Genomic DNA, 72,089 nt, shown 5'->3' with positions numbered 1-72,089 from the left:
CCTCATATGGTAGTATGTCCATACCAAATTTGGTGCTATTCCAAAGCCGTTTCGATGTTCAATAAACTTCCAAAGTTCGTGATTTAAGCTGAAAAACCCTTGTTTATCAAGGAAATTTTGGTAACTTTGGGTCACCATATCTCGGTGCTCGAAACTCCGTTTCTTGTTGCGCTTGTTTTGTTCTAAACTTAGATTACAACACTATTATATTTACAAATTTCAAAGGCTAGTTTCACTCAAGTGAATTTTGCCGAATTTTCAAAGTTGGCCAAAAACCAACTTAAATCTGCCTTATGAACCAAAACAGCAACTTTGAGCTCATTTTTGAATGTTTTCCATTTGGAATCTTAGAAAAGTGTATTCTAAGAACTTTTAGTACTTTCAAAGAGGTTTCCAACGGCACCCAGTTTTCCAATTTCTGACATGTAGAATGGGAGATACGATTTTTTAAAGTATCGTATCAAACCTGAATTTTTTTCCCAAATTCCAAGGGAAGGGAGTTTTCAATTACTCCTTATTCCTTCAATATTTCTTGAACGTTTTATACTTGATTTTCCAAAATGAAAACTCGATTACCGTGTACTTTGAGAAACTCCATTTAAACCTCGATTTACGAGTAATTGAGGTTCGTTTCCATGAAATTTCCTTAGATTGTACTAGTGTACAATATTCCTTGATAATTGGGATATATGAGTGATACTTCACTATTATGTGCTCAGGCGCACACGAGGACCCTCAAGAGGATCCCACGGTGAACGCTTAAATTTCGGTTGAGACTACTTCTACTTGGTGAGTGTCAAGTGCATGGCTACTTGAACTCTATGGACTTGATTCATGCTTGGCTTACCTGATTTTGAAAAATGGAGTTGAGTGTGTACCTTATCGCACTCGTTCTCATTTGAAACAAATGACTCATGCTTAACATGTTTTGCCTGGTTTACATGACCTGAAATACATGCTTAAACCTGTCAAATGCTTGAATACATGACATGGTATGCTATGGCTGCATACGTCGTTGGAGTGAATCTCCTCGACACTTACATGATACATGGGGGACGCCCAAACTCATAGGCCGACCTTGGGACGCGAGCCGGCATGGGCTTGGTCGGGAACCTTGGGGAGCCATGAGAATCACATGATAAGCTTGATCTATTTGAGAGATCTTGCTTGGCATACTCGTGGAGTATAGCCTTATAAATGTCGTGTGGGCCCGAAGCGGTGTAGGGTGGACGGATGAGAAGTAAGTGGTGATCTACCGTTTGGAAATATCAACCCGGTTGACGGAGAGTCATCGCGGGAAGATATACGAATGAACTGGCAAAGCAAGTGGAACTTAGCTCCTGAGAGCTACCATATCCTTGAATTGTTTCTGTTTACATTTCGTTGGCTTTATGAATTACTTGTAATTTATCACTTGAACTGTTATTTGGGCTTGTTACCTGAACAACGTGCTTGCATGTGTGTTCTTGGCCTCACGAGCGTTTTGCTCACCCTGTAGATTTGTTTTCCTTAATAGGATTGGACTTGGAGAAATGTTGGAGAAACCCCTCTTGGCATACTCTTGTTTTAGGGTTTTCGTTGCACTTTGGGGCTAGACTTGTGATTGATGTATATTTTGAATATTGATGTATTTCGAGGTCCCGATGTAATGATTGGGCAGATGTTGAATATTGATAAGCTTGAATGCTTACGCACTGATTGTATTTATGATATTTAATCGTAACGTCTAGTATTGTATTAAGCTTGGACAGAAATGGCTTGAGTCCTGGCGAGAGCTGGGCAGGCGTCCCGCGGATACCCTTTGGTTCGCCTTAGGGAGAAGTGGGGGTGTCACACCACCTCCTCCTAAGGCGAACCAAAGGGTCGGCGGACAGCCTGCCCAACTCTCGCCAGGACTACGGATCAAATCATCAGGAAAACGAATCATCAGAAAGCGCTAAGGACAGCGGCTGCGTCAAAATCCGACCAAATTTTTTCTTCCTCGTTCAAGCTTCACACTCTTTTGCTTTTCCCCAATGGATACAAGAAAGTTCACATGGCTATAGAAACGTACAATCTCAAATGAATATGCGTGAAACACTTGATCAAACACTTATTTACATATTTACATATGTATATCGGAGTTTTCAACCAGTTAACTTGAAGTACAAACCATAGTAGTCATACTTATATAAACTACATTTAGGGTTTGCCAGTACAGAAGAGCCTAATCAAAGGAAATGTCAGAACTGGCTCAATTCTTATCTTCAAAATCATAACTCTCAAAATATTGAACCCTGTAAGGAAAACAAAGATAACGGGAACGGGGTGAGCTTACGCTCAATGAGGTACTACAAGTACAAGTAGTAAAGAATCATGACATTTCACTTTTAAGGCACATATACACAACATATAAGGAAATGAACAAACACCTCAGATAGAAAGGATACAGGTGGCTCTCAGGAGCCAAATTCCCGTTGCAGTACTTGATCAACCCTCGTTGACTCTCCGTCAACGTTTAGAGAACATATATGACCGTAGACCCCACTTGTCAACAAATTTCGTCCACCGAACATACCCCTTTCCAGGCCCGAACACCACATACAGAACAGAGGTGGTAATACTCGAGTTTGCCGAAAATTCAGAGTCTCCAATACCTAAGGATTTCCCAGAAACAGACTACCGTGGTTCGTTATCTAATCGACCAGGCCCTTGCCGACTTGACTCGAATAACTAGCCACAGGTTTTGAGCTCAGAGGTCATAGAAGGGTCGTTGGATACAAACCTCCAAACGACATCAAATAGAAACAGATACAGATATAGATATCAAATTAAAACATATACAGGAACCAGAACAGACAGATGAGAGAAACGAGTGTGATAAAATATACTCTCGTTTCATACAGAGCATACTTAAATAAACCAGATAGATAAACCAGATAAGCAACAAATTAGGGGAGTGGTACACTCACCAATTCAAGCAAAGATAACTTCAAAAGTTTTCTCCCAAAGGATGGCTTTGATTACCGTCACGTCCTATCAAGAACTAAGATAGAACAATTATGGTTTCTCCCATCCACTAACCCAGGAAACAAAATGCACAAATGAAGCTCGACTATAAGTCGTGTGCCCAGGCAAGTGAACTACTAGTACGAAGAAATAACAATGTGACGTTGGAGTAAAAAGGTAGCAGTTGGTCTTAAAACCTGAACAACCCTAAAAACCTTTCGCTCAAGTCATAAGTACATCCAACTAGCCTGCGAGTGAAGATTTGGGTAGCATACCCCTTGTGTTTACCTATTTTTCAGCCATTTATGGCTTCATTATTTTCCTCAAATCAGCCCCAATGTCACACATAGATAATGTTACCACAATAGTCCTTCAACTAGACTCAAAATAACCCAATTACAACAAAAGTCTTAACAAGACAACCGAAAATCAAGTTTAAAGACGAATACGAATAGCCAAATGGCAGATTTGACGTCTCTTAGCGTATCGGTCACAACCGAAGCTACGCTTATCGGATTGGGGTACAACTTATACCGTTTCGAAGCTAAGATGGAGAACTACAAGTCTCATGAAGACATCAATAGAAAATTCATTCATTTCCAAAGTCAAATTTATCGATTACAGAACCAGAATTTCACCATCAGGCTGGTTAATAGCACTGTGTTCAATTGATAATAACTCAGGCTACTATGGTTTGTACTTCAAGTTAACTGGTTGAAAACTCCGATATACATATGTAAATAAGTGTTTGATCAAGTGTTTCACGCGTATTCATTTAAGATTGTACGTTTCTATAGTCATGTGAACTTTTTTGTATCCATTGGGGAAAAGCGAGCGAGTGTGAAGGTTGAACGAGGAAGAAAAAATTTGGTCGGATTTTGACACAGCCGCGGTCCTTAGAGCTTTCCGATGATTCGTTTTCCTGATGATTTGATCCGTAGTCCTGGCGAGAGCTGTGCAGGCGGTCCGCCGACCCTTTGGTTCGCCTTAGGAGAAGGTGGGGCCGTCACAAATCTTTCTCTTGTTAATATGAGGGAACAGGAATGACAAATGTATTAAACTAGTAAAGGATGGGAAAAGAAAAAGTGGAGAAAAGCAAAAAGAGAGAATTTGGAGAGAGATGAAAGTAGTATGTTTGCCACTGGTGAAGCAGGAAAACTTGCTATTCATAGGCCACAGGAAAGAAATGTTAGAAAGAAAAGATAAGATGTTAGTAACCAAAAAGAAATATTGCTTTAGAAAAACCGCTATTGCAATCTTGATTTTTTGCTAGTTGTTGGTCTAATTTTTGCTAATGTTCATTATAGACAAAATTTTATCCATTGGAACAAGAACATTTGGGAAAAATTTGTTGCAGATAAAGTTACTTTATCCTTTGTAATAGGTCAAAACCCTATCCATTCAGGTAAGATAAATTCTTGCAATAACAAAATGAATTAAGACAAAACAGAACTGCGCTTAACCCACGCGTAGGGGGGCAAATCCACTAATTTACATTGAATTGATCCAACTCACCTTTGCTCTTGTGCGCGTAAACCCACACTAGTTCTTAACGCACCACAAGCCCAATAAGAAGTTAAATATTATAAAATGATTGGAAGTCTTTTTGATTTTCTATTGTGGGACAAAAATCTTTTGAAATACATAACTATTTACAACATCAAGGTGTTCAAGAAAGAGGGAATCTAGAGAGTTAGTTGAAGCATTATCTAGTCCTCTTGGTAATTTAAGAATTTGTGATTTAAAGTTTTGAACTAGATGTACTATTGAGTTGTATGATCTATTCCTGAAAAATTCATTTAAAGCATTTTATAAACACCAAATAAGAAGAATCTATGAAGTTTTGATCAAGAAACTAAAATTAAGGTTTCACTATTTGCCATAAAAACGGAGAACAGGGAATTGTAACATAAATTGAGAATGGTGGAAAAAGAGATGGAATATTGGAAGAAATCTTGTTGCGAGGCTATCAAGCAACTTGACCAAACCTTGGAAAAAGAGATCAAGGAGTTGAATGATGAACTAGAAATTGATTTTGCTCAAGACAATTCACTTTGAACTATTAAGGAAATGTTGCATGTGATCTTGCAATGCATCCTACCTACTGAAGAAGTTGGGAATCAAGGACATGAGGTTGATAATAATGACAATGAGTTAGATGAGGACTTAAAAGAAGAGCCGAAAGAATATGTTGAGGAAGTCATAGCAGCGGAAGTCAGTGATTATGTTGACTTTGAGTCAAAGTTGTGAAACCCCGAAATTTTATCTGTCTTTATAGCTCTTATTAGAACTTACTTTCCTTAGACTTTTGGTTGTTTTAATGGTTGAATTTGAGTCAAGGGAGTGAATTTTGTTAAGAAAAGTTTCATAATCTCAAGTTGCTAGAAAATCTAGAAATTTTCGCAGGAGACTCTGCGCAGTTTTGGAAAATTGGCTATAACTTCGTATAGGAAAGTCATAATTGAGTTCCATTTGTTGCGTTTGAAACTAGACTCATAGAGCTTCCTATAGTGGAAAATTCAGAGTTTGATTCGATCTCTATAAATTCCAGAAAATTGGCAAAGTTGATTGAAAATTCTGCCTTGCACAAGTAAACATAGGAATGTTGTAGTAGCTTATGCCTCAATTTGGACTAAATTATGAGCTGAATTTCTTTGAGGTGTCTTCTAAAGATTATTAGTGTTTTAAGTCTAGTTTTTAACAGGCCAAGTTGTTCGAATGTTTGACATTTATAACTCAAGTTATGATTTTTCTAAAGGAATGGCATAAGTTAGGGTTTTTTGTGCATACTAGGGTTTTTGATGTATTTTTGGTGCATTTTGGTAGTGTGATCACTTGGTGAGGTGTGTGTACTAAATTTGGTGATTAAGAATGAGTTTTAGATAAGAGAAAGTGTGTGATTAGAAGTTCTAATAATAAGTTAGTGAATCATAAGTGAAAACACTAGTACGCGCGAGTTAAGGAAAATAGGCTTGAACCGACGTGCACCGTTTGCTACCGATTGAGTGCACCACTTGAACACCACTTTATTACCTTAATCTCCTTGTTATTAATTGAGTAAAATCAGTCCTAAATATCTCCTTGTACCAGCCGAAATTTTGGACTAAAAAACAAGAGAGAAAAGGAAAAATTTGACCTCAACTCAAATCAAAGTGTGACACTCGTTGGAAATTTAGTAAAATTTGACTAAACAAATTTCCCACCTTCTTATCTTTCTTTTTGGCTCAATTTCCTTCATTTTTGCTTCATGTTGCCTGAAACTAAGAGAGGGAAAAAGAGAGAAAAATAACTTCAACTCCAACCTTGATTCTTCCTTGTTGAGTTGAAATCTCAAAAACTAAACCGATTAAACTTACCTTTTGGTGTTTGGAAAGCTTGGTGCGGTGAAATTTTTGGAAGAGAGCGGTTTGGTTTTCACTTGCAAGCAGCTTTTGGAAGGTATAAGGCTTGACTTTCCCTTTCTCTTGCATAATCTTGTTAAATTTGGGATAGAAGCTTTTATTCTTGGTTTGCTATGCTTACTTGTTTAGTTTTGATGGAGTAGTGGCATGTTTAGTTAGGGTTTGCATCTTTTCAGTTTTGATTAGTGTTGTTTAACTAGTAAATGATGATATTGAGGTTGGAAATGGAACTTGTGAAGTGATTTTGGGCTTGAGTGTAACTTTGTTAGAGTAAAAGTTGAATTCCAGCATTTGGTAGAGATTCTGCCCTGTTTTTGGAACCAATCTGACCTGCATATTCATCCATGACAAAGGCCAAATCAGTTCTTACTCAAAACATGAGAGTTGTAGGGAATTGAGTTAACTATCTATCTGCAAAATGTCAGCTCAATCGGAGCACTGTATCTTATGAAATGACTAAAATATCCCTGACTGCCCAAATGCCCTGTTTCACAGGCAGCTTTCTGTTTTCTCTGAGATTTCAATTTTTGACCCTGGAAATGCGAGAAATGGGTGTTGATGTCTTCATAGGAAATGTAGGTCTATGTATTAACTTTGAAACACTATAACATTTGTCGCAATCCAATAAGTGTAGGTTCAGTTGTAACCAAAACGCCGAAAGATGACAAATCTGCCACTTAAACATTCTTCTTTAATACTAGTTTCCAGTTTTGGTCTTGGTGGTTTCATTGCTAGAATTGACTTGTATTTCGATGATATTGAGCCTAATTGAAGAGCTACTATGTTAAAATTGCTTATGTGTTGAATTTGGGTTGAGTTAAGAAAAATAATGAAGCCATAAATGGCTGGAAAATAGCTAAATACAAAGGGCGTGCTGCCCAAATTTTCACTCGAGAGTTAGGCGTATGTACTCCCGACTTGAGCGACGATTTGAGGTCGAATTGGACTTGGATTGTCTAGGGTATTTGAGTTTTCTTTCGTAAAGGTATATAAGTTGAAATTTTGCTGAAACTAGTACCCTTTAAAAAGTGAAAGTAGCAACCCTTAGACATACGATGTTCTCGATTTTTCATACCAAGTGTGATTTCCAAAGTATGAATCACTTCTTTATTGAAACTAAAAGAGCGAGCATGAATTTTCGAGAGTTTGAGAAGTCATATGACTACTACGTAAACAAGTTTCATTTACTTGATCTTCTTGAAGCGAAACTCATATGTTTCGAACCCTAGTGGATTTTAAACTCTTAAATGATATTTTATCGCAGATTCGGACTCCAATCAAGGAGTTGTACTTGAGCGTGAGTTTGACAAGCACTAAATCTTTGGTGAGTGCTTCCAAGTACATGATTAAACATGATACTTGATTTAAATACTTGATATTTGATTGGTTTGGTCGGGCAAGGGTGTACTTTATCTCACTTGCCATAATGTGATATATAGTTGTTTATTGTTGCAATTGACTTGATATACTTGTGTATGATGTGCGCACTCTCTAGAATTCCAGAAACCCTGTGGCTAGTTACTCGAGTTGAACCAGCAAGGGCTTGGTCGATTGGGTAACGAACCCTGGGTCTCTTGTTTTGTAGAGTGGAGTGATACCTCCTCGACTAATCGATATACTCGAGTATTACCACCCGTGTTTATTGAGGATTTTGGGCCCGGTAGGGGGTTTGGATGGTGGATGGAGATTGTAGCTAAGTGGTGCTCTACTGGACTAGTTGCTTTACTTGAAAGTTGACGGAGTGTCAACTACTACTTGATCAAACTCTGGTGAAGCAACGGGAACTTGGCTCCTGAGAGCCATCCGTATCCTTATACTTTGAAATGATTATTACTTATCGGGTTATTGTTTCTTTTAAAAAAAAAACTTTACACTCGCTCATTTTGATATTTGCTACTTGAAGTGTTATTGCTCACTTTTATGAACTCTTATGCTTGCTACTTTACTACTTTGATACTTGCACTTTGAAATAATGGTCAACTTGCTATTTGGAACCTCATTGGGCTTGTAGCTCATTCCACGCCATTTGTTTTCCTTACAGGGATGAGAACATGAGAGGTTGAATTGAGGAAGGCTTCGATTTCTTCTAAGTTTGTTAGTTGCTCGTGTGAGCACTGTATAGGTGTTTAGTCGACTTGTTTGGTTTGATTTGGGCAAGTTCGACTCTTTGGCTGTATTATAGACTGGGTGGACATTGGAGGTCCATGGATGTATTTATAATGATGGTTGTAATTAATATCGATTTATTTTGAGGTTCTATTTGTAAGTTTTCTTGAATTGTGACTGAGTCTTGACGTGAGTTGGGCAAGTGGTCCGCCAAAACCTGGGGTACGCCCTAGGGGGGGTCGTCACAGGTGGTATCAGAGTTGCTTCGCGTGGTCTCTGCGCAGGGTAAGTTTGGGTTAAGTTGTGATATGGTTCCAATTCTATGAATAAGTATAAATAACTTAGTACTCTTCATGAACGTAAATTGTGAATCATGAAGGTTATAAGCGTAAAACCTTTATCATGATACTTGAGAAATCTGGATATGTATGTCAGGTAGGAATATTAAACTTGGATGATTTACACTTGGGAGCGTATGGCCTGAGATATGAATTCTCCTAGTTTCGGATTCTTGTACCCGAGTACCAAAAGTGGAGAGCACTAGAGTAAGAGCCTATATCTCGATTGAACTTGAGATAAATTTGGATGGTAAACGTCAAAGCATGAAAAATTCTAGTATTGGACTTGAGATTGAGATGATCAAGGAGAATGGATCAATGAGTGTCGTCATGGACTAGTCTCGTAAATGTCCGGTTAGGATTTCTATGGATGGAAGCTAGATTTGAAACCTGATGATTGTCGTAAATGTCTAAGATGTTAGCACTACAGACCTGTTTAATTGCTCCAATGAATGTGTGGCCTTGTCTTGTGTTTATTTTGATGTAGTCTAATTACAATTGCCTATGTATTTGTCTTGTGATAGGTTTGGACCTAGATTGACTACCCTTGCCTAACTGCTTGATTCCTATCCCTATGAGGTTGAGAGTTTTGGATTAGGTATGGAAGTTTCGGAGAAAAGAGGAACTTATTATGAAGGATAGAGGGAAGAAGGAAAGAAAAAAAAAATGGACATATCAAGAATTAGTAATGTTACTTGAAATAGTTGTATCTGTGGGAAGATACGCGGTGAACGTCTTACGTAGTAAGTTGTATTTATTACAGGAAGGGTGATTAGAGAGGGTGGTACATGTCTAGAAATTTAATTGTAGTCATGAGAGGAGATGTACTTTGGAGATTATTTGCCAATGCATAGTGTTTTATTTCGCGATTTAGCAAGAGTAGTAACCAAGTTTCATAGTTACAAATTTTTCTTTTCGTCAAGTTCCTAAATTTATATCACTTAACACAATTTGACGCCTTCATTGAACTTCCTTAGCATATCAACTTAGCCATTACGTCGGCGAGATTTTCCCTCTAAGTAAGTTTGTGGTAGCACTATAAGTGAGAAAAAGTCACTTGAAAATTAGAGAAAAATCCTGTAGCATCAAGTTTTGTGCAAGCAAAGGTTAGAATTTCGAGGATAAAATTCTTTTATGGAGGAGAAAGTGTGAGACCCCGAAATTTTACTTGTCTTTATAGCTCTTATTTGAACTTACTTGCCTTAGACTCTTGGTTGTTTTAATGGTTGAATTTGAATTAAGGGAGTGAATTTTGTTAAGAAAAGTTTTATAATCTCAAGTTGCTAAAAAATCTAGAAATTTTCGCAGGAGGCTCTGCGCAGCTTTGGGAAATTGGCTATAATTTCGTATAAGAAAGTCATAATTGAGTTTCATTTATTGCGTTTGAAACTAGACTCATAAAGCTTCCTACAGCGGAAAATTCAGAGTTTGATTCAATCTCTATAAATTCCATAAAATTGGCAAAGTTGACTGAAAATTCTGCCTTGCACAAGTAAACATAGGAATGTTGCAGTAGTTTATGGCTCAATTTGGACTAACTTATGAGCTGAATTTCTTTGAGGTGTCTTCTAAAGATTATTAGTGTTTTAAGTCTAGTTTTTAACAGGCCAAGTTGTATGAATGTTTGACATTTATAACTCAAGTTATGATTTTTCTAAAGGAATGACATAAGTTAGGGTTTTTTGTGCATACTAGGGTTTTTTACGTGTTTTTGGTGCATTTTGGTAGTGTGATCACTTGGTGAGGTGTGTGTACTAAATTTGGTGGTTAAGAGTGAGTTTTAGATAAAAGAAACTATGTGATTAGAAGTTCTACTAATAAGTTAGTGAATCATAAGTGAAAACACTAGTACGCGCGAGTTAAGGAAAATATGCTTGAACCGACGTGCATCGTTTGCTACCGATTGAGTGCACTATTTGAACACCACTTTATTACCTTAATCTCCTTGTTATTAATTGAGCAAAATCAGCCCTAAATATCTCCTTATACCATCTGAAATTTTGGACTAAAAAACAAGAGAGAAAAGAAAAAATTTGACCTCAAATCAAAGTGTGACACTCGTTGGAAATTTAGTAAAATTTGACTAAACAAATTTCCTACCTTCTTATCTTTCTTTTTGGCTCAATTTCCTTCATTTTTACTTCATGTTGGCCCAAACTAAGAGAGGGAAAAAGAGAGAAAAACAACTTCAACTCCAACCTTGATTCTTCCTTGTTGAGTTGAAATCTCAAAAACTAAACCGATTAAACTTACCTTTTGGTGTTTGGAAAGCTTGGTGTGGTGAAATTTTTGGAAGAGAGAGGTTTGGTTTTCACTTGCAAGCAGTTTTTGGAAGGTATAAGGCTTGACTTTCCCTTTCTCTTGCTTAATCTTGTCAAATTTGGGATAGAAGCTTTTATTCTTGGTTTGCTATGCTTACTTGTTTAGTTTTGATGGAGTAGTGGCATGTTTAGCTAGGGTTTGCATCTTTTCAGTTTTGATTAGTGTTGTTTAACTAGTAAATGATTTTATTGAGGTTGGAAATGGAACTTGTGAAGTGATTTTGGGCTTGAGTGTAACTTTGTTAGTGTAAAAGTTGAATTCCAGCATTTGGTAGAGATTCTGCCCTGTTTTTGGAACCAATCTGACCTGCATATTCGTCCATGACAAAGGCCAAATCAGTTCTTGTTCAAAACATGAAAGTTGTAGGGAATTGAGCTAACTATCTACTCGCAAAATATCAGCTCAATCGGAGCACTGTATCTTGTGAAATGACTAAAATACCCCTGTCTGCCCAAATGCCCTGTTTCACAGGCAACGTTCTATTTTCTCTGAGATTTCAATTTTTGACCCTGGAAATGCTAGAAATGGGTGTTGATGTCTTCATGGGAAATGTAGGTCTATGTCTTAGCTTCGAAATTCTATAAAATTTGCCCCAATCCAATAAGTGTAGGTTCAGTTGTAACCAAAACGCCAAAAGATGACAAATCTGGCACTTAGACATTCTTCTTTAATACTAGTTTCCAGTTTTAGTCTTGGTAGTTTCATTGCTAGAATTGACTTGTATTTGGATGATATTGAGCCTAATTGAAGAGCTATTGTGTTAAGATTGTTTATGTATTGAATTTGGGCTGAGTTGAGGAAAATAATAAAGCCATAAATGGCTGGAAAATAGCTAAATACAAAGGGCGTGCTGCCCAAATTTTCACTCGAGGGTTAGGCGTATATACTAGCGACTTGAGCGACGATTTGAGGTCGAATTGGACTTGGATTGCCTAGGGTATTCAAGTTTTCTTTCGTAAAGGTATATAAGCTGAAATTTTGCCAAAACTCGTACCCTTTAAAAAGTGAAAGTAGCGACCCTTAAACATACGATTTTCTCAAATTTTCATACCAAGTGTGACTTCCAAAGTATGTATCACTTCTTTATCGAAACTAAAAGAGCGAGCATGAATTTTCAAGAGTTTGAGAAGTCATATGACTACTACTTAAACAAGTTTCATTTACTTGATTTTCTTGAAGCGAAACTTGTGACAGCCCCACCTTCCCCTAAGGCGAACCAAAAAGGTTAGCGGACTGTCTGCCCAGCTCTCGCCAGGACTAACGGTGCAGTATAGAGCGATCTATCACGTTCCGGAACTTATAACGCGCGTAAACAAGGCAAAAGGGCAAAAGAACCCAAAATAAAAAAAAATGAAAATCGGAGTCGGCCATGATTAGTAACCGACCCGTCCGAACCCAACCAAACATCGAAATACATACACAACATAACATTTAGCGTTTACAAGTCAAATGTCATATGAAAGTCACTCAAAAGTTAATACATTTACGATTGCCAAATGAAAAGTGAAAACGGCCTCGAAGGCACATTTAAGGTTCCATTCATAAACTATACATGTCAAAACTATAGTAATCTAGTTCATTCGGCAACCAATTCAAAAGTCATTCCAAAAGCAGATAGATTCCTGTAAGGAAAACAAAAGGAACGGGGTGAGCTAATTGCCCAGTGAGAATACAACTCAAACAACCAAGTTCATAGATGCATCCAGCTTAACAGTCCAATTTATCAAAATTAAGTAAAGCCACACATCAATAATGAGGATAAAAGGATACAGGTGGCTCTCAGGAGCCCTTTTCCTCGTTCGCATTTCTTGATCAAACGCCATTGACTCTCCGTCAATTTTCAACAATAACCAACCGTAGACTCCACTTTACCTCCATTCCATTCCACCTAACATTCCCCAACCGGGCCCGCCATCCAAACACATGTATTGTGGTATTACTCGAGTAAACCGGAATCGAGAGTCTATCATACTACAAGATTCCATAACATTGCCCCAAGGCATATTAATTGGCACGACCAAGCCCTCGCCGGCTCGATTCAATCAATTACCAATGGGGTTGAGCTCCTTGATAGCATTTGTAGTCGTTGGAGACTCGTCCAAACGACACCAAGCCATGTATTTCATTTCATATAACATTTCAATAACTTTCCAATAACATGCAAAACAATAAGTGAGAGTGGTAAAGTACACTTTCACTTCAAGCAATTAACATTCAAAGCACCAAGTTCAAGTAACAAAGCCATATATTAACCCCCAAGTGAGTAGTACACTCACCACGTTAGCAAATGTGGTTTCATGCACTTCCGTCAAAAGAACGTTGTGCACCACCGTCACGCCCTAAAAACATGCAAACAAATACAATGAGACTCGATAACGAGTCATAAACCAAGGCCAAACATGACCCCAATAGGGTTCCATAAGCATATCCAAACAATCAAGGAAACCAGAAATTTCGGAAATGTAACTAACTTGGCCCTGAAAAAAATAGTTTTTGTCCTCATTTTGCGGTAATGGCACAAATTGCACTACACTTATCGGATGAGAGTGCAAGACCCACCATCTCGAAGCTAAAATACAGGGTTACAACATCACAGAAGGTCACTCAACCCAGTTTTGAGTGCAAACAGGTCAAACATGCAAGATACTTCATCAACAACGTAAAACAGATTCACCAAAATGCATTCTAGCGGAAACATCATAACTCAGGCTCTACAAGTCCAAATCCAGAAATTCCAAAACCAGATGAAAGCTAAGAAACAGGGATAAATTTCATCAGAAGGCCTCAACATCCCATTCGGAAGAAATTCCAGCCAAAACAACCAATTACAGGCGCAGTTCTCACTTTCAGGTAAAACCAGAACAGCAATAGTAATTTCGACTTATCTCATTCTAAACTACTCCGATTGACCTGAAATTTTGTAGGCACCTCTAAAATGTCATTTCCTACAACTTTCATGTTTTGAGTTAAGGCCAATTCGGCCTCTATATAGGACCTAAAAATTCGGACAGAATGCTCCCTTAAGAACCCTAGTTTTTTCAATTTTCATCCAAAACAGAAATTGGTTGCAATTAATCACCTTTCTCACCTCCTTAAGTCATTATATACCATTTCCAATCATCATAGATAGCCACATAATCATGCTTATAATAAAACAGAAAAATCGCCAATAAATGGAAAACTTCACCACTTCATCCAAAATCAAGAAATAAACCACAAAATTCAACATTTTAACTACCACTAAGCACAAATTAAGCTTCATTAGGTGAAGGAGAAGGTTCAATCACTACTCACCTAGTAAAACAAGAGAGGGAGAGCTATGGACCACCTTAACTTGCCAAACAACTCCACAAATCCACTCACTATCTCTAATTGGAGAGGTTTAATGGAGTAATTTCAAGGTTGGATGGTTAGTTGTGATGATTTGGGACAAGATTGAAGTGTTTTCTTCCTTATGCTTGAAGTAAGAGAGAGAGAAAGAGAGCAAGAGAGGGTCGGCTTCTTCTTGTTGTTTTCTTGAAGATTTTTGGTCATTTTTGGTTATTTAAGTCAATGGTAAGAAAGGTCTTAAGGTAAGCCCCAATCAAATGGTGACACTTGTCACCTTTAATTAATGACTTGCCTAACTTTTCTCTCTCATATCAATCCAAATTGCAACCTCTACTTATCTCTTAACACCCGATAAATTAATTCCAGTATCCAAAACTTAACCTAGTTGGTCGAATTTTTCCGAACTTTTCGCACCAGTGGGTCCCACGTCCGGTATACGCTCTTAATTCCTCAAAATCCATTCGATACTAGAAAAATCATCTAAAAAATTATATCTGCTCCTTCAAATTACCTAGAACATTTTCTAATCACGAAAATGCAGAAAACAAGCCATGAAAATTCTAAAACCTAGAAAATGAAATTTACGGGTTCTCACAAAACTCATATGTTTCTAACCCTAGTGGATTTTAAACTCTTAAATGATATTTTATCGCAGATTTAGACTCCAATCAAGGAGTTCTACCTGAGCGTGAGTTTGACAAACACTAAATCTTTGGTGAGTGTTTCCAAGTACATGATTGAACATGATACTTGATTTAAATACTTGATATTTGATTGGTTTGGTCGGGCAAGGGTGTACTTTATCACACTTGCCCTAATGTGATATATACTTGTTTATTGTTGCAATTGATTTGATATACTTGTGTATGATGTGCGCACTCTCTGGAATTCCAGAAACCCTGTGGCTAGTTACTCGAGTCGAGTCGGCAAGAGCTTGGTCGATTGGGTAACGAACCCAGGGTCTCTTGTTTTGTCGAGTGGAGTGATACCTTCTCGGCTAATCGGTATACTCGAGTATTACCATCCGTGTTTATTGAGGATTTTGAGCTCAGTAGGGGGTTTGGATGGTGGACGGAGATTGTAGCTAGTGGTGCTCTACTGGACTAGTTGCTTTACTTGAAAGTTGACGGAGTGTCAACTACTACTTGATCAAGTTCTGGTGAAGTAACGGGAACTTGGCTCCTGAGAGCGATCCGTATCCTTATATTTTGAAATGATTATTACTTATCAGGTTATTGTTTCTTTTAAAAAAAAAACTTTACACTCGCTCATTTTGATATTTGCTACTTGAAGTGTTATTGCTCACTTTTATGAACTCTTATGCTCGCTACTTTACTACTTTGATACTTGTGCCCTGTTTGGAACCAAGATTTTTTGACAAGTTTGTTTGCCACTAGTTTTTTAACAACTTTAGCTACAGGAACCCCAAAAAACTTGCAAAAAATTTTCGGTCGTGTCTGAAACTTAAATGAAACTACGTGGTTTTGGGGCCAAAAACTTGGAAAAAACTTGTGGCATTACGGGACAAGACGACTCATTTGTGGCTTCTTTTTGGCCTCAGCATCTGCTCCTGCTCGTCAGAAGCTGATACACCAAACGAGAAATGGCGGTTGAAGTTGGTCAGACCTCTAGGAAGCGGAGCAATGAACAGCCGATCCATTGCAGTCCCAGCGAAGGTTCAGTATTTTGGAAGCAGCTCGCAGTCCGGCAAGTTGACGGTGGTCCAGTTCATGTCCTCCACCACAGTCCGCCTGCTCAAGCTTCCCACGTAGTTGCTGCTACAAAACCACTCTACGTTTAGGTGCAATATCCTCCTCCATTCTTCGTTTAATTGAGCTCGGCAGCTCTGTTTTAATTTTTTTTTTCGGACTTAGTAGCAATCAGCTATTGCCCAGCAATGGCTGCCCATTCAACCTATATTAGGATCCCAGGAATAATAGTGGAGGGATTAATTCCCTTTTTTACCTTCGGTTTGCTTCGATGCCACGAACCTGCTGTCTGCTTAGTTCTGACTAGGAACCTTCTTCGATGTCTGCTTCCATTAAAAATTGCTTCGATATCTGCAATTAGAACGATGCCAGGAACTTGCTTCGGTTTGCATTTAAATGGAAAATGTTTTTTTTTCCTTTATGAAATTCAAATCTTCGTTTTTGGAAGTTATTAAAAAAAAATTTTAATGCTACAGTAAAGTTTTTCAAAAAACTTATACAGTAAGTTTTTATACAACATCTACAGTGATCTACAGTAAAGTTTTAGACAAACTTCCAGAAAACTCAGGTTCCAAACGGGGCCTTGCACTTTGAAATAATGGTCAACTTGCTATTTGGAACCTCACTGGGCTTTTAGCACATTCCATGCCATTTGTTTTCCTTACAGGGATGAGAACATGAGAGGTTGAATTGAGGAAGGTTTCGATTTCTTCTATGTTTGTTAGTTGCTCGTGTGAGCACTGTATAGGTGTTTAGTCGACTTGTTTGGTTTGATTTGGGCAAGTTCGACTCTTTGGCTGTATTATAGACTGAGTGGACATTAGAGGTCCATGGATGTATTTATAATGATGGTTGTAATTAGTATCGATCTATTTTGAGGTTCTATTTGTAAGTTTTCTTGAATTGTGACTGAGTCCTGGCGAGAGTTGGGCAGACGGTCCGCCAAAACCTGGGGTACGCCCTAGGGGGAGGTAGGGTCGTCACACAAGTAGTCAAGTTTACTAGTATTAGTTGGATAGGGAAAAGTTGCGAGCTTAAACATTTAATAGTTAGTATTATGAATATCATTAATATGTGAACAAGAATATCATTGCTTCCTTTCTTGATTAATTAGTAAGTTGTGTTTGCTTAAGGTTTGATTGTTACTCATGTTTACCAGATGAAAAATTTTCATACACTAACTTTTGTTGAAGCATAACAAGGTTGAGAAGCGGATAGAAGAAGTTGAAAGTAACTTTACTTTGTTGAATGATTAAGCCGTTCTTAGTTAGAGATGTTAGTAAGTGGTGGACTGCAGTTTGGCCAACCGTTACTCTTCCTGTTTCTTGGATACACTTTAAGGATCAATTTATGGCACATTTCTTCCCATCTAGTATTAAGATGCAGTGTATTGGTATGTCTGTTGTGAATTGTACTTATAAGTTCACTATGTTAGGTATAATTTCCCCTACTATTATAGCTAATAAATCATTAAAGATGCTAAGATACAAGAATGGTTGGCTAAGTGAAGTGTAAGCAGAGATAGTGAATATAGCTACACCTAACTATAGTGCTATGTATGAAACTAGTTTAAAGTTTAAGGCTGCAATAGCTCGAGTTAAGAAAGCAGAGAAGGCTAAACATCCTAGACCTTTTGAATTTGGGGGAAGCTCAAGTAACCAAATCATGAAAGGAATATTTAGGTTGGTTAAGAAACCAAAGTGAATGCTACTAGTATATCTGGTTTGAGTAGGGTTAAAAGGAGCATTGCTAGGGCAAATAACCCTACAATTCTTGAGTGTGCTAATGCTATCATTGACATCTTAGTGAATGTCATTGATGGACTGGGGTTTGTTTTAATTGTGAACAAGTTAGTCATCATGTTAAAGATTTCCCAAAGCCACCTAGAAATCTGCCTAAGAATGCAAAGGTTGGTGAAGTTAGGCCTAGGACTAATGAAAAGATTCACGCTATGACTAATGTGGACATGGAAGGGATTGAGGATGTGGTTACATGTATGCTCTCTATTAATTTTGTACCCGCCTCTGTGTTATTTGATTGTGATGCATTCTATTTCTTTATTTATAAGAAATTTACCAAGTTATTTGATATGATACTTGAGTGGTTAGATAGCTCTTATTGTGTTTTTGCACCTAGTGATCGAGTTTTAATCTCTCATTCAAGGTGTAATGGTTACAAGATTGCTATTAATGGCAAGAAATTTAGTACTGATCTAGTACAATTTAGTATGAGTTACTTTGATGTGATTTTTGCTATGATTGGTTAGCTGAAAATTTTGCCTAAGATGATTGTAAATACAAAAGAGTGAAATTTGTGAAGCATAGAGAAGAGGAATTTGTAAACCAAGGAAATGTTGAGAGAGATAAGAGTAAGCCAAGAAAGTATGACTTATCTACTATGAAAGCTATTAGAGCTTTAAGGAAAGGAGCTAGTGGATACTTCTCTTAAGTGATTTGATAGTACAAAGGAAGTACCATCATTGGATAAGATTTCCATAATAAAAGAACTTTCCAACATATTTCCTGATTATTTTCCTAGATTACCTCCTGATGGGGGGATTGATTTCAAAATTAATTTAGTGCCTGATGCAATGCAAATTTCGAAGGCCGCTTATAGAATGGACCTAGTTGAATTAAAGGAGCTAAAAGACCAATTACAAGAGTTGTTGGATAAAAAATTTATTCAGACAAGTGTATCACCTTGGATAGCACCTTTATTGTTTATAAAGAAGAAGGATGGCTCACTAAGATTGTGCATTGATCATATGGAATTGAATAAAATCACTATTAAGAATAAGTATCTGCTTCCTAAAATTGATGATCTATTCGATCAGTTAAGAGGTATGAGGGTCTTTTCAAAGATTGACATAAAGTTTAGTTATTATTAGGTTAAGATCAAGGCTAAAAATATACCTAAAGGTGCTTTTAGAATGACATATTGGCATTATAAGATTTTAATCATGCCCTTTGGATTAATTAATACACCTACTATTTTTGAATCTAATCAATAGAGTCTTTAGACCTCAATTAAATATGTTTATAATAGTACTCATTGATGACATATTAGTTTATTCTCCAAGTAAAAAGGCTGTCAAAGAGCACTTAAAAGAAGCTTTACACATTCTAGGGAAAAAGAAATTGTATGTTAAGTTTGGCAAATATGAATTTTGGTTGAAAATTGTGATTTTCTTGGAACATGTAATTTCGAAACAAGGTATATCCGTGGATCCTAAGAAGGTTGAAACTATTATGATATGGCTAAGACCTATATGTACGATTAAAGTAAGAAGTTCTTAGGTCTTGTTGGTTACTATAGAAAATTTGTGAAAGGATTTGCTACCATAGCTATTCAATTTAATAGGTTAATTTAAAAGAGAATTAAGTTTGAGTAGACACCTGAATGAAAAAAGTTTCCAAGAACCTAAAGAAAGGTTAATATCAGGCCCTGTTTGATATTACCATCTAGTAAAAGTGATTTTGTTATATATAGTGATGCTTTTAAAAATAGATTAGGTTGTGTTTTGATGCAAGGATGAATGATTGGCTATGCATCAGAGCAGTTGAAACTATATAAGCAACTATCCTATCTATGATTTGGAACTAGTTACGGTAGTTTTGGCATTAAAACTTTGGAGGCATTAGTTGTACGATGAGCATTATTAGTGTTTATGGATCATAAGAGTTTAAAGTGTTTGTTCACTCAAAAGAAGTTGATGTGGCAATGAAGATGGTTACAGTTGATCAAAGACTATGATCTCATAATAAGTTATCATTCAGACAAGGCTAACAAGATAGCTGATACATTGAGTGGAAAAATTATGGCTACTATGATCTCTACTTTGAGAAAGAAATTTGATGAATTGAATTTAGAAATAGTAGATACGATAAGGGGGTCTTGTCTGCATTGATAGTGTGACTTGCATTGCTAGATCATATTAATGAAATGCAAAAAGTAATGCTAAGCTTGTGGAGTTAAGAGAAAAGCCACCTTTGGATTTTAAGTGTACATAGTGATGTAAGTCTGAGAATAACGTGAAGGCTTTGTATACCTAGTAATGAGAAATTGAGAAATGAAGTGATGGATGAGGCACATAATAACAAGTATTCCATCCATTTTGGAAGCAATAAGATGTACAAAGATCTCAAAAGAAATTTTTGGTGGAAAGGTATGAAGATGTTGCTTCTGGATTTATGGCTAAGTGTCCTATTTGTCAAGAAGTAAAAGCTAAATATCACTATCTAGCTAGTTTATTGATCCCATACCAGAAATAGAAGTACATTACTATGGACTTTGGGGTAGGATTACTCAAGACTAGGTTTAAGGATGGCACTATACAGGTTATAGTAGATAGATTGACAGAATTGCACTTTTTCACCTATGAAGTACACTGCATCTATGGAGAAGTTGGTAGAAATATATATGAAAATTTTGACTATCTTCATGAAGTGCTAGTGAGTAGAGTATCGGATTGTGATCCCAAGTTTACTTCTAGATTTTAGATTGCTTATCAACAAGCAATGGAAACAAATATATGGGTGAGTACTGCTTTTCATCCACAAACTAATGGACAACTTAAGCATACTATACAAACCGTAGAAGATATGTTGAAAGCTTATGCTTTGGATTTTAAAAGGAATTAGCATAAATTGGCTAAGTTGATAGAGTTTTCCTATAATAATAATTATCATAATAGTATAGGAATAGCCTCGTTTGAGGCTTTATATGGAAAGAAGTATAGGTTACCATTGTATTGGGATGAAGTTGGTGAAAAATTATTCATTGGTGCCAAATTGGTGCAATGAGCAGTTGAGAAAGTTAAAATTATTTAGGAAAGACTTAAGGTAGGTTAGGATCATAATAAGAGTTACGCTAATTCATATAGACAATGAGGTTTCATAAAATATTTGAGAAGAGAGATAAAATATATCTTCATATATCACCTATTAAGAGTGTGATGAGGTTTCATAAGAGTGGAAAGCTAAATTATGGATTTATTGGACCAAATACAATATTGGAGAGAGGTAGTGATTTGGTGTATAGATTGGTTTTTCCACCTACGTTGTCAAGAGTGCACAATGCTTTTCATATGTAACAACTGAGGAAGTATGTGATTGATCAAAGATGTACTAGAAGATCAACCTTTGGAAGTAGTTGATCCTAATTTGACTTATAAAAAAATAGTTTATAAGAATATGTTGATCATAAAGAGCAAGTCTTAAGGAACAAGATGATTTCCTTTATAGAAATACAATGGTCAAATCATGACGAAAAAGAAGCTACATGGGAATTTAAAAAAGTAAAGAAGAATTACCCACATTTATTCAATTAAGATAGGTGGGTTTTGAGGACAAAACATTTTGTAAGGGGCAAGAATATAATGCCCTATACTTTTCTTAGACAATTAGTGGGCATCTTTAATAATGATAGTAATGGTTCTTATGGCTATAATTTCAAGTGATTGCTATAAGAGTGCATTTTTAGTGTAATAAGATAATAAAAGGGTTTTCTTGCAATAAGTCTAGTGATTTTCTTTGAAAATCTTGTGATTTAGTTGTTCATTAAAGGAAAATGTATTTTAAAAGTAATTTGTTGTTTTATTAAGTAATTGATGAGAAAACCTATGTTTTCATATTATAAATGTTTGAGAAAAATAATCATTGTATTTTGTGATAATAAAATCTAATTTTTACTAGTTAAGATATTTATGTATTTATTCAAAAATAATTTTATTTTATGTGTAATGATTTTCTCCTAACAAAAGAGAATTAATTTTTGTGTCAAATACTATAGTTAGTACTACAAAATATTTAGGAAATGATGATTCAAGAAGAAAGGAAAATTTAAGTGCAAGTTAGTTTCTTTGTTTTCTTGGACAATTGATCCCTTAAAAAAAAGGAGAAAATTTTTCTGATGAAAGGAAAAGGAAATGTAGACAAGTAAGGGAAATATGAAGTGAAAAGGGAAAAAAATAGGAAGCAAGAGGTTTACGGTCGGTTGGTAAGTAGAAGAAGGGAAGAAATAGGAAATCATCCTCCCAAAGGATTTGATAACTGATGTCTTGCCTTGATATTTATAAATATCACTAAGGTTTAGATCTTTAAATGTTTTACTATCTTTGAAACTTTGAAAAGTCAAGTGAGGGAAAGAGCAAGGGAGGTTTAGTTGAAGATAAGGAGAAAGAGTTGGAGCAACAGGATGTTCAAGAAGAAGAAAGGAAGGAAATCTAGAAAGCTATTGAGGTATTTTCTAGCCTTTTTAGTAATTCAAGAATTTGTAATTTATAGTTTTGAAATTAGAAGAACCCTTGAGTATTATTATCTTGTTGTAGAAAATTCATTTAAAGAGTTTAATAAACACCAAACAAGAAGAATCTATAGAAATTCATTTAAAAAGTTTAATAAACACCAAACAACAAGAATCTATGAAGTTTTGATCAAGAAACTAAAACTAAGGTTTCATTGTATACAGTCATGATTTTCTAGAATTTATTGGAAGCCTTAGAGTTTGTTTTGATTTGCATGAAATTTGCAAAATTATGAGATTTTATGTGTACTATATCTATATAAATTTCAATTGAAAATTCAAAGTCTAGGTTAGGTTTCTATATCTCGTTGTAAATCTGGTCCAGTTTGATAATTTTGAATGTGAGTCATGTTTTGACTGAGCAACTCATTTAAAACCTGGAATTTTTCAAAGAAAACATAAAAAGAATATTTTGCATATCTCATGTTTTAGTACATCATCATTTTCCAATTTTGGAAACATTTTTAACATGTTTCTTAAAATTAAAAATATAGTTTCCTAATCTGTCCAAACCTGAACATATTTGGTAAATTTTTAGTGGTTAAATTAATGTGCTTTTGGAAAGTTTTTGTGAGATATAGACTTTGAAATAAAAGTATTATTGATATATTTTGAATTCAGAATTATTTAGAATTTAAAAGTGAATTTAAGGTCTGGTTCTAAATGGTTTTCATTGCAAGTCAAGTTTGGAGATTTGTTTTGACAGTCTGGTTTGATGTTATATTTTGAAAAATCAAAGAACATGATAGGAAACTTGATTTTAAATGAAAATTGGGTTGTTTGAAACTAGGTTTTATCTAGTATATACAGATCAATTCTAGAGTTTAAGTGTATTTCTATAAATTACGGTAATTTTGTAAACTTGCTATGGAATCAATCTTGTGTCTGGTTGTTGTCTACGATTGATGACTATTTTCTAAAAAAGAAACTCATTTATTTTGGAAAAGTTGTCTATTTTGAAATTGATTTGTAAATCTCTATGATCATGTTACTGGAACTTGATCAATCTAGAAATTTCTTTAAATAAAGCAAAAGTGATACACGGACATGGACAAGATTGTTAAGATTCAAGGTGACCTAGCGATATTTATTTAGATTTGAGAGTGATACTATGTGATTGAAATATGATTATTTAGCTTGACATTTAAAAGATTGAAAAGGGATAAGCGTGACAGATTGTTTTGAAAGATTTGAAATGAGTGATCCTTACTATCCTTGTATTTTGGAAAGCAAAGTTTTTGTGAAATTTAAATGCTATTTTATACATGAAATTCGAATCATATGTGATTATTTGAATGCTATCCAAAAGGGACATTGGATATGTATGTACATACAATGGTAAATACAGTAAACAAACCTCATGTATGATCATGAATAAATTTGCTAGGACTTGGTCCAATCCTATGAATATAAATTCGAATTTGAACTATGAACTTTTCCTAGTAGGTTTTAAATACTAGGCTGTGTACATAGAAACTGATGAATGCATGGTCTTCGAATTGATTAAATGAGTTGATGTATAAATGAGTTATGACTTATGTGTTATGAATTTGAATATGATCAATGTAAATGTTATGAAAACCTTATGTTTATGATTATGAACTATGAAATTGCATTTGAAACTAAGTCTGTATGGCTTGTATGATCCGACAAGAGTAGTGTGGGTTACTAAGTATGTGAATTCTCACTCCACGTATAACATATTTTGCAAATGTGAATGAGTATAAGTTACTCTATATGGACAATAAAGAACATTAGTTTGATTCAAATAAGAGTCAGGAAAGTTGAACTATGGCTCACTAGAACTTTAGTAGTCTAATGGTAGTTTTCAAAACTTATGTGATACAAGGTTTAAACTTTGGGTAAATCTTATATATATTGTGGGTTAAGCGATCGGGCACAAGCGCTCATGGAGCTAGCCAACGAAGAAAAAATGAAGAGGTTTTGGCTTGAGAACGGGGTGTTCTATGCCAAGGACCAGCAGATTTATGTGCTTGACTGAGGCACTTGAGGAGGGTCATTCTTAAGGAGTATCACGATAGTCGTTATACTTCTCATCTTGGCACGTATCGCATGCTATTCCTAATGAGAGAACGTTACTACTGGCCAAACCTGAGGGACGATGTCGACGAATACATGTGCACTTGTCTTGTGTGCCAGTAAGACAAGGTGGAACACGAACCTTTCGCAGGATTTTTGCAACCATTGCAAATATCATGATGCGTCTAGGAGAGCGTCTCACTGGATTTCATTGTTGGGTTGCCAAAATTTGAGAGATGTATGAGCATTTTTTTCATAGTGGACCGACTGTCTAAATATGTGACGTTTATCCCAACCCCAAATGAATTCACAGCTGATGTAATGGCCAAACTCTTTATGAGTCATGTCGTCAAGTATTGAGGTCTACCGGTAACTATCATGAGCGATCGTGACTTATGATTTACGACCAGGTTCTGGCAAGAGTTATTCCGTTTACTTGGTTCGGAGCTTAACATAACAACGACCATACACCCGCAGATGGACGGGTTGATGGATTGAGTAAATTATGTGCTAGAAATATATCTTCGCAACTATGTAGCGGTGAATCAGCGAGATTGGGCAAAATTATTAGACGTCGTATAATTTTGCTTTAACTTACAAAGAAATGAAAGCACTGGCAAGAGTTCGTTCGAGCTCGTTCTTCGGTTCCAACTGACGACCCCCAAAAACATCGTTGGGGGCTAGAAAGGCGCAAGTCCTCCTGCATACCGTTTTGCCAACGATTGACAGTAACGAGCAGAAATGGCTAAGTTATACTTAGAGAAGGCCCAGCAGCGGATAAAGAAGTGGGCCAATTGTAAATGGACATTTTGCGAGTTCAAAAAGGACACCAAGTATTGATGAAACTTTACCGATACGGGCATATCCGCGGAGTGCACAAGGGTCTTATGCGCCAATATGAAAGACCGTTTACTATACTTAAGAAAATTGACAACATGGTGTACAAGGTGGAGTTTCCTGAGACACTATCCTAACTCCATCTGGTCTTTCATGTCAGCCTACTAAAGCCATTTTATCAAGATCCGTACAATCCATCAAGGAACGTGTTGGCAAGAGCACCTGCGAGTATAAGGGATGAGTACAACAAGGTTGCAGAGGAGATCCTAGCCGACCGTACCATCCGACACAGAAATCGCACACCATCAAAGGAGTACTTGGTGCATTAGTGTGGGCTACCCGAAACGGAGATAAGTTGGGAACTAGTTGAAAAATTGTGGCAATTTGAAGACCTCATATGAGCATATGAGGCTAGTTAAGGCATCGAGACGATGCCTTATTCGAGTGGGGGAGGATGACATGGGTTAAACATTGTTTGTACGTGCGATCCCACGCGACCATGCCCGACCGGCCAAGTCATGCACACTGTACTTAGTGTTCTGGTAGAAAAACTGGGACTGGTAGTAGACCCACTCCTCATTCTCCCTTCTAAGTGCCAAGCCTTGTTGGCTTACTTAAGGCATGGAGGCTACACCATATGTTGTTAGAAGTATGTAGTATATCCTAGAAGCTTCTGGAACATTCTAAGCTATTCGAGAGTCTTGTGGAATGGCCTAGAGCCTTGTAGATAAGAGAGACTTGTGTAGATGCTTCTAGGGTCCAAGTGTAAAGTACACTTAGTGTAGAATTCTCTAAAGTTGTGTATAGCTCATTGGCTTTCCTATAAATAAACCAAAGCCTTTCCATTTATGGTAACCTTTGTACAAGAGTTCTCAAGTGCAATATAAAGCTTTCCTTTGCCTCAAAACACTTTCTTTACTTGCTACTTTTACGCTTCCGCACAACTTCCGTGCACTTAGTGCTTAGGTTGAACTAACCAACCGTTCATAACTTAAGTCTTGAACGATAGCTATTGCAGGTACAGTGTGTTGGGTTGTAGGAAAACAAGCAACCCGTGACACAATCATAGTGGATTTAGAGTGTGATATTAAGGCATCTTGCAAGTCATGACTTGGAACATAACACACTGTGAAACTCAACAAATAAATACCTTAAATTACACAAAGCATGTTGTTTTACCGAACCATATCATATAAAAGTTGCATAAAATTTAAACTTTGTAAACTATAGATATGTATCAAAGTATTGTGGAAGTATTATAAATCATGTCTACATGTGGTGATACCACTTGTTACGTAAGCTTCAAAAACTACTATTAGATTACAAAAGTTTATATGTATCAAAGTATTGTGGAAGTATTATAAACCATGTCTATATGTGGTGATACCACTTGTTACATATTAGACTACAAAAGTTTTTTTGAGCTATAGCTTAAGTTTCCCCGCTCTTGTCTCCGTCGAATTAAGGTTCTTCATCGTCCACACGAACTAATTTGTACTCCTCATTTATATCTACAAAATATATTAAATGTGAGATGAGCATTCACATACTCAACAAGTAACACATACTATCCTTGCAAGATCATACAAGCTATATATACTTAGTTTTCAAATGCAGTTTCATAGTTCATAACCATAAACATAAGTTTTTCGTAACATTCGCATCAATCATATTTGGATACATAAGTCATAGTTCATTTACACATTAACTCATTTACTCAATTAGAGGATCACGTATTCATTGAAAGGTCATGTAGTCTAGTGTTTTTATCCCTACCAGAGAAAGGTCAAAGTTCGAATTTGAATTCATATTCATAGGATTAGACCAAGTTGTGGTGAATTTGGTCATGATCATAAATGAGGTTTGTTTATCATATTTACCATTGCCTATTTCAAAAACATATCCATCATAATTTTCAGATAGCATTCAACTAATCACATATAATCCAAATTTCATATATAAAACAACATTTAGATCTTACAGAAACTTTGCTTTTTCAAAATATAAGGATAGTGAGGATTACTCGCCTCAAATCTTTCGAAACAATCTTTCACACTTATCCCTTTTCAATCTCTTTAATGTCAAACTAAATGATTATTTCATTTACAAAGTATCACTCTTAAGTCTTAATAAATATCTCTAGGTCACCTTGAATCTCAATAATCTTGTCCATGTCAATGTTTTGAAACTCAGATTTTTAATTGAACCAATGAAGTGACCAGCTCGAGGTTCAATCGATCGGATCGGTTCAACCCTGATTTGATGATTATATACACACACACACACACACACACATATATATACACATACTGTGACGATCCCACCTCTCTCTAGGGCATACCCCAGGGTTTAGCGGACCGCTTGCCCAATTCTCGCCATGACTCACTCACTCACTCCAAAAGAACACACTTCAAAAGAACAAGTTATAATTTCGAAAGGAAATGAAACCACAGTTCCAAACTTAGAATGTATATTTATGCTCAAGTTTATCTCGAATATTCATACATTTCCAAAATACAACAAAAGATTTAATATCCAAATGACTTCCAACTCTAATCAAGGACTAGCGCGAATACTGTGAGGACCCGAAAAATTATTTTATATTTTATTTTATTTCTCTGAATGCATTCTCTTTACTTTAAATTATTGCCTTAATTTCCTCGATATTTTTATGAGTGAGTCAAATTTTTAAATCATTTTCTTGGTACAAGTTAGTTCATGTTAAATTTGAATTACATTATGGACGTGGGACCCATTAATGCGGTGCATGCGATAAATTTTTGAAGAATAGAAGGAGTTTTGTGCAAATGGATATTATTTTATAAGGTGTTAAGGGATAATTAGAGGTTGGCAAGACAATTTAGTGATTGGAAGACAATAGGATGAGGATTAACCCTTGGATGCCATTTGTCCTTGAAGCATTGGACCTTGACTTTGACTTGGACTTTTCTTAACCTTTACTAAACCAAATTTAGACCAAAATTCTTCCATTTTCTCGTAGCCATGGCCGAACCTCCTTGAGAGAGAAGAGAGAAAGAAAACTCAAATTCCAACTTCAATCCTTGCTTGAATATTCAAGATTTCACCCTAAGTTTGCAATCCAAACCATAAAAAGTGATATTCAAGGACGATCAAAGGCTTTGGTGGAGAGATTCTTGGGAGAGAAGCACTTGTTTCCATATTCCTTGGGGTTTCAAGGTAATAATGACAAGAAACTTCTTTTACTTTTAATCTTTGCATACTAGTGGTTTAGAGTTGGATTTTGGTAGTCTATATGGAAAAATTTCAGCTTTTGGAAAAATTTTGGTAGTCTATATGGATTTTGGTAGTCTATATGGTTTAAGTTGTGGTTGGCAAATTTCAGCTTTTGGTGGAAAGTTTTAGCCTTGATATGATGAGTTGAGTTTGGCTATGATCTAGTAGCTTTGCAATGTCAATTATCTAGCTTTTATATGTTAGTTTGGCTTGTTTAAGGAAAATTTCAGCTTGTAGTTGAAATTTCTACTTAGGGTTTCCAATTTTCAGCTTTATTGTGGTTGGTATTTGAGCTATACATGCGCTATATTAGGATGGTATTGTGGCCTTAAATAAGTGTATAGATAGCTTATGACTTGTGGTTGTGATTGAGGTTAAATTGAGGTGAAATTTGGTGTTGAGTTTGGATGGAAAAGTAAAGAAAACAAGGGGAAGTGTTGCTGAAAATTTTCCGTAGGAAACCTTGATCAGTCTTGGGAAATCTAATATATCTTGGTGTAGAAAATTCAGAATTGAGTTCTGTTTGTAGTGTTTGAAACTAGATTCAGAGTACTTTGTACCGTGAAAATTTTAGAATTTTTCTTAATTCTTATGAATATCTGTGATTTTCCAAATTTGACTGAATTTCCATTCCTGTTCTGTCTTTCTACTGGATAAAGCACTTGTGGATAGAATCTTACAAAGGTGTCTTCTAGAAAATTGTAATCCTTTGAATCTATTTTCCAACGGTATAAAGTTTATAAATTTTGGACTTAGGAAGCTTGAGTTATGATTTTTCAAATAGTGCCGCGCAAAACTGGAAAAGTTCTGTTTTCCTAGAACTGTTCTTACTTTCATTTCCAACTTTAAGATTGGAGTTGGTAAACTATTTTGAATTTGGTTTATCGGTGGAATTGAGGTTTAAATGAAAGGAAGCGAAGTTTTGGAACCTTAATTTTTTCATGTATTTTAATTTTGTATTGCTAGTCTTGTAATACAGTATGTGACCACAGGACTCGAGAGAGTTCAAGAGGACAAACCAAGGTTAAAGTGAAGGGTTGCAATTGATTGGTGAGTGTTCTAAGTGCATGAAAATATTTACATGGAATGTCTCCTTACTTGAATGACATGCTTGCTTGGTTAAAATAATGGCTCTTGAATTGATGACCTTTGGGACGAGGATGTATTTTATCATACTCAATCCTTTGTAGTAAACTTCTTGATATTGATACGAAATGAATTGCTTTGCTTGCACTTGACTTGTTGGTCACTTGGATGGTTATCCCACTGACTTTCTTGTGTGCTTGGGGCGCATGTTACATGCTCACTGTTGCTAGAAATTGCTAGATACTTGTTTTATCGTCGCATAGACAAATGTGTACTTTATTGCACTTGACCTAACTCGAATAAACTTTTGATATTATGTTAAAACATGTGTTGGCCATTTTGTATAACCGAAATGTGGCCAGAACCCGGCCACTTTCTGGTCGGATTTGAGGCAGTGAGATTTAAAATTTCTTTCGTCTTTCCTATCAATCGGGCCTTGAATCCGGCCAATATATGGCCAGATTTGTGGTCGGATTTGCCAAGGAAATTTCTAATTTCTGCAGTTTTTCTCTAGTTTTCTTGTTTGATCAGGTTTTCGCATCCACCCAATTTTCAACTGTTTGGATTTGAAATACTTGAAATGCTTGAAACATGATATACTGGGCTTATTTGTGACTTGAGCCTTTTTAGGCGAGTGTGTTCTTATATACATTCAATTGACCTGCCTTGACTAAACACTTGATATCTCATTTATGCATGACCAAGTGACTTGATTTGTATGTGACCTGTATATTGACTTGAAATACTTGGAATGCTTAAGAATGTGAATTGCTGGATATTACTTGTGACTTGATCATGGATAGGCGAGTGTGTCCTTATTCGCACTCGACCTCCATGAACTTGAATCAATTGATCCTGTGTGTGGACTTGCATATTTATGTGCATGATTGTAGATGGGTTGTATTTCTTCTGTGGCGATTGAACTGTAGACCGGCTACATTTCTCTTGTGGCGGTTGAATAGTATGTAAGGACTTGCAAATTTTCTTATTTTAAATGCCTATTTCTAGCTCATTTAATTATTTATTTTTGCCATTTATCCTGAATATTTTATTTTGACTTTTATTACTTCAATTACATGGAATTATGGCTCAAGTGTATTTTTAAAATGACTTGATTTCAAAATTTATTTCTCGAGAGCTCGTTAAGTGAGAATAGTGAGTACGCGTTTGGAAACTGTAGCCGAACTGAGAGTACAATAACCTTAAAAAAATTGGAGACTTGTACATTAGTCTTAAAATATGTATTTTAATGTTTAAGTGCTCAAGTATTAGTTAGTGATACTATCGTTATAAGAATTTCTTAGAGATTCCACTTTATCGCGCACAATCGGTAATACGCGTTTTTACGCGCGTGATTAATTGAGAGATTTTAAATCATTATTTTTAGACCATTAAGAGTGAATAATAATAGTATGAGTGAAAGTGTATTAGAGGTTTAGTGTACTAGTGAAATAAACCCAAGAGGAATCGAGCACGAAGCGCGCGTACATTAGTTGACTTTTCGAGCATTTTAGGCCACACATTCTTAAGCTCTCATGAGAGCATCACACTAGATTAAAACCCTCCACACCTTTACCTCAATTGACGTCTTATAGCTCCATTTCCAGCGTGCAACTCCAAGGCAAAAACAACCAAGAGCTCTTCATTTTCCTTCTTCAAATCTTCACTAATCCTCCACCAAATCACCTCAAATTTTACACGCAACTTGCTAATCACTTGGTGAACAACCTAAGCTAGGAAAGAGGCTTGATTCTCACGGTTTTCTCAGCTTTTAGAGGCTGAAAATTTCTGCTTAAGTAATTAACGATCAACTACCTAAATCTTGATTTATGGAAGTTCTAGTGCACATTTAAGCTCTTACATGCATGTGGGTATTTTGTTTATGATGGAAAAATTGTTGAGTGGGCTCTATGAACTCCCACCTTGGATGGACGAACTGATTTGTGATGTTTTAATGGTATTAATGTTGGTTTATTGCTTAAACTAGTGGATTAATGTCGTATAGTTGGTAGAAACTCAAAGGGAAGTGAAGATGAAAAATTTCTGATTCTGCCCTTATGTTGTCCGTGACCTTTAGGGTGATTTTTCATGGTGTTAATGGCTTATTTATGATATATATATGTTTTTGGGATTGTGTAAAAAGTTTCATTGAAAAATAACATGATTTGGTTGGTCAAATGTGTTGATTTCCAAAGTTTAGTAAAACTGGAAAATTTTCTGGGATTGCCCAGGCAGTCATTTTGTATCGGCTATATCTCTTTACTCCGATGTCGAAATTGAGTGCCGTTTGTGGCACTGGAAACTAGATATTCCCAATTTTCCATTGGTATAAAATTCACATTCTGGTTCCATGTGGGTGAGCCAAACCATTCGTTTGAAATTTGCTGTCCTGTTTCGTTGGTTTACCAGAGGGCAGAACATGAACTACGATTTGATGCTCCAATGTGAGCCGGTTGTGGACGGATTTTGAAAATGGTTTCTTCTGATAAATTCTAGTTTTATGAAAGTATTTTCCAACTCCACTAACCACGTTCAGTTTCGAGTTGAATTGAGTGAGTTGCAGCCAAAGTTTGGGACTGACTTAGTGATGGAATTCTTCATTTTGGACTAATCCTTAACAAATCTTGGTTTAGGGACTTGTACTCGAAATTTTTGGTGTAAATCACCTATCAAATATGCCTTGAACCCTTACTAGATTTGATCATCATAAATGGGACATGTTTTAGGCATTTTCCTTGGTCAAAAGTTTAGAAAAGGAAATTTCCATGCACAAGGCAGCTTTGCCTTGAAATCTTGGGAAATTGAGTGATTTAGTTAAGTGACTTCCTGTACTTATTTCTCCATGAAATTTGGTAGATGAATAGTCCTTATATGGTACTATAATCATACCAAATTTGGTACTATTCCGAAGCCGTTTCAATGCTCAACTGAACTTCCAAATTTCATGATTTAAGTTTTGAAAACCCTTGTTTAACAAGAAAATTTTGGCAACTTTGAGCTATCATATCTTGGTGGTCAAAATTCCGATTCTTGTTCCGTTTGTTTTGTGTTAAACCTGGATTGTAACTCTGATAGAGTTCCAAATTTTAGAAGTTAATTCAAATCAAGTGAATTTTACCGAATTTTCAAAGTTGGCCAAAAACCAACTTAAACCTGTTTTGAGTGCCCAAAACAGTAAATTTGAGCCAATTTTTGAATACCTTCGGTTTGGAATCATGAAAATGTGTCTTCTAAGAACTTTTAGTAATTTCAAAGAGGTTTCCAACGGTATCAAATTTTTCATTTTTGGACTTTCTGGACTTCCAGATCGATTTTTCAAATTTCCACGCGTAAAACTGAAAATTTTCCGATTTGAACCTACTTGCTCTTTTAAGAGCTTAGGTCATGCTTTTGAGACTCTTGGGATATTCCAAACTTATTTTTATGGTGAAAAGGTTCTCACTTATAATTTGGAACTTTATTTTGAATGTTGGTTTCGATAAACCGAAACACTTGAAAATTTGGCCTTGAGCATTTTAACTAGAGAAATTCTTGAGAAATTTCACTAAATTTCCTATTTGAAAGTTAGAACTTTAACTTCCATATTTATTATTAAAAAAAAGGGTGATTGTAAGGAGACTTTGGCTTCGTAAGTTTAGAAAACATGATTTTTCACTTATATTCTTGCACTTGGGCTTTTATTGAAGATTTTCTAGTACGAACACATTTTTCTCCTTTCTCGATTTCCGTGCCAAATTTAAGCATTTTACTCTTCTTTTGGAATTGATAGTCCTTGCCACGATTTAACTCGGAAATGGGACTTTAAATTCCTTTTAGTTATTATTCCAATGATTAAGTGAAAACTTTCTATTTCGATTTGTTTGAGCTTGAGGCTCTTGAGTGTGTGTATCTAAGAGGTTTTCTTTTATTCGCCTTGATCGAGCATCTAGGTAATTCGTGATTGTGATTAATCTCAGGTGATCTAGAGGACACCGAGAAGCTCTTTTAATTTCCTGCTGTTGCTCTTGCTTTGCTCCGGATTATGGTGAGGGATTCCAAACTGTTTTGCACAAAAAAAAAATTGCTTCTCGAACTTTTATAACCACTGTTTGTATAATTGCATATATATATATATATGTGTGTGTACGTGATGTGACTTGATAAGTTCTTCTTACATGCCTAAGTGGTCAAATACTTGATGAATCTTGTTCACTTGAATGATAAATAATTATTCCTAGGCGAGTGTGTACTTTATCGCACTCGACCTAACTGTTGTTGTATCACTTAACTGTTCAATATTTCATTGTTTATGTGTTACTTGTGTATGCTGTAGGCCATGTGTACTTTATCACATCGGCTGAACAAGGCCTTCCCCCCTTCGTTATCACCTATTCGAGCCAGAAGCGGACTCGGTCGGATAGATTGATAACCCTGGGCACTGTATTTTGGTATACTCGAGTATTACCACTGGAGGGATAAGGTGATGGCCAGCCAACCAAAGGAGCTAGATGGGAGTTATAAGGACGTGAAATGGACCGAGTACTGTATCCTTTTGTGTTTGCTTTACTATTGCTACTGTTATTGCTCTCTTAGTTGACATTTCTTGGGTAAGACTCCTCATGAGCATTAAGCTCTGAGACGAAGCAATCCTTGTAATGTTCTTCTAGTCGGACGAGCCGCTATTTGTTTGACTATAAAAATTCATGAAAATACATTTACATGGTAATTCATTCCAAATATACATTAGTGATTTTAAATGATTTATGAGATGTACTCATAGTAAAGTTACTAGCAAAAGTCCTATTTGTCCACGTGATTTTAAAATAGCAATTACGCACTGATTTATAAATACTTGATTTTCCCTTTTGAAACCTCATTGAGCTTTAGCTCACCCCAAAAACATTTTAGTTCTATGCAGGGCTCGAGAAGGATAGTTACTCAAGCACAAGGCTTTCGAGTACCGTGGATTATCCTTTATCTGGGTTGTGATTGATTTTCTCTGTGGAATGTAATGGTTATTTTGAAAGATTTGTGAACTTTATGGTATGATGTACTTGTGGTTGAAGTGAATGTAAACCTCATGATATTTTGGGGATTATACTTTTGTAAGAACGATTTGAATTGCAAACATAAGGATTGTACTTAAATTATTATTATTATGAAAATTTAGATGAAGTATTGGACTTGTACTTTGGTATGTTGGATTGGTGGATATAATATACTCCGTTTAAGCTTTTAAGAACGATCGATTATATTTATGCTTGAGTCTTGTAGTGAGTCCTGGCGAGAGTTAGGCAGGTATTCCGTTGATACCCTTGTGTTCGCCCTTGGGAGAAGTGGGGGCGTCACATAGTAGACCGGCTACATCCTTCTTGTAGCGGTTGAATTGTAGATCAGCTACATTTCTCTTGTAGTGGTTGAACTGGGCCTTGGACCTTATCCGAGACGTCGGGTAAGTGGAATCTATGGTTACTCATGCGTATCCGTGAATGTAGGTCGGTAACGGCTGAACTGAGCCCTCGTTGGACCGTTTGCTTTAGACCAGCCTCAGAGTGGTCGGGTAAGCTAAAAAATCTTAGGTAAAGAACAAGTTCCAAACCTGTTTACTTTTGACTGGAATTCATCACTTGAACACTGATATTACTGAATACGGAGCGTTAAGTGACAACTAATGTCTCCAATCATTTACTGTGTGAGCGTTGGATGACAACCAATGACTCCAATCTTGATTACCTGAATACTTGGGGCTATAAGCCAGATCCTGAATATTTGGGGCTATAAGCCTAACCTAAGGTTAGTTGGTTGAATCAAGCCAGCAAGGGCTTGGTCGAGGAGATCGACGAACCTTGGGTACCTCTTTGGTGTTCAGGCCCAGTAAGGTGTATGTTTGGTGGGCGAAAATTGGTGTAAAGTGATAATTTACAGACATTATACTTTCGTGGTTGACGAAGAGTCAACGGATCCTGATCAAGTTACAGTGGAACTTGCTCCTGAGAGCAACCTATAACCTTTGCCATGAACGTGTTCTTTACTGTACACTTTTGCATGATCTACTGGCTACTTGCTTAACTATATATTGGGTCATGATCTATTTGAGTTTGACTTGTTTCTTGATATCTGGGTATGGTATCTTGCCTATTATTTTACCTGCTTGGTTACTTGAAACTTCACTGAGCTTCTAACTCATTCCATGAAATTTGTTTTCCTTACAGGAGTAAGAACGTGAGAATGGGAGTGGAGAAGACACAGACTTTGTCTAGGTTTTGTTAGCTGCTCACGTGACAACTTCATAGATGTCTAGCCAGCTTGGTTGGTTTGTTTTTTTTACAAGTTTGACTCCTTGGTTGTATTATAGATTATGGACATTGGAGGTCCATGAGTGTATATATTAAAGGTTGTACTTAATATAGCTTTTATTTTGAGGTTATCATTTGTAAATTTCATGAACTGTAACTGAGTCCTGGCGAGACTTGGGCAGGCGGTTTGCCAAACCCTTGGGTACGCCCTAGGGGGAGGTGGGGCTGTCACAAGTACAATTCACAAAAGTCAAAAACTAGACAACGCTAGCCTGTACCAGCCTCATGCCCACACTCATACCCCCTGTAAGGAAAACAAAACTAATAGAGTGAACCAAAACTCAGTGAGGTTCCAAAAATTCATGCAAACCCAAGTAGCAAACTATCTATTGTAAAAACTTGGAATATCAAAGTAGCGAGTATAAGAGTTCATAAAAATAAGCAATAACACTTCAAATAGCAAATCATTAGATATCCAACAATTTCAGGTAAAAGAATACAGTAGCTTTTGCAAGTTAACTTCACTGTAGCGTCACCAAATAGTAGTTGACATTTCGTCAACTTTCAAGTAAAGTAATCAGTCCAGTAGATCATCACTTAACTCCAAACTCCATCCATCAATCAACCCCCTACCAGGCCCGAACTCCAAATTAATAGTGATGGTAATACTCAAGTATACCGAATCCAGTGGACCATATCCAAAGGATTACATAATAAACAATAAACAGTACCTATGGTTCAACAGTCTCCTCGACCAAGCCCTTACTGGCTCGATTCAACTGACTAACCAATAGGGTTAGGGTCCCAGGCAGTATTCAAGTCATGCGCATATATATATATATATATATATATCAAACCATTTGTAACCAATGCATAGTAATAAGTCACATTAGGGCAAGTGCGATAAAGTACACCCTTACCCTATCAAACAAGTTAAGTACCGTCCAATCATGTTAACCAAGCAATTCATTCAAGTAATAAGTTCAAACATGCGTTTGGAAACACTCACCAATGAGTTATTGCTTTCCAAAACTAAGCTCAGGTTCAACTCCCTAGTTGGAGTCCAAATCTACGATAAAATACCGTTTAACAATTTGCAATCAACTAGGATTTCAAAATATGGGAGTTTCGCTTAAAAAAATTAAGTAAATGAAACTCGTTTAAATAGTATTCATTTTACTTATCAAACCCTAGAAAATTCATACTCGATCTTTTGGTTTCGATAAAGAAGCGATTAAAACTTGTAAGTTCGTAACTTGGTATAAGAAATGAGAAAATCGCGTTCAAAGTGGTCGTTACTTTGTCTTTGAAAAATATACACGTTTAAGCAAAATTTTCGTTTATAAGTCACCCACAAGGTCACTTAAGTATCCCTACATAACTAAGTCCCAAATCGCTCACAAGTCACATCCCTATTTCCGCTTTCGCTCACTTATCCCTCGAGAGGAAAAACGGGCAGCATTTCCCTTGTTTTTACCTAATTTTTCAGCCATTTTCAAGGCTTCACTTTCTTCTCAAATCAGCCCAACTCAATCACCACAAGTAAGAATATAAAGATAGTTCTTAATCTAGGCTAAAACCCATCCAAATCGTAACTCATTTCTAGCAAATAATCAACTAATAGCAAAGCTGGAAATTTCTTAAGAAAGCTTGAATTTCCTCTTTTAAAACTAAAAAGTCACAATAAGGCTACTAATCACCTCACAAGTCCAAATCCAAGCTCAAAACCAACATATTATAGTTAAACAACATAAATCAAGGTTGAAAATTGTAAACCCTAGCTGAAATTTCACTAATCTACACCAAACCTAAAGTAGCATCCATAATATTCTAAGATTCAAGTCATCTATACCATATTTTGCAAGAATAGGAAAGAGAAAGGAAGTTGTTGAACTTATACCTTCAAAACCTCTTGAGAAGTGAAGAACCAAGCTATTTATCCAAAGAAACTCTCCACTCCAAGCTTCCTAACTCCCTTGGTGCTAGTTTAATAGGTTTAGTTTTTGTGATTTCAACTCAAACAAGGCAAGAATCAAGATGGAAATTGAAGCTCTCTCTCTATTTTTCTTCTCTCAAGGTTCGGCCACCATGAAGAAAGAAATGAAAAAAATTTGGCCAAGAAGAAGATAAGAAGAAAGAAAATGGTCTTGGTCAAACATGCTTGGATTGCCAACATGTGACACCCTGAAAGGATGAGTGTGAGAACCCGAAAATTTTTATATCTTTTCTAGACATTATTTTGTTTCCTTGTCTACAATTTTATACCTTTCTTCAATATATTAATTTCTTATACATTTTTATAAGGGAATATAGTTTTCAAATCATTTTCTTGATACAAGTTAGTCCACGTTAAGTTTGAAGTGTATTATCAACGTGGGACCCGCTAGTGCGATAAATGCGATATATTTTTGACAACTTGTTGGAGTTTTGTATTAAATGATATTATTTTACAAGGTGCTAAGAGGTAATTAGATGTTACCTATATGGATTAGTATTGGAGAGACAAAAAGATAAGTTTTAAACCAAAAGGTGATAAGTGTCACCATCCTATTCACTCTTGGACTTTTGACCAAGATATTTTACCTTTTTAAAGCTAGTTTTGACCAATTTATTTCTTCATTTTAAGCTCTCTTGGCTGAACTCCTTAGGGAGAGAAAAGAAAGAAACCTTCAACTTTTATTCTTCATTTCTTGCTTAGATCTTGCAAACCAACCGATTAAATCTTGAATTTGTCCACAAAGGTGACTTGCTAAGGGTGTTTCAAGGTCTTGGTGGAGTTATTTTGGAGAAGGAACCATTAAGCTCCTACCTTTCTTGTGGTTTTAAGGTATTTTGCCAAGAACATCCTCTTTACTTCAATTAATTGCTTATTAGTGGTTTTTAGTGGTTTTAGATGTTGTTTTGTGGAAGATTAGCACTTGAATGCATAAATTCCAAGTTAGGGTTTTGAATGAACCTGTTCTGTCCGATTTTTTTTGAGCATGCTAGAGGCCGAATTAGCCTTAGGTTAAAACATGAAAGTTGTAGAGAATGATGTTTTATAGTTTTCTGTAACATTTCAACCCAATCTGAGCTCTGTACCATGTGAAATGACCGAAATACCCTTGACTATCCATGAACCCTGTTTCGCGCCCAGATTTCTATTTTCATGGAGTTTTCCATTTTTGACCATGAAATTGCATGATTTGGCCTTAGAGGTCTTCATAAGAAATGTAGGTTTATGTCTTGGCTTCGAAACGCCATAAGATTCGTTTCAATCTGATAAGTATAGCTTCAGTTATGGATATTGTGCTGAAAGGTGTACTTCATAGTTTATGATGTGTATGTGGTTAATTTGAGATGAATTGGTGTTGCTTGTAGGTTGGAAATGAAGCATTTATGGGGAAATGCTATCCGAACTTTGGGAATGTATGATTGCTTTGAGTTTGTGATTTAGGGCTTGGACTCGGGCGAGGTAATGATATATGATAGATGGTTTCTGAGCCATGGAGGTGAGTGACCTTAAACTGTTTCTAAAGTTACTTTTGAACCGTTTCTTGCATTATTTACTCGACTGCATATCATGCGTGCTTGCATGTGAGTCCATGAAATGATTTGGCTTAAATGAGTTCTTGGAGAGTCTTGTGCTGAACACCAACGTCTCCTCTACTATTTTACCTGGAGCCAACGTCTCCACCACTTTCGTGAGTTCGTGACATGATCTGGAGCACCAACGTTGCTCCCCCTTATTGTTTAACGTTAACGTTAAAAGATCTCTTTGAGCGTTGGGTGTGTAAGTGCAATGATTTCACTGGCTCACGAGATCAATAAACGTACATTTGATCTCTGAATCATGACATCATTGAAATGCTTTATTTTGAAATATATTTGAGTACTGATTTTGCTGGTTACTCGCTGAGCTTTTAGCTCACCCCAAAACTATTTTATTCCCCTCCACAGGGCTCGAGGCGAAGGAAAGGCTTGTAGTATTTATTCACGTGACTGGATGGCATATATCTTGTACAGTTTGGATTTGGAATCATTTTATGTATAGTTGGGAATTGTTTCCGCTTCGCTTATGACATGTAATTATTGGAGAATTTGATGTATATTTGAGATTTATATTGTAATCTATTTGAGGATAGTAGTGAACGACTGAGTCCCGGCGAGAGTTGGGCAGGCGGTCCGCCGAACCCTTTGGTTCGCCTTAGGGTGAGGTGGGGCTGTCACACAACACTTGTCACCACCAATTTTCCTCTTGTTTTTTGTTTCTTTCCTCTTGTTTTTGGGTCAACAATTTCGGCTGGTCTTAGGGTCAAATTAGGGAGAATTAAATGAAATAAAATCAAGGAGATTAAGGTAAGAAAATATTGGTCAAGCGGTGTACTCAACCGGTAACAAACGGCGCACGTCGGTTCAAGCCTATTTCCCTTAACTCCCTTGTACTTTTGTTTTAACTTTATGATTCACTAACTTATTATTAGCACTTCTAATCACATACTTCCTCTTACCTAATACTCACTCTTATCCACCAAATTTAGTACACATACCTCACCAAGTGATCACACGACCAAAGTGCACAAAAACCCTAATTTACTCTAACTATAAAAGTAAAAGTAAAACTTTCGATTCTATTATTTATTACAACTAATGAGGGAGTAAATTAATAGTAAAGAAATTATAAATTAACTTATTCAAAATAAAAGAGAATTATAAGAAAAATATAGGTAAATTTTCAAGTCTTCACACATATACACACACGCACACACTTGTATATAGAATAAGATTATCTCATGGACCAATTTTAGGCATCACTTGATAAAAAGTTAAATATTTTTAAACACAAATAAATTTTTAAAATTTTAAATTCAAATAAATAAATTCATCTCAATTGTACCTACTAAGAAAAAATTTTAAATCCTACACAAACCACAACCATATTATGAAATTAAACAAAATCTAATAGAACTACAAAAGAAAACGGTGATTTTTGAGTTTGAGGGTGAGAAATAGAGAGAGTTTCATTACTCTTTTAGAAATTCAACAGATAAGTTTTATATTTAAAAATTTAGGTTCATTTAAAAAAAGATGGGAAAAATGAAAAATCCGCGGTTCACAATTCAAGCTGGGTTGAATGGTCCAACCGGTTTTTTGCTGTTTTGACTGGTTTTGATGATAAATCGACACTAATAATGAACCGGAACGGAGACTTGGCCGGTTCACTGTCTAACCGATTGAAACCGGCCAGTCCGGTTTGTTTTTCAAAAACGCTGGTAAAATTTCCATGTCCCTATACCACTTTTGCTTTACACAAAGAAATTTTCAGATTGACCAAATTCTAGTAAAATGACCATATCTTAAGATTTACAAATTAATTTCAAAAAATAGAGACACGATCAGAAACTAGACTCAAAATCGTAATTCTTGTAAAGACAACTTTTTCAAATAAATGAGTTTCCTTTTCCAAAAATAGTCATCAATTGAAGACAACAACTAGATATAGGACTTTATTTCATACCATATTTGCAAGATCATCGTGGCTTGTAGAAATACATTTGACATCTAGAATTGATACACATATATACTAGTCAGAACCTCTTTTCAAACAAATCAAATTTCATTCAAACCTGAGTTTCCTATCAAGTTGATTTTTTGAAATATGACATTAAACCAGACTGTCAAAACAGATTTCCAGACATGACTTGCAATGAAAACCATTTAGAAACAGGCCTTAAATTCAATTTTAAATTCTGAATAATTTTGGATTCAAAATATATGTATAATAATTTCAGTTCATGGTCCATATCTCACAAAAATTTTCCAAAAACACGTTAATTTAACCACCAAAACCATAGTTACCAAATCCGTCACAGGTTTGGATGGAATAGGAAACTATATTTTTAATTTTAGGAAATATGTTAAAGACATTTGAAAAATTGGAAAATGACGATATACTAAAATGTGAACATATCCAAAATATTCTTGTTATGTTTTCTTGAAAAATTCTAGGTTTAAAATGAGTTCCTTAGTCAAAACATGACTCCCGTGCAAAACTGTCAAACTGGACCAGATTTACAACGAGATATAAAAATCTGACCCACCAAGACTTCATATTTTTACTTGAAATTTAATATGCATATAGTATATATATAATCTCATAATTCAAAAAAATTGCATGAAAATCAGATAACTCTAGGGTTTTCAATGAATTCTAGAAATTTGTTACCGCATATAGTGAAACCCTAGTTTTATTTTCTTGATCAAAACATCATAGATTCTTCTTGTTTGGTGTTTATAAAAGTCTTTGAATGAATTTCCTAGGACAAGAGCATAATGATTAAGGCTTATTCTAATTCCAAAACAATAAATTACAAATTCTTAAATTATAAGAAGACTAGAGAACCCCCTCCTTGCGGTTAAGGTAAGGACTTCAGGCATGGCCAACTTTGCCCCCTCTCATAATGTGATGGGCGATGTGTACAAGGCCCGAGAACGGAACCTCAAATAGCTTTCTTGTTTTCCTTCCTTTCTCCTTCTTGAACACCTTATTGCTCTTAACTCTTTCTCCCTAACTTCAGCCAAACCTCCCTCTCTCTCTCACTCACACAAAATTTCTGATTTTTAAAAGAGAATAAAAGTTTTCAAGCTTCGAACCTAAGGGTATTTATGGATATCAAGGCAAGACACAAATTACCAAACCCTTTAAGAAGATAGTTTCCTTTTCCTTCCTTCTACTTACCATCCAACTCTAAGTCTCTTACTTCCTCTTTCTTTTCCCTTTCCGCTCTGGATTTCCTTCACTTGTCCAAATTTCCTTCCTTTCATGAGAAAATTCTTCTCTTTTCTCTTTTGTTTTTTAAGAAATCAGCTATCAAAGAAAACAAAGAAACCAACTTGCACTTGAATTTTCCTATCTTCTAGAATCAGTCTTACCTAATTGTTTTGTAACATTAACTATAATATTTGACACAAAAACTAACTGTTTTCTACTAGGAGAAAATCACTGCTGATTAACTAAAATTGTTTTTGGACAAATATATAAATATCTTGACTATTAAAAATTGGATTTCACTATCTCAAAATACAATTATTATTTTTCTCAAAACATTTACAATTTGAAAACATAGTTGTTCTCATTATGATACGAACTCGACCCAGCAAGAACCTGTCTTGAAGAACCAAGTCGATCAGGCAGTGGAAGGATCTATCTTGATCAGGCTATGGAACAATAACTACCTTACTAGGCCTAAAGAGAACCCGTCTTTAGAAACCTAGTAGATTGGTTATTGGTTAAGGAACAATAACTACCTTGCTAGACCTAAAGAGAACCCGTCTCTAGAAACCTAGTGGATTGGTTATTGGCTTGAAAGAACAAGATGATGTGATCATCTTGCCTTGAACACCACAAGTATCCAAGCTAAATACTTGATACAGTTCAAGAAGAAACTCAAGTTCCATCAAGGAACTCCATAAAAGGAGACAACTCACTTTTTATTAATTCATCTTCAATATGATGTGCCTGAATAGTTAAATAAAGTTGGCTATTTATAGCCTTACAAGACTCAAAACCCTAATCTAAATTGGAAACAATACAAACCTCCTTATTTGACTTGACACAACTTCCTAAATAAATTTGGAAGCAATTAACTACTTTCCTAAAACTCTAATTGAATATGAAACTAATTGACTCAATTGGCTTAACTATGGTCAACATGACCTTAGCCTTTATTTCCCTTAATAACTCAAGACTAACTAACAAGTATTGCTGGAAACTTACTTAAATAAATAACAAAAAATAAGCATGACAAATCTTCAATGATTCTTGAACCCGATTGCACCATCAACCATCAATTGGATTTCCTTGAATTTGAAAGGAATCCAAATCTTCATGTTCTCATCACATTAGTTACTTAATAAAACACATAGTACATTTAAAACATAATTTCCTTTAATAAACAACTAAATCACAAGATTTTCAAAGAAAACCACTATGCTTATTTAAAGAGAACCCTTTTATATCTTCTTGTGCTAAAAATGCACTCTCATAGCATTCACTTGAAATTATTGCCATAAGAACCAATATTATCATTACTAAAGATTCCCACTAATTGTCTAAGAAATGTACGGAGTATTATATATACCAAATTCACTAAATCTAATTTCTTTTTAATATGTTGTAAATGTAATTCATTAGTGTCAAACTATTATTAGATGTGTAAGATTGTGCGCCAAAGTCACTTCAAAGAAACTTATAAGTGATCTAATTTCTCAATCCAAGGTCTCGAGGATTATACTTATTTAAGGGAACTCCTAGGAGGTAATTGTGAAATAGGATAAAGGATTCACCTTAATATCAATTTTCTAATCGATGCCAATATACGATTTGGATTTGCCAAACAAAGTGTGATGGCCATATAGCAAACTTTGACAGTGGACGGTAGAGTATAACTTTTCATAAAAGTTCAAGGACCTTGAATAGCAAATTGTACATTATAGCTTGTGTAAGGTTTATAAGATGTTGGCCTACTTTAATAGTTTGTATTGGGGGGAAAAGCCCGCGCGACTTGCGAGAGTTTAGTGCTTGTAATTAAAGATGGTTAATAATTATTATTTGGTATTTTGTACTATAAGAATTGAAGTATGGCAATTTTATTGTGTGATATTAAACAAAAAAATCATAAGTTAAATATTGAGTCAAAAATATAATATGCAATGAAACATAATTATAAGATACGATTAACCACTTTGTGTCTAATCTAGTAGAATAAAAGACCAACTTATATCTGCTTATGCACTTTAGGGATATTAAAATATGTTGTCTAGTTTGAATTTGACCTTGATATGAGGGCAATACACCACATTATCTTGTCATATAAGTGAGATTTGAACAATTAGCATATTTGAAGAAATCATCGCTAATGGAATTTCGGTTCTTGCAAGCCAAATTCTTGAATTTATATTGATTTTAAGGACATATTATCACAAGGCCTCCACATTGACTAATCAATCTGATACGAACGGCACCAACCGTGTGATGCAACCTGTACAGAAAGGCTTGGATCTAGAAGGTAGAGACTCACGTTGAAGACGACGAACGCAGCGGATCACCTAAACCAGTTGATCATGTGGTCAACGAACCTCGGTACTTGTAAAAGACGCCACAATCTAGCGCGGTCCTAGATTGATAAATCAATTGAATACCTAAGATACAAATCTAAGATATTCAAGGTGCTTCAATGAAACTTGAGAGAACTCTCAATGTAATTTTTATTAATCGTCAAAAACTGAGTGTAAACAACGACTTAAGGTTATTTGTAGCCGTAACTAAAAACCTAACAAAGCTTGTAAAAGTTGAAGGAAAGGCGGCCCGCCCTTGGGCTTCCCTTTGGGCCGCCACTAGCCCAAAAGCTCCGGGGGCGTTGCCCTCTAGCCCCCTGGACCCCCGACTCGCTGACCGGGCAGCTGTGAGGATCTCAAAATTGCATTAATTTCTGAAAATTGAAATCAAAATATTATTTAAATGTTGAAATTATTAAATAATATGTATTTATATTTAATAATGCGTATTTATATTATTAATGATGTTTTCACTAATATAAATGTTATATTTTAAATTACATGAATTTTTAAAAATGTATTTGACTGTTCGCGTTCGGCTAAGCATTAGGGTGAATATTTGCGCACTGGCGCGCAATGTAGCCCTAAGTTGAAATGTAGGGTGTAGAGGTTATAAAAATGTACAACTAAGCTGAGGAAATGTTATATGGGGAATTCCTGCCAGTAGATAAAATTCTCGCGCGTAAACGCGATTCAATTCAAAATTTCCCCACTCTTAATGGCAGGCCCAAAAGTCAACAAACCTATACCTTTAGCTTACCTTCATTTTCAACCCATCTTATCCCAGCTTTTCCGTTCATATCTTCCCTCCAAATTCTGATCTTCAGGTGCAAGAAAGAAACAGGAGCCGCTGCTCTTCCATAGCTTCCACCGATCCTCCATCTTCACCAACCTTCAACTCCTACCTTCACCTTCCATTTCCAGCATCAACCTTCACTCTTTGTTGCTGCCTCGATCGAGCAAGAGGAAGGAGAAGATCGTTGTTGCCGCTGCTACTGCTGGGTTGTTCGGGCCAGGGTGAAGGAGAAAAAAAAAAACCAGCTTCCTTTTATTTTTTCTTCTTCCTTCCACCAACCACAGAACCACCCCAAACTCACCAAAAACCCCAGAACCCCAGTCCTCTTCATCTTCGGTCGCTGCTGTGCTGCTGCGGTGACAGGTCAGACAAGCGGAAAAACAGAGTGCAAGGGTGTCGACTGACTTCTTTGATTCTAGGAGCAAACTTGGGGAACTTGGCACTTCATTTAGCTAGTAAGCAACCACCTGAAGGTAACCCAAAAACTTCCGCCTAGCACTTAGCAGAATTTCAGATTTTTGCAGCTTTTGGTTCTTGAAATTTTAGCTTGCTTTGGTGAAACTTGTTGGGTTGCTGATCCTCTAAGCTAATGATTGATGAAGCTAGAGGTGTTTTATGTGTTTATATGTCTGTTTTGTGGTGGTTAAATGTTTGGAAAATTTTTAAGAATGAAAATGGGGTGCTGGCCGGATGAGGGAGCAATTTTCTAGCTTTGTTACCGGTTGTTGTTTTGCAATTTTTGCTTAGGTAATGAACTGGATTGCTTGTTGGGAGGATAGACTAATTAGTTGTGATTGTTATGGACTTAAAGTATGAGTTATAAGTTGAGAATGGTTGAGCAAAAAGAGAAGCAAATTTCTGCTCTGCTATAGCCGCACAAACAGGCTTGATTTTCTTCCATTTTTTACCCGAATTTTTGAGCTGGATTTTGTGAAGTTATTGAGTTATTTAAATCATGTATATGTTCACCTATATGTGTAGAGTAGTTTTGGTGAAAATGCAGCTTTTGTACAATGGGAAATTTCATTGAAAAATCAAAGAGAAAAATGCCCCTGAGCTGTCCGAAAAAAATTCTGGAAATTTCCAGATTTTTGGGCGAATTTTGGGGTTTGGTTTTGACAAGTTTTGAACTATTTGAGATATAAACATGTTAACCTATATGTGAAGTATTGTTTGGGTAAAAATGTAGCTTTTGAGTTGTTGAAAAATTTTGGACAAATTGAAGAGAAAATGGACTGCTTGTACCAAATGCACTTGGAAATTTTTTCCAGCTTTGCATGAGACATGTTGAATGATTTTCACGTTAACATGAACCCAATTTGACTTGTGTTTAGTTAAGGGGTGTGTATAGCTCAATTTGGGACAAAAATCTAGTAGAGTTTACGTCCAAAAAGTGGACCAAAATTTTATTCTTCACGGGGCTACCCAAAACAGAAATTTTGTTTCAAATTAGAAATGATTTTGACGTTTGGATTTCGTTTTGGTTAAATAGGGACTAAATTGTCCCGAAAATGTTTTCTAGCTTTAACCTTTGTTACTAGGTCCACTTCGAGTCAATAACCTTGAATTTTATTAGACCAAATGCCCTATTTCGAGAAATATGCCAAATTTGGAAATTTTCTTGAAAACTCAAGTTTTTGCCTTCATGAAAATCCTTGAACCAAGTTGGTCAATGGAATTTGGCAAACTTAAGGAGTTTCTATTTTATAGAAATTCCAACGACTAGTTTTACTTGGTTTATATGATTTCCTCTTAAAAGAGTTTCCCAAGATATTTTTGGAGAAAATTAGAGGGGAAAATTTCATCTAAATGTTTAATTGTGATTTTTCTCAACTTGTGACACCAAAGTGGTGTTAATTGCTTATTTGACTCTAGAACTTGGTTATTGGAATATTTGACGAATTTAGCAAGTTTTTGGTTTTAAAGAAACCTCAAAATTTAATTTCACTCGAAATTTGTGGATTTCACTTTTAGAAAACGATTAATGCTAGTTTGGGATTTTTGAGTGAAATTAAATGCTAGTTGACTCGAGTTAAATTCGCCAACTCAAAAGTGGAAATTTATGTGAATTATTTGTATGATTTTAGGAGTTGGTGAAGAGCACAATCTCGATCAAAATTTGGAATTCTAGACTGTTCACTTGAGGCGAGTGTCTCTTGCATGAATCGTGTTTAACTGCTAGTTGAACTACTTGTTAAAAGTACTTGTTAGAGATATCATGAAATGTTATATGCTATGTGATTGCGTGAAATACCACAAGTACAAGTGTTGCAATGTCGATTGGAGCGTGGTCTCGTCGACTAAATAAACCAAACGGATGCACGTACCACGCTCTATTAGAGTGGGAGGTACCTCTCTGCCGTCTTGGTAAAAGTGCTTGCAAAATTCGTGTTGGAGTCGGGCCCGAAAATAAAGGGGAGGTCGTTGCTAGGAGACGTGTAGATTAGGGAAAATGTCTACATGGAGATTAGGTAGTGAAAGTTGACGGAGTGTCAACTACTATAAATTACCTGATCGAGCACGAGGACTTTGGCTCCTGAGAGCCCTATATCCTTTTCTTGTCATGTTATTTCGTTTTCCTAAATTGTTGATTGCTTACTTGTCCATTTGTACTTGTTAAATTGCCCTATGTGAATTGCATGTTTCGAGGCGCCACTGAGCTATTGGCTCATCCCTTCCAATTTGTTTTTCCTTGACAGGTTCTGAAATGCATGAAGTCTTGGAGAACTAGAAAAGAAATGTTATATTTTGAATGCCCACTTTTGTAATTGTACTTTGGGAGATACTTTAATATCTTTTGGATGATTTTTTTTTGTGCCTTTGGGAAAATGGTAATCCTGTGGTGCTTCTGTGCCCTGGATTAGGAACTGTAAATTGTAATTACGTATTTTAAGCTCGACGTTTTCGTGGGTACTTGGAATTGTATTTTTGGACTGTATAAGTTGAATTGTATGATTTATGTAAGTACTTAGCTTGCTCGAGAAGTAAGGTTTACTTTCGATTTATGTTTGGTGAAATTAGTTGCTAGAATGAGTGAGCCCTGGCGAGAGTTAGGCAGGCGACCCGCCAACCCTTTGGTTCGCCTTAGGGGGAAGTGGGGCCGCCACAGGTGGTATCAGAGCGTTAGGCTAGAATGTATTTGGGAGAATTGTTAGGTATTTTATTCCTAGGAATAGGAATGAGATACTTAGGTATCCTTAAGTGTAATTGATTAGGTTAATGGTGCTAAGGTCTAACTTTAAAAGTTTTGGCTGTTTTGTAGGTATGGAGAACCCTAACGGGAATGGACATGCTGCTAATGGTAACGGGCACGCGAATGGTCACGCGCCGCCTCTTGGGCTTATTTCTTACCGAGTTCTAGGTGGTGGAGCTCGCCTCCAGTATTCGCCCGCCACCCGAGTCCCTAGGTGTGACTGTAGGTTGACTTTCTCCTACCCCAACCGCTTAGTTCTGGCTATAGAAGATGAGCGTCGCCAGTTGATGAATTCCAACCTGACCCTGATTCAGGACGTGGATGAGCTAGGTGCCATGCTGACGCATCTGCAGAATAGGGTAACAGAGCTGACTGGACGGGTGATAGAGGAGAGAGCTAGGGCTGAGGCAGACCGTGAGGAGCTGCAGAGAGCGAGGGACAGCCTGGCTAGGATGAGAAACATGGTTCGTGAGCGAGCCTCTGGGATACTAGCGGATGCTACCATGCTGGTGGATGAGGTGATGGACGAGGTTTTAGAGGTAGCTCCTAGTACAGAGGAGGATCCAGAGGAGGATCCGGAGGAAGATCCAAAAGAGGATCCTGATGAGGGGAATCCATCTGATGGTCCCGCTGAGGACTAGGCTTAGTCAAACTCTTTTTTGACTTGTAATCTATAAACATTGGTTGGGATGGTGCTAACTCTTGGGCCATTGTATTTTTGTAACTGTATGGCTTGCTTTTATGGTGTTGCACTTCTTTTGATTATGAATGACTGGTTGCACCTTGTAGCACTTTTGTGCTACATTTTTGTAAAATCCCAACGAAATGCTAATTTTAGGAATTTCGAATGTTAATATATGTGTTAGTTGTGGTTATTTTTATCGCCCTCAAGTTGATCTTCATTTGGCATAATTTTCTGCTTTGTTTCTCAATTTTATGTAATTTTCCTGCGTTGCTCTTTAAACTTTGCGTAAATTTCTGCATACTTACTTCTTGTCTTGCATTAGGCATAACTAGGTATGGATCCCCGTGGTAGAGGCCGAGATCGAAGTCGAGGTCGAGGTCGAGGGAGACGGGCTGAACCCCTTCGTGATCAAGGGGGCAATAGAGCGTCGGAAGTGAACCAAAATCGGGGACCCGAGGGCGGGGGCGGAGATCAAATGGCAACCGCTATTAATAGGATAACCGAAGTGCTAGAGCGTTTGACGGACCGTCAAGGTCTTGGACCAGTGCATCAACAACCTGGTGGGCAGGTAGATACTGAAGATAGGGCCTTGGAGAGGTTCCTGAAGTTTGGGCCGCCTAAGTTTCAAGGTGGGCCAGAGCCTGAAATAGCTGAGGGATGGTGGGAGAGAATATCTGGTATTTTTGCCACCTTGGATTACACTGAGACGCGGAAGGTGACTTTTGCGTCATTTCAATTTGAGGGAGCTGCACGGTCATGGTGGAATCTAATTAAGGATAAGTGGGATAGAGACCGTACCCCTAGTACTTGGGCAAACTTCACCCGTGAGTTTAATGCCAAATTTCTTCCACCTCTAGTCCAAGAGGAAAGGGAAGATGACTTTATTAAGTGCGAACAAGGGGTTATGAGTGTAGTAGAGTATGAGACCAATTTCACTAAATTAGCCCGATATGCCCCTGACCTGATAGCCACTGAGCAGAGACGCATTAGGAGATTTGTGCAAGGGCTCAATGTGGAGATTCAAGAGGGGCTAGCAACTGCTCAAATTAACACGTATAGTGATGCCGTAGAGAAAGCTCAGAGGTTTGAGACGGCTAGAGCCCAATCTAGGTCATTCTTTGCTAGGAAAAGGAATGCCCCTAGTGGTAGCAGGGACCCAATTTCTACAAGTGCCCCACCGCCTAAGATGGGTAGAGGAACTGGGGTAGTGAATATCCCTAGTGCATCGAGAGGTGCTTTAACAAGGGGTGCTGGAGCTAGAGGCTCTGGGGCGAGAGGATCTGGAGTGAGAGGAGGTCAAAGTGGAAGGGGACCCCCTAGGAGTGCTCCACAAGGTGTACAAGTGTCAACCCCTCAGATAACCTGTGGTTACTGTGGAAAAACCAATCATACTGCAAATGAGTGCTGGAGAAAGGATGGCAGGTGCCTCAAGTGTGGAAGTGCTGAGCACCAAATTGCTAATTGTCCTAGGATTTCCGAGAATGGGGGAAGCCAAGGAGGTGCCACAAGTTCTAGGCAAACTGCTTCTGGAGGGAGTCGGCCAAAGGTCCCGGCCAGGGTTTATGCCCTAGATAGTCAACCTGTACCTGACCCTTCCGAGGTAGTCGAAGGTATACTTCCAATCTTTCATCGATTAGCTAAGGTTTTGATTGATCCCGGTGCGACTCATTCGTTTGTTAATCCTGCTTTTATGTATGGAATTGATGTAAAGCCTGTACGATTACCCTATGATTTGGAAGTTAGGACTCCTACGGGTAATATGAGCATGCTCACTAGTTTAGTGTATAAGGAGTGTGAATTTTGGATTGGGGAGCGAAAAATGCTAGTTGACTTGGTGAGTTTGGACCTTAAGGGGTATGATGTGATTATAGGATGGACTTTTTGTCTTACCACCATGCTAAGCTAGATTGTAGAGCTAAAGTGGTGGAATTTTGCATCCCTGGTGAGGCAACTCTCAAGCTAGATGTAAGGGGTAGATTAGCTTCGTCTGCTTTGATTTCAGGGATTCGAGCTAGGAAAATGCTTCACAAGGGAGCCCAGGGTTTCTTAGCTTTCTTAATTGACGCCCCTAGTGACCAGATGAAATTAGAAGATGTGCCAATCGTGCGAGATTTTTTCGATGTCTTCCCGGAAGAATTAACATCTTTGCCACCTGAAAGGGAGATAGAGTTTAAGATTGACTTGGTTCCAGGAGTAGCCCCAATTTCAAAGACTCCTTATAGAATGGCTCCTGCGGAGTTGAAAGAACTAAAGATCCAGTTGCAGGACCTACTAGAAAGAGGTTTTATTAAGGAAAGTGACTCACCGTGGGGAGCTCCAGTTTTGTTTGTAAAGAAAAAGGACGGGAGTTTGAGATTGTGCATTGACTATCGAGGTTTGAATGAGGTGACTATTAAGAATAAGTACCATTTGCCCTTGATTGATGGATTATTTGACCAATTGCAAGGATCGGTGGTGTACTCTAAGTTAGATTTGAAACAAGGGTACTATCAATTGAGGATTAAAAAGGAAGACATACCTAAAACTGCTTTTAATTCTAGATATGGGCACTTTGAGTTTGCGGTAATGCCCTTTGGGTTAACCAATGCCCCAGCTGCTTTCATGGATCTAATGCAGAGAATCTTTAAGAAATATCTGGACCAATTTGTGGTGGTATTCATAAATGATATTCTAGTATATTCTAAGACCCGAGAGGATCACGCCAAGCACTTGGAGATAGTTTTACAAGTGTTGAGGGAACACAAGCTATACACTAAGTTCAGTAAGTGTGAATTTTGGCTGGAAGAAATTTCTTTTCTGGGTCATAGAATTTCTAAGAATGGAATCGCAGTGGATCCAACTAAATTGGAGGCAGTTACTTTGTGGAAACAACCAGAGAATCCAACTGAAGTTAGAAGTTTCTTGGGATTGACGGGTTATTACCGTCGTTTTATAAAAGATTTCTCAAAAATTGCTGGGCCAATGACGGAGTTAACTAAGAAAAATCATAAGTTCATTTGGAGCCCTAAATATGAAGCGAGCTTTCAAGAATTGAAGAGGCGATTGACTACGGCTCCAGTGTTAGCCCTACCTGAGGGAGTTGATGGGTATGTAGTATATTCCGATACTTCTAAAGAAGGGTTAGGCTGTGTTCTAATGCAAAAGGGAAAAGTTGTGGCCTATGCTTCTAGGAAATTGAAACCCCATGAGATGAATTACCCGACCCATGACCTAGAGTTAGCCGCTGTTATTTTTGCTTTGAAGAAGTGGAGACATTACATGTATGGGGTGACATTTGAGGTATTCACCGACCATAAGAGTCTTAAGTACTTGTTTTCACAAAAGGAGTTGAACTTGCGACAGAGGCGTTGGGTAGAATTTCTTGAAGATTATAATTGTTCAATCAATTATCACCCTGGGAAAGCAAATGTGGTTGCAGATGCACTAAGTAGAATGGCTCAAGTAGCGGGTCTAATGGTGAGAGAATGGGATATGTTAGAAGAAGCGAGTGGTTGGAATCCTAGTTTAGAAAAGTTGAAAATCTTGTTTGGAAATCTATCCTTAAAATCCCCTTTGTTAGAAAGAATTAAGGAGGCTCAAGGGAAGGATCCGGTAGTACAAGGTTATTTGGAGAAAGTGAGAAGGGGGGAAACCCTAGATTTTAAGTTAGGACCTGAAGGTATTTTGAGATTTAGGGATCGAATAGTAGTACCTAGTGAAGAGGGTTTGAAAAGAGAAATTCTAGAGGAGTCACATCGGTCCAAGTATACTATTCACTCTGGAGTTAACAAGATGTATCAGGATGTGAAAGGGCTTTATTGGTGGGATGGCTTAAAAAGGGATGTGGCGAAATTTGTACAGACTTGCCTAGTGTGTCAGCAGGTTAAGGCAGAACATCAAAAGCCTTCTGGTTTGTTACAACCTTTAGAAATCCCTGAGTGGAAATGGGAGCATATTACCATGGATTTTGTGACGGGTTTACCTAGAAGTCAAAGGGGATATGATGCGGTTTGGGTGATAGTGGATAGGCTTACTAAATCTGCACATTTCTTACCGGTGAATATGAGTTACTCTTTGGAGAAACTAGCCAAGTTGTACACAGAAGAAATTATGAGATTGCATGGAATTCCTGTAAGTATAGTCTCCGATCGAGACCCTAGATTCGTTTCGCTTTTGGCAGAAATTTCAGGAGACTTTAGGGACTAAGTTGAAGTTGAGCACTGCATATCATCCACAAACAGATGGACAGTCGGAGAGGACCATACAAACCCTAGAGGACATGTTAAGATCCTGTATATTAGATTTCGGAGGGAGTTGGAGCCAGTACATGACGTTGGCAGAGTTTGCTTATAATAACAGTTATCAGGCTTCAATCCAAATGGCACCGTATGAGGCGCTTTATGGTAGAAGGTGTCGATCCCCTATTCATTGGGATGAAGTAGGAGAGAAGAGAGTTTTAGACCCGACAGCTATTCCATGGATCGAGGAATCTTATGAGAAGGTTAAGCTGATTAGGGAGAGACTTCAAACTGCTCAAAGTCGGCAGAAGAGTTACGCAGATCACCGAAGAAAAGACTTGGAATTTGACGTAGGGGACAAAGTCTTTCTAAAAGTGAAACCTATGAAAGAAGGGGTAGTATCCAAGAAGAGAAAGAAATTAAAGCCGAGGTACATTGGACCCTTTGAAATTCTTAAACGAGTTGGAAAAGTGGCTTATCAGCTGGATTTACCTCCTAGTATGAGCAGGATTCATAAAGTCTTCCACGTATCTATGCTCAAGAAATATCATCCCGAGCCAAGTCATGTGATTCAATTAGATGAAGTTGAAGTAGGCGAGTTTTTGACCTATGAGGAGCAACTAGTTAAGATTTTGGACCGCGAAATTAAAGAATTGAGAAATAAGAAGATTGCCTTAGTCGAAGTCTTGTGGAGAAATCACGACGTCGAGGAGGCAACTTGGGAGATAGAGAAGGACATGAAGGACCAATACCCAGAATTATTTGCTTGAACATGTAAGAATTTTGAGGACAAAATTCTTTTAAGGGGGGAAGGATGTGAGGATCTCAAAATTGCATTAATTTCTGAAAATTAAAATCAAAATATTATTTAAATGTTGAAATTATTAAATAATATGTATTTATATTTAATAATGCGTATTTATATTATTAATGATGTTTTCACTTATATAAATGTTATATTTTAAATTACATGAATTTTTAAAAATTTATTTGACGATTCGCGTTCGGCTAAGCATTAGGGTGAATATTTGCGCACTGGCGCGCAATGTAGCCCTAAGTTGAAATGTAGGGTGTAGAGGTTATAAAAATGTACAACTAAGCTGAGGAAATGTTATATGGGGAATTCCTGCCAGTAGATAAAATTCTCGCGCGTAAACGCGATTCAATTCAAAATTTCCCCACTCTTAATGGCAGGCCCAAAAGTCAACAAACCTATACCTTTAGCTTACCTTCATTTTCAACCCATCTTATCCCAGCTTTTCCGTTCATATCTTCCCTCCAAATTCTGATCTTCAGGTGCAAGAAAGAAACAGGAGCCGCTGCTCTTCCATAGCTTCCACCGATCCTCCATCTTCACCAACCTTCAACTCCTACCTTCACCTTCCATTTCCAGCATCAACCTTCACTCTTTCCTGCTGCCTCGATCGAGCAAGAGGAAGGAGAAGATCGTTGTTGCCACTGCTACTGCTGGGTTGTTAGGGCCAGGGTGAAGGAGAAAAAAAAAAAACCAGCTTCCTTTTTTTTTCTTCTTCCTTCCACCAACCACAGAACCACCCCAAGCTCACCAAAAACCACAGAACCCCAGTCCTCTTCATCTTCGGTCGCTGCTGTGCTGCTGCGGTGACAGGTTAGACAAGCGGAAAAACAGAGTGCAAGAGTGTCGACTGACTTCTTTGATTCTAGGAACAAACTTGGGGAACTAGGCACTTCATTTAGCTAGTAAACAACCACCTGAAGGTAACCCAAAAACTTCCGCCTAGCACTTAGCAGAATTTCAGATTTTTACAGCTTTTGGTTCTTGAAATTTTAGCTTGCGTTGGTGAAACTTGTTGGGTTGCTGATCCTCCAAGCTAATGATTGATGAAGCTAGAGGTGTTTTATGTGTTTATATGTGTGCTTTGTGGTGGTTAAATGTTGGGGAAATTTTTAAGAATGAAAATGGGGTGCTGGCCGGATGAGGGAGCAATTTTCTAGCTTTGTTACCGGTTGTTGTTTTGCAATTTTTGCTTAGGTAATGAACTGGATTGCTTGTTGGGAGGATAGACTAATTAGTTGTGATTGTTATGGACTTAAAGTATGAGTTATAAGTTGAGAATGGTTGAGCAAAAAGAGAAGCAAATTTCTGCTCTGCTATAGCCGCACAAACAGGCTTGATTTTCTTCCATTTTTTACCCGAATTTTTGAGCTGGATTTTGTGAAGTTATTGAGTTATTTAAATCATGTATATGTTCACCTATATGTGTAGAGTAGTTTTGGTGAAAATGCAGCTTTGGTACAATGGGAAATTTCATTGAAAAATCAAAGAGAAAAATGCCCCTTGAGCTGTCCGAAAAAAATTCTGGAAATTTCCAGATTTTTGGGCGAATTTTGGGGTTTGGTTTTGACAAGTTTTGAACTATTTGAGATGTAAACATGTTAACCTATATGTGAAGTATTGTTTGGGTAAAAATGTAGCTTTTGAGTAGTTGAAAAATTTTGGACAAATTGAAGAGAAAATGGACTGCTTGTACCAAATGCACTTGGAAATTTTTTCCAGCTTTGGATGAGACATGTTGAATGATTTTCACGTTAACATGAACCCAATTTGACTTGTGTTTAGTTAAGGTGTGTGTATAGCTCAATTTGGGGACAAAAATCTAGTAGAGTTTACGTCCAAAAAGTGGACCAAAATTTTATTCTTCACGGGGCTACCCAAAACAGAAATTTTGTTTGAAATTAGAAATGATTTTGACGTTTGGATTTCGTTTTGGTTAAATAGGGACTAAATTGTCCCGAAAATGTTTTCTAGCATTAACCTTTGTTACTAGGTCCACTTCGAGTCAATAACCTTGAATTTTATTAGACCAAATGCCCTATTTCGAGAAATATGCCAAATTTGGAAATTTTCTTGAAAACTCAAGTTTTTGCCTTCATGAAAATCCTTGAACCAAGTTGGTCAATGGAATTTGGCAAACTTAAGGAGTTTCTATTTTATAGAAATTCCAACGACTAGTTTTACTTGGTTTATATGATTTCCTCTTAAAAGAGTTTCCCAAGATATTTTTGGAGAAAATTAGAGGGGAAAATTTCCTCTAAATGTTTAATTGTGATTTTTCTCAACTTGTGACACCAAGGTGGTGTTAATTGCTTATTTGACTCTAGAACTTGGTTATTGGAATATTTGACGAATTTAGCAAGTTTTTGGTTTTAAAGAAATCTCAAAATTTAATTTCACTCGAAATTTGTGGATTTCACTTTGAGAAAACGATTAATGCTAGTTTGGGATTTTTGAGTGAAATTAAATGCTAGTTGACTCAAGTTAAATTCGCCAACTTAAAAGTGGAAATTTATGTGAATTATTTGTATGATTTTAGGAGTTGGTGAAGAGCACAATCTCGATCAAAGTTTGGAATTCTAGACTCTTCACTTGAGACGAGTGTCTCTTGCATGAATCGTGTTTAACTGCTAGTTGAACTACTTGTTAAAAGTACTTGCTAGAGATATCATGAAATGTTATATGCTATGTGATTGCGTGAAATACCACAAGTACAAGTGTTGCAATGTCGATTGGAGCGTGGTCTCGTCGACGAAATATACCAAACGGATGCACGTACCACGCTCTATTAGAGTGGGAGGTACCTCTCTGCCGTCTTGGTAAAAGTGCTTGCAAAATTCGTGTTGGAGTCGGGCCCGAAAATAAAGGGGAGGTCGTTGCTAGGAGACGTGTAGATTAGGGAAAATGTCTACATGGAGATTAGGTAGTGAAAGTTGACGGAGTGTCAACTACTATAAATTACCTGATCGAGCGCGAGGACTTTGGCTCCTGAGAGCCCCGTATCCATTTGTACTTGTTAAATTGCCCTATGTGAATTGCATGTTTCGAGGCGCCACTGAGCTATTGGCTCATCCCTTCCAATTTGTTTTTCCTTGACAGGTTCTGAAATGCATGAAGTCTTGGAGAACTAGAAAAGAAATGTTATATTTTGAATGCCCGCTTTTGTAATTGTACTTTGGGAGATGCTTTAATATCTTTTGGATGATTTTTTTTTGTGCCTTTGGGAAAATGTGAATCATGTGGTGCTTCTGTGCCCTGGATTAGGAACTGTAAATTGTAATTAAGTATTTTAAGCTCGACGTTTTCGTGGGTACTTGGAATTATATTTTTGGGCTGTATAAGTTGAATTGTATGATTTATGTAAGTGCTTAGCTTGCTCGAGAAGTAAGGTTTATTTTCGATTTATGTTTGGTGAAATTAGTTGCTAGAATGAGTGAGCCCTGGCGAGAGTTAGGCAGGCGACCCGCCAACCCTTTGGTTCGCCTTAGGGGGAAGTGGGGCCGCCACAATAGCAAAGTATCTCCTTCTTGATAGGGGGTTACAATCACAAAATATCAGTTTTGAGCTAGTTGTAATGATATACAACAACTAACACGCTAATTTAGAGGAATATTGCCTCAAAAAGGTACTAAACCATCTTAATCCACTCAATTAAAGAAAACAATTAAAAGTAATGAAGTACATACTTTAGCTTTGCAGCCAAATAGTTTTAAGTAGATACTTAAGCATATTAGTAAATCAAATGAAGTGAAAAATTGCCTAAATGGAATCGTCAATAAAGTAGCAAACGATTTGAAAATTACCATAACTAATAGTTAAAACAACAAAAGAAGTAGATGCAATCTATAAATGAGAAAATTTATGATGATAAACTTATTTTAAACCACAAATAATAATTAACATATGTGATCTCCTCCTTAGCAAGCCTATCTAACATGAATAATTGAATTAAAACACTAAAAAATTATTTCACTTGCAACTTGCAATATTACAAATTTCTTATAGCCAAAAAGTAGATTGGCTAAAGAAAACATATCTATTGAGAAAGGTGTTACAAAATGAGGAGGAGATGTAACTAATGTAGCAACATCCGAATTCAATAGACTGCATGATTGTAGTGGAACAAAGTTGTAAGTAAATGAAATGAATTTGAATAGATGGGAGTTACTATGGTAATGGCCAAGAAACCAAACTTCTCTACTAATTGGCATCAATTGTGTCTTAACATCTATATATCATAAGTTTGCAAATAACTGATAAGAAAGACTTAGGAAATTAAGAGACTTGGAAGTTAATACAATTAAATGATTAGAAAGGCCTTCATGTAATTCCACTAAAACACAAGCTGAATTTAGTTGTGCCCAATGTTCAATCAGATATCGAACTGTTGACCTTGGTCCCTAACTTTGATGTTTACAAAACAATGGATAATACTAATATTTTTTCAAGAAATACTTTCAGTTATGAAATAAATCAGATTCAACGATCAAGTGCATTGAAAGGGACAAAGGCTGCTGAAAGCTGTCAGAAGTTTGGATCGGACGTCTGATAATCATTGCGCAACTTCGGACGCATGAAGAACTCTACCACCGGACGTCCGAATGAAATAAGATATTCTCCCTAACTCACTGGCCTCGATCGGACGCAAGTATCGGACGTCCGATAGGTTCGTTCAAACTCGACGAAAGCTGTCGGACGCTCACAAAGACAATATCGGACGTCCGATAGAATTGAAATACTCATTCTAACTCATTGTCTGCTTTCAGACGCAAGCACCGGACGTCCGATAGAATTGAAGAAGGTTTTTCAAACTCACTGCATGCGGTCGGACGCATGCTTCAGATATATTGGACGCCCGATACTCCAACGGCTAATTGATTTTTCAACTACTTTCTATCCATTGGAAGCATTAATGAGGCACTTTCTTGGTCCTATATAAATAGTGATTGGTCAGATATTTCAAACAACTTTCGCACACTGAAGATACAAAAGATTTAGAGTAGTTTTAGTGAGAAAACACTCTCCAAGGAAGATTTGTAGTCTTAGTGGTGTGAGATTCATTGTAAACTTTTCATTTGTGAGTGAATATTTCATGAGTGTAACTCTGTGAGGGTTGTCTTGAGGGATAGTAAAACTTCCTAAGTTGACCGAGTGGAGTTCGGGGTAAGGAGGAGGTGAACCTTCCTTTATACACAAGAGTGATTGTAATTCATCAACTTGAAGAAACTTGTTTGAATTAATCTACAAGCTCAAAAGGAGTTGGGTAGTTAATTGGTTTGCAATTCTTTCCTTTTTATTTACTTATTGTTACGTTTGTGATTTTTACATTGCTTATCTCTTCTACTTCTCTCAAGTGAATTTGTTCATTCATTAATTGATTCATTGTGTGATCACTTAGAAAAGAGGATAAATTTCATATTGAACAAAAAGGTACACATAACTTAATTAGATTTTTAATAAACCTAATTCACCCCCTCTTAGGTTGTTTTCGATCCTAACAATTGGTATCAGAACTTGGTCTCCTTGAGATTAAACTCAATCGGCTTAGGAGTAATAATGACAACCAATAATGCCATATTTTTTGAAGGACATTCTGTGATTAGACCACCTATATTTAATGGGTCAAATTATGTGAGTTGGAAAGAAAGAATGATTATATTTTTACAATCAATTGATATTGAATTGTGATTTATTATTAGTGAAGGTCCATATGATGTCTCTCTTATAGATGAAAATACTCATAGATTTACACCAAAAACTGGAAATGAACTGACTGCTGTGGATAGAGCTCATCTCACCTTAAATGCGAAAGCCATGAATGTGTTATATTGTGCTTTAGATTCAAATGAATCCATTAGGGTCAAAGGGTGTAAGTCCGCTAAAGAAATTTGGGACAAACTTAGGGAAGTCTATGAAGAAAGTGAGAATGTGAGAGAACAAAAGAAGTCTATTCTGGTTACCAAGTATGAATCGTTCAAGATGGAACCTCATGAAAACATTGATAAGATGTATCGCAGATTCAATGACTTCATTAAGGATTTAGAGGTGCTGGAAAAGGAATACTTTCTAGGTGAGAAAAATAGAAAAATTCTGAATGTTTTATCAAAGGATTGGGAGAGTAAAGTGACTGCCATTGAAGAAACTAGAGATCTAAATTACTTCCCTATTGAATCTCTTATTAATTTTTTAATCTCTTATGAGTTGAATCTTAAGTCCAAAGTGCAAAAGGAAGAGGATGTGAAAGTAAGAAGGAGCATTACTCTAAAGGCATCTCAAGATGAAGATGATTCTGCCTCCCTAGATGAAGAATATGCGGAAGCTGATGATAGGGATCTAGCTCTCATCACAAAAAATTTCATGAGAATTCTCAACAAACGAAGGTTCAAAAAAGGAGAAAACAGCAACTCGTTCCCAAATCAGTTCAGCAATGTAAGAAACAAAAAGAAGCAAGAGTTCAATAAAATGCAAACTGATAAATACTTTGAATGCGGCCAACCTGAATACTACGTGAGTAAGTGTCCAATGAAGAAGAGGAAAGTTGAAAGAAAACCAAGTTTTAACAACTTTCAATTCACATGGAATGAGTGCAACTCCGATGGTGAAATTGAAGAGAAAGAAGAATCTGCTCAATTGGCTTTCATGGCCATTGGAGATGATGAGGTAACAACTTGTAATTCTCAATTTGATAGTGATGATGAAACTGATGATAATCTTGAATCTTTCATTAAAAAATTGCATGATAGTTTGAAAGAATCTTATATTAGAAACAAGGAATTGAAACACAAAATTAGTTTTCTTCTTCAAGACAATACACGCATTTTTCAAGAAAACAAGAAACTGAAAATTGAAAATGATTTCTTGAAAAAGAATGAGATTGATTTACAAAATAAGTTTGATAGAAAAATAAGATTTTGTGAAATGTTCAAAGAGGAACAAGATGATCTGAAAAGAAGAATGGATAATCTAAATGAATTACTCCAATATAAGAAACAAAACTGCTTTAAAAAAAATGGAACAAAATCTTATTTTGGCACTTATGAGAAGAAGATAAATTCTGCTGCAAATGATTTTGCTGTTTATAAGAGAAAACAAGTAAGATTTATTAAATCTTTTCATGTATATAACCCCTTGATTATGTGTAATTTCTATTGTCAAAAAGGTCACATGAAAAGTGATTGCTATGTGAGAAAGAATATGAAAAAAGGCATGAAATGCATGTGGATAGTTAGACATGATGCTAACTGTCAAGGACCCAAAAATTAAAGGGTACCATATATTAGTTCTTGAACTCTTGAATAGGTGAATTTGGTAAATATTACTAAGGATTCAAAGTGAGTGCTCAAGATACATGACCGGTGATCCATCACAATTTTTCAAGTTCAAATCAAAGTCTTGTGGCATAGTGACATTTGAAGATGACATGAGAATTAAAACAATTGGAGTAGGAAATATTGGTAAGATTGGTAAGATTTTGGTTCATAATGTTCTTTTGCAATTTTCTTTTGATATTTCTGATATTTTGAACTGAGTTTTCCTTGATATTTTTGAATATTACTGAAGTTTTATGATGACAAAAAGGGGGAGGAATGAATAATGCTGATCGAATGATGCTGATCTAATGATGATTTGTTTTAAAAATTATTTTGATTGTTATTTCTCTGTTCGATACTTCTTTCATTTCTCTGTTTGATACTTCTTTTGGTATCAATTCTCTGTGATATGTTGGTAAATGTTGGTATGTTTGTGATTGCTGAATTCTGGTATCATCTTTCTGTTTTCGTTTGAAATACTGGATTCTCTATTATTGCTACTGAATTATGGTTGTTGGATTTTACTCTCATCTTATGATGACAAAAAGGGGGAGAAATAGATACTATGTGAAAGGGGGAGCTATTTTGAGCTTATAAAATTTTTTTATGCAACGAGTGAGGGGGAGCTTATGCTCATACTATGTGAAAGGGGGAGCTATTTTGAGCTTATAAAATTTTTTGATGCAACGAGTGAGGGGGAGCTTATGCTCATATGCAAAATTTTTTTCTTTTTTCCATCCATTGTTTTGTCATCATCAAAAAAGGGGAGAATGTTGACCTTGGTCCCTAACTTTTGATGTTTACAAAACAATGGATAATACTAATATCTTTTCAAGAAATACTTTCAGTTATGAAGTAAATCAGATTCAAAGATCAAGTGCATTGAAAGGGACAAAGGCTGCTGAAAGCTGTCGGACGCTTGGATCGGACGTCCGATAATCATTGCGCAACTTCGGACGCATGAAGAACTCCACCACCGGACATCCAAAGGAAATAAGATATTCTCCCTAACTCACTGACCTCGATCGGACGCAAGTATCGGACGTCCGATAGGTTCGTTCGAACTCTACGAAAGCTGTCGGACGCTTACAAAGACAATACCGGACGTCCGATAGAATTGAGATACTCCTTTTAACTCATTGTCTGCTTTTGGACGCAAGCACCGGACGTCCGATAGAATTGAGGAAGATTTTTCAAACTCACTGCCTGCTGTCGGATGCATGCTTCAGATGTACCGGACGTCCGATATTCCAATGGCTAGTTGACTCTTCAACTACTTTCTATCAATTGGAAGCATTAATGAGGCACTCTCTTGGTCCTATATAAATAGTGGTTGGTCAGATATTTCAAACAACATTTGCACACTGAAGATACAAAAGATTTAGAATAGTTTTAGTGAGAAAATACTCTGCAAGGAAGATTTGTAGTTTTAGTGGTGTGAGGTTCATTGTAAGCTTTTCATTTGTGAGTGAATACTTCATGAGTGTAGCTCTGTGAGGGTTGTCTTGAGGGATAGTAAAACTTCCTAATTTGACCAAGTGGAGTTCGAGGCAAGGAGGAGGTGAACCTTCCTTTGTACACAAGAGTGATTGTAATTCATCAACTTGAAAAAGTTTATTTGAATTAATCTACAAGTTCAAGAGGAGTTGGATAGTTAATTGGTTTGCAATTCTTTCCTTTTTATTTACTTATTGTTACGTTTGTGATCTTTACATTGCTTATCTCTTCTACTTCTCTCAAGTAATTTTGTTCATTCATTAATTGATTCATTGTGTGATCACTTAGAAAAGAGAGTAAATTTCATATTGAACAAAAAAGTGCCCATAACTTAATTATGTTTTTAATCAACCTAATTCAGTCCCTCTTAGGTTGTCTTCGATTCTAACACGAACACTGTCACATATCAAACTTATCCCTAACTTTAAATGTTTGAAAGAATGTCTAAGTAATTAGAACAAAACCAAATTAGTTATAATGACTCATATTCAATACTCCAATTGCACTTCAAACACTCTCACATTCCCAAAATAGCCCCACCCTTGCCATTAATATCCAAAGACCACCTTTGCCCTTAAGTCATTTTTATATAGTACAAGGATTTCTAATAGATCCCCAAATAAAGCATGTTATTTAAAGTCACAGCCTACGAGGGCTTAATTCCACTATGTATCCTTAAAAATACCAAGACTTCTTTTTTGGTCTTTAAACTCTAAAATAGAAAATTGTACTTGATCTTACTTTAATCCCTAAAGTATAAAATTGGTTCCACTTTAGTCTCCAAGCCAAAAAATTTGTCCTACTTAAGTGTAAAATTGTTCCACTTCTATCAACAATTTTATTTAAGTATAAAATCTCATTTTAAAATTTAAGGACCAAAGTCAAAATTTGAACATAGTTGAAAAGTACAAAGTAGAATTAACCCATTTACAAGCAAAGGTATTTGTACTACATTACAATTTTAATATCATTCCAAATCACATTAATTTGCATAATCTTATCTCTCCCCAAAATCTTCTTATGTTGATAATTATCCTTCCTCCTTGTAAGTAAATGGTGATTTATTTCTAAAGAATAAGCTATGGATGGATTCTTTGTGTAGTTAATGAATGTATACAGTAAAATCTCTATAAATTAATAATCTTGGAACCATACAAATTCTATTAATTTAAAGACATATTAATTAATCAATAAATTAATAAATTAATTAATTTATCAAGTGTACTTACAATTCAAAAAAACACTTACTTAATCAACTAAAGTTTTATTTTATTTTATAAAAATATAATTTTTTGCAAGTATAATTTAGTTTTATTAATGTCTTCAATGTACGTATAGAACAGATGAAGCTAAGGATCATATAGTAGCTCTGGGGTATGCTATGTGGAAGGAAACATTCAAAACATCAATTATTCTTCATAATTTCTTATTGCAATATAAGAATTCAAGTCCAAAACTTTATTGGCTCATATTTTAGGAAAATATGATATGTAATTATAGTAAATTATTAATTTATTATATGAATGGGATCAAAGGGTTATGTAAGATTTTTCAAAAAATTATTACCTTATTATTTTATTAAAGTTATTAATTTAACTCATTAGCTTCGAGTCAGAACCAAGAAAAATTGTTATTTGACAGACGTGATTGATTTATATAGAGGTTTACTATACATTGTTGTCATGATATAAAATTGTAATAAAGATGGCCGCCTACAATATTTTAAAGGGTTTGGCTAATCAGCGCTATGTGACGGCCCCACCTCCCCCTAAGGCGAACCAGAGGGTTCGGCGGGCCGCCTGCCCAGCTCTCGCCAGGACTCAGTCGTTCACTACAATCCTCAAATAAATTACAAGATAAATCTCAAATATTACATCAAATTCTCCAATAATTACATGTCAAAAGCGAAGCGTCCATGCTTCCACTGCGCCACTCTGATCCATGATCCCAATTATTATACAAGAGGAATTCCACAACAATAAAATCACAACAAGCCTTCCTTCGCCACGAGCCCTGTGGAGGGGAATAAAATATTTTTGGGGTGAGATAGAAGCTCAGCGATTAACCAGGAAAATCATTAAACAAATATATTTCACAATGTTGCATTTCGATGATTTCGATGATGTCATGATTCAGAGATCAAATGTCCGTTTAGTGCTCTCGTGAGCCGGTGAAATCATAGCACTTGAACACCCAACGCTCAAATATTTCATTTAACATTAACTCACGAACTCACGAAAGTGGGAGCAACATCGGTGCTCCAGATAACCATGAACATGAACCATAAACAAGGTGGAGACGATGGTGTCCAGCACAAGACTTTCCCAGAACTCATTGAAGCCAAATCATGTCATGAATTCACATGCAAGCACGCATGATATGCAATCGAATAATTAATGCAAGAAACATTTCACAAGTACTTTGGAAATAGTTTAGGGTCACTCACCTCCACGGCTCCGAAACCATCCATCATGTATCATTGCCTTGCTCAAATCCAAGTCCTAAATCACAAACTCAATGCAAATAAATTCCTTCAAAAGTTCGGACAGCACTTCCCCTGAATTTGCTTACTTTTCCAGCCGTCACGGCTTCATTATTTCCTCATTCCAACCCAAAGGTACACACACAACAACAAGTTCATCCAATAGCCATTCAACAAGCTCCAAGTAGTACAAATACAAGTCAAGCTAGGGAAAAGTCCGGAAATGAAAGTTAAGCTCAAAACCAGAAAAACAGGTTTTGACATCATTTTGCGGTAATGGTACCAAAGGAGATACGATTGTCGGATGAAGGTGCAAGATACACCGTTTCGAAGCTAAGAGATAGGGCTACAACATTGCAGAAGGTCACTCAACCCAGTTTCGAGTGCAACCAGGTCAAAACTGCAAGATACCATACCAGAATCACAAAAATAGATTCACAGAACGCATTCTAGCGGAAACATCATAAATCAGGCTATCCAAGTCCAAATCCAGAAATTCCAAAACCAGTTGAAAGGTAAGAAACAGGGATAAATTTCATCAGAAGGCCTCAACAACCAATTCGGAAGCAATTCCAGCCAAAACAACCAATTACAGTCGCAAATCCCAATTTCGGGTAAACCAGAACAGCAATAGTAATTTCGACTTTTCTCACTCTACACTACTCCGATTGACCTGAAATTTTGTAGGCACCTTTAAAATGTCATTCCCTACAACTTTCATGTTTTGAACTAAGGCCAATTCGGCCTCTATATAGGACCAAAAATTTCGGACAGAATGAAGAACCAAGAAACCCTAATTTTCCAGATTTCTTCCAAAACAGAATTTACTTGCAATCTTCCACTTTTTCCACCTTCTAGAATCATTAAACATCATTTCCAATTATCATACATAACCACATAATCATACTCATATTAAAACAGAAAAATCCCCAAAAATAATAAAAGTTCATCCATCCAACCACAACTCAAAATATAATCCATCAAACCATCTCTTTAGCCATCACAAGTCACTAATTTAGCATAATCAAGAACAAAGAAAGGATGGCTAGACATGATACCTTCAAATATCAAGAAAGGTGATGACTTAGGGATTTTTCTTCCAAAACAACTCCACCAAGAGCTTCAATCTTCCTTAGCTAGCAAGTTTTATGGAGTGATTTGCAATTTAATCGGTTGGAACTCAAGATTTGGACAAGAAATTGAAGTGCAAGATGATGGATTTTTTCTCTCTTTTTCTCTCAAAATTTCGTCCAAGACAAGCTAAAATGGAGAGAAATTGGGTCCAAATTGGTTTTAGTAAAGTTAGAAAAGTCTTGGTCAAAAGTCAAGGTCCAATGGTTTTGTGACAAATGGTCCTTTAGGGTTTTAATCTTATCTTTTTGTCTCTCCAATACAAATATCTTAACACTTTGTAAAATAATATCACTTAATACAAAATTCCAACAAGTTGTCAAAAATATAATGCATTTACCGCACTTGCGGGTCCCACGTCCAAAATACGCTTTTAATTTCTCAAAAACTAACCGATACTAGAAAAATCATTTTAAAACTATTTTTGCTCATAAACTTTATCTGGGGAATTTTTCTAATCAAGAAAATGTAGAAAAGGCGGGCGTTTAAAAAATAAACCCTAGAAAATTAGAAAATTTCCGGGTTCTCAAACTCATTTTTTTTCGGGGCGTCACACGCTATGTCCTGGAGCACTCATTAAAATAGTTTCAAGTGTTTATTTTTCCATAACAGTGAAATTAATTTAGGTAAGCATCTAAATGTGGAAAGTAATAAACATAAGTGCATGCATTTACATAATAAATCAGGTATAATTTTGATATCTTAATGAGTCTATGGTACTCATTAGAAAAATCCCCTTTTACAACATTAAAATGTGTTAATGAGTGCAAATTGAAAGGCTTTGTAAAACTTCAAAAGTTCATGAGAGTATAACTAATAAATGTGATGCAGTAGTCACGAACAATTATTAAAAGGGTTAATTACATCTACCTCTCATAAGGTTTGAGCATATTACCAAACAAACCCCATAGTTTGACCAAATTACAATAACCCTCGTGTTTGTGATAGCATCAAAATTCAACTGACAGAAGTAATGAAATGACAAAATTGCCCTCTTCAAAAAGTGCTTGTACCTCTCTTCAAGTTTGTTCAAATTATAGAAAAAACACTATGGTTTGACCATAAAGTAATTTAACCATTTGAATAGCCATTTACTCATTAGAAATTTGCTTAATGTGATCCAAGAAAGATTGAATTCCAAATTAAAATAAAACAATTGCTAATTACTAAGAAATGAAAAATTAAAGAGAAAATTGAGGAATCCTCTCCACCCCTCCCTCCCGCCTCCCTATTGCCCGTGGCTTGTTTCAGCAACTACCACACTCTTTCAATTCACTTTTTCTATAAAACAATCATCTAGTACATTTAGATATGTAATTTGGTGATAATATCACTTAGCTACACTTTTATGATATTTTATCCATAATATATTAAATTTTTATTCTTAATTCTATATTAGTGTGTCTTTGGCTATTCAAGGCATTGGACTAATTTTTGACAAACTATAGGGTTAATTTTAGTATTTGGAGAAACTTTAGGGGAGGTAATATAATTTGAACAAACTTCAACGGAGGTAAATATGATCAACTTAATTTGCAAAAGGGTATTCTGGGGCTTTCAAATATATATATATATATATATATATTCCTGATGCAAGCATCATTTCTACAAGCAATTAATGTGAGGGGGCATTTGATACATTTTTGCCATTCAAGGTGTTTGACTGTAATTTGACCAAATCACAGGGTGGATTTTGTAATTTGGCCAAACCTTAGAGGAGGTAGATGTAATTAAACCATATGAAAATGAACTTATAGATATATCTACATATACAAACTGATGATTACAAAGAGCAGCAATAGATACTCATAACCTCCTTTCGGCCAGAAAAAATAACTACTGATGTTTAAATAGAGTGAATTTTCATGTATCCATAATACTTAATTCAATATGACACGAAATGTAGTACTTTTATGCTAGGAAATAGTAGTGTGCCTCAACTCTGAAAATAAATTTTGCCATGACTCCGAAACAATAAAAGTTATTTCCATGCACTGTTTTACTTATGCACATCTTATGTGCGGAGTTCTAAATGAAGAGCCATAATCGTATTCAAAAATTACATAATTCTGAATACAAAGATAGCCTGACAGGTAGCCTGTCATTTATGTTTCTTAGAAAAATATTCAAATGTTGAGAGATTCCCAATTTCCCATCACATTTATATCAAAGCCAAATTTAGAATTAGAGGCAAATGCATGATAAAAGGGCATCCAATTATTTTGAACTTCATGATATTTTCTTGGAAAGATCAAGGAATATGTTTCACAAAATTAATTGCGAGTTTTTTTTTAAAAATTCCCTCAACACATTTTTTAATTATTATTTTACTTGACATACAACACATCATTATAGTGTATATATATATATATATATATATATATATATATATATATATATATTATAAAAACTCTATAAACTTGCAATCCAAATGGGCTCTATGTTTTAATTCTATGTGTTAAAAAAAACCAATTAAATGTAGTTCCCCAAAGTGTGACTAAGTCGGTGAACTAGACATTCCTCCGGCAACATAGAACCATGTTACCAAACATGATGCTGCATTGCTGCGTGAGAAAAATACACAAGTACATTGCCAGTTCAAAGGCTAGCTGCAGGTGGAGGTAGCCATCATTTTCAATAGACGCTCTACACATAAATGAGGTGCGGCCAAATGTTGGACAAGGTATTGAACATTTCCAACACAAGGCTTGTTAATAGGGGGACAGTGCTGGCCACCTCAATACTTAAATACTCGGTCATATATGGTGCAATAATGGTACATACCAACCTGCTCAAATATTGTAAGGAAAGGTATCGTAATTATGGTGTCCATAAGTATTTCATAATGTTCCCATCTAACCATATCTTTTTGGTACATTTTGGGATGGATACAACGTTTTCAGACAGCTGAAGCCATATGTTTAGTATCTTATAATGTTGCACACCTTTTCTATCACATGTTTCTGTGCTGTCCTTATTGGTTTGTCACAATGATAATGTTTCATTTACCTAAAAATGTATTTAGATGGCAGAAACAAATTAGCAACATTAATAATTTATTCGTGTGCTAATAAGTCTTATAATCCATGTTCAATAATTCTATGGCACTTATATTCTTAATATTTATTTTGATTCTATCGATGAAATTTGTACATTTATCAGATCCCCCACAAGCTAATTATTTGTGGTACACAAACTTAGTTATGAAATTCGACCCCTACCAGGGTTTGCTTTTGGAGACCAGAAATTTGGTCGAACTTATTAAACTTCATACAGGCATGCTATTCATTCTTTTTCACAATTACTCTTTCAAATGGATTAATCTTTCCTACACTGACAGTATATATACTGTCAATCTTGGATGACTGACAATTATACAAAATTTGAATTTGAAATTCAACTTTTACACATGTGTCATGAATCTAACAGTGATAGTATATACACTATCAGTGTATATAAAATTTATCCATTTCAAATTTCTATGCATAATTCTTCATCCAAATTTTAATCCTAATCGATATATTTGCAAAACATTAAATAAATTAGTTGAAATCTGGATTTACATTTGTTTAGTATTCAATGATGGGGTGACAAAATACGTGGAAGGGGTCGACCAGTTTCTCTTTCTTTTTTCCCACTCAACCAAGGAGTTTTTCTTGACGCAGATAATCTCTTTCTAATAGTGGAATTCTGAAGTAAATGCATTAATGGAGGGCCATCATCAATATTATCATCAAAAAGAAATACAGTCAAGCACTTGAACCATTTCTTTATGCCAAAGCCTTAAAAGTTATTAGAAATGTCAATGATGGTGTCTATTTCGTTGCCAACCAGTTGCCAACCATAGGACACCAAATTCCAATATTTTTTACTGCCTCTCTAGTTGTATTGTATTGTGGATGGTTACTTAATCACATGGAATTCACGGTAGAATCGACATTGAGTATTTATTGTGGGGTAGGCTCAAGTAGACTTCCAACAAGTGCGTACTCTTTTCAACTCATTTTGATTTCCTGCAAAATTTGTGGACGAACACTTAACAGCATTCCTCATATATGAGCACACGGGTTGGATTCAAATTAGACTAGTAATGGTCAAGATTCAAGAACATCACATCTGGCCAGTTGGGTTTTTTGATATGCATTGAAGATTGCCTCGAGACACGGAAATATTGCTGATAATTAGAGAGAAAAGGATGGATGTATACTTGTTTCACACAATTCAATGAATCACGCTACATGTTCTTTAATGTTTCTAGCTATTATTGTTATGGTTTGATGGTTTTCAATTTTGTTTCATGCTAGCTATCCTAGGGATATAGATTTCGATGAAAAGTATTGAAATGTCCTTGTCTTTTGGATCAGATTTGGGGAAGTGGTAGAATTTAAAATTTGAAATAAAACTCTAGAGAGGAGAATTGCCAGTTTTGGCTCTCAAGCTTTAGGTACCGTGCCAAGCATTTCTAATTTGGGTTAATCACACTTTGGCCCTCTAAACATATGGGCTGGCCATATTATATGACCCTCAACTTCGAAATTACATCTTTGCCCTCACCTCCAGTTGACCAATCAGATGTTAACAAAAATAACGCCGTAAAAAAAGTAGTAAATGACTTTGATATCCTTAGAGTTGATCATCATATTCCTCCTTCCCAGTTTGACAAAAAAAATATATATATATATTCCTCCTTCCCACCCTCCATGGTTTGAAGGTAATCACACTTCACAAAATTAGGTATACAACATCCTCATAGATTTTAAATATCAAAACTCTAACGTACTTTTAAAATAATTGTAATTCATCATAGAAGATATTATTAGTTGCGCGAAGGCAATTTTTGTTATTTGGTTAAATGTTTGGCTTTAATAAGTACATTTT

This window comes from Coffea arabica, chromosome 10e, assembly GCF_036785885.1.
Source record: "Coffea arabica cultivar ET-39 chromosome 10e, Coffea Arabica ET-39 HiFi, whole genome shotgun sequence".
In the NCBI taxonomy this organism is placed as follows: domain Eukaryota; kingdom Viridiplantae; phylum Streptophyta; class Magnoliopsida; order Gentianales; family Rubiaceae; genus Coffea; species Coffea arabica.
This window is presented reverse-complemented; position numbering follows the sequence as displayed.